This window comes from Rhinichthys klamathensis, unplaced genomic scaffold (genome assembly GCF_029890125.1).
Source record: "Rhinichthys klamathensis goyatoka isolate OS25496 unplaced genomic scaffold, OSU_Roscu_1.1 h1tg000350l_1, whole genome shotgun sequence".
Classification (NCBI taxonomy): domain Eukaryota; kingdom Metazoa; phylum Chordata; class Actinopteri; order Cypriniformes; family Leuciscidae; genus Rhinichthys; species Rhinichthys klamathensis.
The window spans coordinates 1,260,640-1,321,587 of record NW_026606862.1 but is presented as its reverse complement, the minus strand read 5'-3'; the positions used below and the strand labels follow the sequence as shown (position 1 = coordinate 1,321,587).

Genomic DNA, 60,948 nt, shown 5'->3' with positions numbered 1-60,948 from the left:
CTGCTGACCACGGGGGTTTGATTGACAGGCGACATGGCCAATCATAACGCCGAATACGCAATTTTGTCCGACAACAAAACTGTCAGTAGATTAACGTCGGTGGACTTGAACTTGAAAACGGTATTGTTTAAATTATTTAAATTACAATATTTGAAAGTTGAGACTTTGTTTCATATCAACAGTAACTCTGAACTCTCTCTCGTAGTCAATTGTGTAACGTTAGTCTTTGCCCCGCGATGTATTTTTCACTGCGTGAGTGAGAACATGATGTGCGTGACTCGTGAGAGCCGCCTGGCTTGTCACACAGTAACTAAAAAAGGCGGGTCTTTGCGAACGGTCACTATAATATTAATGATAATGATTCCATGATAATGCATGGAATATTCGGCAAAGCGCTACTAAATAACAGGGCTAATTTGTGGGGGGCGTTGCGTGGTAAGGCTTTGGCAATCAGATGGCTAGTAGTATCTGCTCCACAGCCAATCAAGGGCCCCCTCCTTGTTCGGGCCCCGGGGCTTTAGCCCCGCCTAGCCCTATTGTTAATGCGGCCGTGTGTATGCTGCTATTTTTAAATAACACCTGCTAGGGTTATATATCTTGTGTTCAAGTCACAAAACAACCATGAGATTAGTGTTTATGATTTTATTTATGATAAGTGAAAGTATGGTAACTTATACTCTGAATTTGTCTTCTGCATTTAACCTATCTAAGTTAGTGCGCACACACATTGGGAGTAGTGAGTAGTGAACACACACACACACACACACACACACACACACACACACACACTGCAAACTGTAGAAAACACACACACCCGGAGCAGTCGGCAGCCATTTTAGTGCCCGGGGAGTTGTAGTAGTAATTTGTGTTTTACTCAAGGGCACCTCAGTCATTTCCTGCTGGTATTGAGAATTGATCCCGCAACCCTCGGGTTACCAGTCTGACTCTCTAAACATTAGGCCATGACTTTCCTTGTATAAGATAGATATACTGCTTTTTATAGGAAATGGAGAGGGGACTGTCGGAGAGCCATCACAAAACCATCAACCTTCCTCGGGCAAGGTAAAAATGAAAATGTCTCTACATTTTAAAGAAAAAAATCCCAGCAGAACAATAACCAATAAACTCTCAAGATCTCAGCAGAGGCAGGTTGACTAATATTTGTCCTTTTTGTATTTTGTAGATTTTCAACGACTCAATTTATGGTCAAATAGAGCTGGACCCTCTTCTGATGAAGGTCATTGACACTCCTCAGTTTCAGAGACTCCGACACCTCAAACAGCTGGGAGGAACCTATCTGGTGTATCCAGGCGCCACTCACACGCGCTTCGAACACTCACTTGGGTAAGGTCAAAGTAAAGTAAAAAAAAAAGGTTTAATGTAAAAACAGTTTATTGAAATTAATTCAAGCTTAAACCCTTTTACAGTGCCTTGCAAAATTAATTAGACCCCTTAAAAATTGGCTTGATAGATTATCAATAATACATACAAACATGTTCCCAAACTGTCACGGTCTGACTGTGTTTACTTTCATTTTCATGGACTTTTAGTTTGTTTCTCTTAGTTACCTGTTTCCTGTGTTGCTTTGTTCCCGCCAGTCATTAGCTGCCATAGATATTCATATAACGATCACACCTGTTAGTCTTTGAGTTCATTATCATTGTGTATTTAAGTTCTTCATTTCCTTCAGTTCTTAGCCCAGTATTGTCCGTGTGTTGCAAGTTGTTTAGTTGTTTTTTCTCTTGTGGAATTACATGGGTTTGTTTTGTTTAAGAAATACTATTGCTATTTGACTCTTTTGGCATCTTCTTTATCTTCCTTGGACTTCAACTTTACACAATACCGACCCATGGAAGAAATAGAGATCCCCTCCATTAATTTTGCCCCGATGGGGAATGGTCACAGATGTTTATTTTTCAAAAAGGAAAACGAAACCTAGATGATTATGTGGAGGAGTTTGTCAGCGTCAGCCTTCTCACCACCTGCAACAACCTGACACTCATGGAGGGGTTCAGGAGCGGACTGGATGATAAGATGCCTCGGTGGATTACATCAGTTTCTCCCTTACAGTCCTCTCTTACAGTGGGCGACGTGGAAGAGGATTCCCTTACCAGCGTCCAGCTCCACATAACATTCGTCAGCAGTCCAGAGCCAGACCCAGAGTCTAAGCCCATCCAAGAGCCCACCCCAGACAGAGAGACCCAGCTTATGCCCAGCACAGACTTCATGCCTGAGCCAATGTCTGCAATGGAGCCAGAGCCAGAGCCTTGTCCGTCCCTGTGGAAGAGTATGAGGTCCCGGTTGAACAGGTGTGGGAGCCGGCCATTACATCCGCACCAGTGGGAATAATTGTGGAGCTGAAAGAAGAAGAGTGGCTGATAGACTGGGAAACGGAGGTAGCGCTTTCCTCCCTGATCCCCACCTATGAACCTCTTCTTCCTCTAGAAGTCCCGTCCTGCCAAATGTTTGTTCATCACCGCTGGTCCCATCCAGCAGTTTTCTTCGTCGCCACTGATCCAGTTCAACACCAAACCTGTTTCCTCACCCAACACTTGTTATATGTTATGTATTTTTACACCCAGCCACCCTTTTCTGCCTGCTCCACCGAAGCCAGCCATTCCTTCGGCCCGTCTCCGGTGCCTCCCTTCAGCCTTTTGGCTTCTCTGTTGACACTGCCATGCAACTCAGACCTGACTTTCAGTCCCCAGCTCTACCTTGACGTGGGGATTCCCTGGCTCCACCTCATCCCTCCGAGTCCTCATCTCCACCTAGGCCCATAAACCAATCTTTTTTCGCCCTGCTCTTCGCTCCCTCAGCTCCACCTGGGACCATCGCCACAGACTTCCGGGGTCTTTGGCTGTGCCTCATCCCTCCAGCCCTATGGCTCCGTCAGGCTCCTCCTTCCTCCTCCTCCTCCTGGTCCATTAATGTCGCATGGTCTTTCAGTCCATCGGACTCCACATCTCCTGGCGTCAACGCTATCAGTTCGGCTCAAGCTTCCATCTTGGCTCCTCCCTCCATCAGCTCCATCATGGGTTACCTTTCTCCTGGCTGTCTTCAGGGTTGCTATAGACTCTCATTGGCTATCCGCTCCTCCATGGGTAATTTCCCTGTCAGCTCCTCTCTGGGTCAACCCCACCCTGGTTTCTTCTGCCGGCATCCCTGCCTGGTGTCTGCTCTGTGCCGGCCCCTTATCCACCTCCCTCCGTCAGACCCTCAGTCTTGGTGTGAGGACGCGCCTGCCCGGGGGAGGAGCTTGTTCTGTCAAATGTCAATGGTTGTTCAAATGTCAAATGCTGTTTCATTTGTTTCTCTCTTGTGGAATTACCTAGGTTTGTTTTGTTTAATAAATACTATTGCTATTGTACCCCTTTGGCATCTTCTTTAGCTTCATTGGACTTTAACGTTACACAAAGAAGATTTTTATTGCAATCTTGTTTTTTTTAAGCCAAAATTGGATATTTCTGAGTATGAAAAAAAAATTCTGCTTGCCAAATATTCATGTACCTCATATTAAAATTATTCAAGCTTTAGACTAAAATTATTTAAAACTATCCATTAGTGTTTGGGGTCTTTAGGGGTCAGTACAATTTGAACAGTGGCAGTACTATTCAACGACTTCACAACTAACTGGTAATTTTGCATCTAGAATTTGATGTACTAATAAATGAAAATCTGTTTTCTTTGTATTACTGTGTTCTATGTATTATTTGCATCATTTTGCTATTGATTATAATGTGCTTTTGCAGTTGTGCTATGTTTTAAAACTCCTTTTCTGTGACTCTGGTTTCTAAATATTAGTGGAGTTATCTGTAAAGGCGCTCGCAGTACGGATGGATGGCGTTTATGAATTAATGACCAGCCCATTTCTACCTCTCCATAGATCTAGAAACTGTCTGTTAAAACTCATTGCTAACAAATATTATCAATGTATTGATTACGTATGAAGAGATAAGATGCATATCTAAATGCAATTCATATTCATGAGCAATGTTTCTGAATGGCTGAAAAAGCAGCAGTCACAGGATTCACAAGGGTTCATGAAATATTATAAGCTCTTATGCTCTACTACATCACATCAGAAACATTCAGTCAAAATTGATTTAAATGAATTATATATTCTAAGAATCTTAACATCTTGTTATGAATAAACATGTTTCACTGTGTTCATCAAGAGCAACACAAATATATGCAAATGTCTTGAGCTACAAATTATAATCCTGCGCAAGGATGCAAAGACAGATGGCATGGTTGATTTACCCTGCATTTCTGAAAGGCAGTTTGTTTAAAATTATCTCTAATCTGTGCGTTGAAGGATGGCATATTTAGCAGGACGTATGATCGATGTTCTGAAAGAAAAACAGGATGATCTCGGCATTGATGAAAAAGACATCCTTTGTGTCAAAATTGCTGCTCTGTGCTACAATTTAGGTGAGTGCTGTCAACATACATGTGCACATCTGAGCAGAAAAGATATACTCTGTCTATATCTGTTTTAAAAATCGTCCAAATAATTTAATAAAAAATATTTACCATGCATTTCTTGACATGTTTTTATTTGCACAATTGCTGTTTATGATCCTATAGAGTATAAGAGAAAGTTTGAAAGTTAGACAAAATCACACCATATATGCTATATATCTATATTGTATTTTATTTCTGTAACAGTAAGATGGTTCACAAACAAACTCCTTTAAAAGTTTGATGTCACACACATTTTTACATGACACAAGATGTGATTAATATATTTAATCAAATGAAGATGGTATGAAATATGCTCTTAGGTAAAATATAACATGCATTGTTCAGTATAATTTGTTTTGTATCTTTAAGGCCATGGTCCATTCTCTCATCTGTATGAGCACTTCTACCGCGAAGCCCTAAAGCAGGGTAAGTGCCTGAGCTTCTCCTTCACTTATGCCAGTGCTTGTGGTCAGTTACACATAAATTATTAATAATGCTTGTTTTGGAGCTTTTGTACTATTATTTATTTATTTATTTACTCACTTACTATCAGTTATTGGACAAAGAGACAGATTGTAATGAAAGCAATGTCTAATGTCTGGTTTTCTTAGGCACAGTATATTGTTTTAATGTTTAAGTTTGTTTGATGTTTTTCAGAGGGTTACACAGGTGACACTGGTGGCTATGGAAAGCGCAAACAAAAGGATCAGTCAAAGACAGGAAAAGGTCAATAAAGAGAGAGTGTGTGTGTTCGAGAAAACAGCATTTTTTCAATTCATGAATGAGTTGGTTTTTGTGGGATCATGCATAAAATATACATCATATACAATAACTCCTGTTTGTTCTCTTTGTCAGGGTTATATTGGAAGGTAAGCTCCAAAATTCTCTTGTACAAATATACATGTTTTATACAATATATTACACAATACAATTATACAAATATACATGGATCTCAGCCAATACAGAGACTCACGGCCAATACAGAGACTCACTACTGCATCAAATATCAAGATTGAACTTCTCAATGCACAATCCATCACAAACAAATCTTGCCTCATACATGACCATATATTGGTTTAGTGTTTGGATATGATGTGCCTTACAGAAACCTGGCATCAACCAGATGTTTATTCTTTTTTAAATGAGACCTGTCCTCCTGGCTACTGCTACTTACAGAAAGCCCGCAGCACAGGCCGTGGTGGTGGTCTGGCTGTCATCCACCGAAGTTATCTGATCTTGTCTCCTATAACCAGTGGTTAAATTGGCTTTTATAGGGAGGGGGAGCCCTTATTTACGGTGAATGGTCATCATTCAAAATCGCGCCGTAAAATGACTTAATGTGTTTTTACACCAAAGAGGCTCTTTTTCCAGTATTGATGTGTAAGGTAGGGTTGAGTACATATTTAAACAAAGAGAAATACTTTACAATTCACTTTTTGTTTTACCTTTAATGTTAACAGACAGCAACGGATTTCACCCTCGGGAAATGTATGAAATTGAACATGTTTGAAAATATTGGTTGGCAAATATCTTTTAAAACAAGAAAAAATGTTGATTGAAAAGAATCAGGGCCAATTTGTTTGGCAGTTTGTTGTTTGATTTAATCACACCGACACGCAGGGCCGTACGTGTATTTTTATAAATAAAAGTTCCAAAAAATTATCCTGCTAGGGGGGTTTGGGGGCACGCCCCCCCCCCCCCCCCCCCACCCCCACCCCCACCCCCACCCCCACCCCCACCCCCCACCCCCCCAAAATAAAATTTTGGTTTTCGTGATCTCAACATGTCCATTTTAAGGTGTTTTGAAGGCCAAAAAAATGGACAACAGTAGCTTTAAAAGCACGTCAGTGGTCAGCATTAAGTAGGCCTATTTTATCAGATAACAGATTCTTTAACATGAGAATCAGTTTAAATGTTGCAATGAGTGATCCACACTATAAAATGGAAATGCAGAATGTTTATGCATATTGTTGACAATACACAATCACATATTCGAAACGGGAATGTCCTTAAATAAGAAATGATTCAAGGATTATTTTGTAGATGTTACATTTCAAACAAACGCCAATGCAATCATTCTGTGCCCAGAGGCATATGAGCAATTAGTATGAGCATCAAAGATCAGTTTCAGCTACTTTTTCTTTCCTAAATTAATCAATATTTTTGGACTAGCTAATCTAGTGTTCATTTAATCAATGGTTCAATTGTTCACTCATAAAGACAGTCACTTGTCGCCGCCTTCTGGCTTAATGATGCAAACACAAACAAGCGGAGTGATACAAACAGTGAAAAGTCGAACACATTCGAGGTAACGTTATACAAATATATTACAATAATAATGGCAATATATTTAATAGGGTGCTTGTGTTGTTAAAGGGGAAATGAAGCAGTCAGTCAAGTTTACATAATTTACAAGATGGATTACCACTATAATCAAAAATTATATAAGAAACATGACAAATGTTAACATATAAAAGAAAAAAAGAAACACCAAGCTTATAGTATCCACTGTCTTTGATCAAACTGAGTATTTCTGTCGATCATTTAAACTTATATCGACAAACAGCTGTTTAGATTAGCTACTTGCATCTTATCTCGCACGGTATGCCCGTTAACTGAAGTGTGAAGCGTCGCGTTGGGATTCGCGCTCGGCTTGCGCTTCTGTGAACATAAATCCCACTTGCTTTGATTGGACTCAAACATTTTGACATTGACGAGCGGGTGAGTGCTCAGCTCAGACGAGAAGGTCAGTTATCGTTGCGATGGGCGAATCATTGCAGCACCAAATTCGAGTTAATATTAGCCAATTATTTCATAACTTTCATTATATACACTCAACAAATTTTATATATTTGGTGCTGAAGGAGACGGAGCTGAGCTCCGGCAGGGTGTGTTGTGGACCCGAGGAGGCGGAGCTGCGCTCCGGTGCGCTCCACCCCAATTTAACCTATGCCTATAACCCTGCCTGAGCTGTCTTCGTTTCAATACCTTGCATTTAAATGTAAGCACCCTCTCTCCACGACGATACTTATTATCTACCGGCCACCCAAACCAAACTCATCTTTCATCCCAGAGATAGCCAATATTCTTTCAACCTTCTGTACAATGTCTGCCAATATCATTGTACTTGGAGATATGAATATCCATGTTAACTCCTCCACCTGCCGTTTCGCAGCAGAATTCCTCCAATTACTTGACTGTTTTAATCTGACACAACTTGTCGATGCCCCCACTCATACCAGGGGCCATACTCTCGACCTAGTCATTACAAACTCCGTTTATCTCAGCAATCCTTTGGTGTATGATCTGGGAGTTTCCGACCATAAGGTCATCTCCATAAAAATGTCTTCACCGTATAAGCCCAAACGCCAAATCTGCTTCAGAAACCTGAAAAACATCAACCTGGAGACTATGGCATCCGACCTTCAGCATCTCCTCTGTGTAAACTGTTCACCACCCATGGACTTAGTGGACTATTACAATAACACCCTCAGAAGCATTATGGATCTCCATGCCCCGGTCAAAACCAGAACGGTCACTTTCTCCCGATCAGCCCCCTGGTACACTGATGAGTTACGGAAAATGAAGGCAGCTGGCCGAGCCATTGAGAGGAGATACAAAGTCACATGTCTCTCTGTGCACAAGCTCGCTTTTCGGGAACACCAAAAGGTCTACTCAAAGTCACTTACAAAGGCACGGTCACATTTCTACTCAAACGTCATCAAGAATAGTCCCGGAAATTCCAAACAGCTTTTCTCAACCATAAATCCTCTGCTCAAACCACAAACCCCCTCACTTATAGAAACTACAGAAGAGCACTGTAATCATTTTCTGGACTTTTTCAAAACAAAAATAGACTCAATTCATTCTACCTTTCCTGGATCCTCACCACTATCCACCCAGACTTTTCCCTCACAGCTTGCAATCTCCGAGCCCCTACACTGCTTCCCAGAAATCACACAGTAAGAGGTTGAGAAGATAATCAAAAGGATGAAACCTACCACCTGTGCCCTCGACTCTTTTCCTACATCTCTAGTGAAAGTAAACATATCTGTCCTAAGCCCTCGGATCACCACTGTGATAAACGACTCCCTCCAGTCCGGCAAAGTTCCATCTGCCCTAAAAACTGCCACGATCAGACCACTTCTCAAAAAACCAGTTGTATTTGCAAACTACAGGCCCATTTCCAATCTCCCATTCCTCTCCAAAGTACTGGAAAAGGCTGTTGCCGCCCATCTACAGGAACATCTCAAACACAACAATCTTTTCGAAAAATTCCAGTCTGGTTTCCGCCATGCCTACAGCACGGAAACAGCCCTGGTTAGAGTCACAAACGACCTACGAATGACAGCTGATGCTGGTTCACCATCCCTCCTCATATTACTCGATCTGCCTGCTGCTTTCGACACAGTGGATCATGGCATACTCCTAAATCGTCTACACCAAACCACTGGAATCACTGACACTGCTCTTAACTGGTTTAAATCATACCTCACTAACAGAACAGAGTACATTTTTACTTGGAAGTGCAAGGTCCCGGCAACACACAGCCACCTGTGGGGTCCCCCAGGGGTCAGTTCTTGGCCCCATCCTCTTCATCACTTACATCATCCCTCTCGGCCATGTCATTAGCCTCTATGGAGTCTCATTTCACTGCTATGCTGATGACACACAACTGTACTTGAAAACGGAAACAAACACCACTGCAATTTCACCAACATCACTTCCGTCTGCAACACTCACCGCCTGTTTGGAGGAGATAAAGGTGTGGATGAAACACAACTTCCTCCAGTTAAACAGCTCCAAAACAGGGGCAATTCTTGTTGGCACCCCACATCAAACCCAGTCTTCCCCCATAACTGGCATAACTATCACTGGTCATGACATTCCCCTCTCCACAACTGTCACCAATCTTGGTGTAAGATTGGACCCACAACTCACATTCGAAGCCCATATCAAAAACGTCTGCAAGATTTCCTTCTACCATCGAAATATTGCAAAACTATGTTCTACACTCACCTTGGCAGATGCTGAAAAACTTGTCCACGCCTTTGTCTCCTCCAGACTGGATTACTGTAATGCACTTCTCGTCGGGATCCCTAACAAAAGCCTGCAGAGACTGCAGTATGTTTAGAATAGTGCTGCAAGGATCCTGTTGAGAGTGCGAAAACACGACCACACCACAAATACGATTGAATATAAGGTCTCCCTTCTTACCCACCAGTGGATCTATGGAAACGTAGAGCGGTGGATCTATGGAAACGCCCCCACTTTTGAAAGTCCAGTTCAAATCCCCGGATGTGTTCTTGATCCGCCCCGTCTACCGAGGATTCATCGAGAAGTGACTTGTGCGGACTTAAGACAGCCAGGTATCCCAGAATGCATCTCACACCAACCAGCAAGCGTCAATAGCAGAGGAGAAAAACTCTGTCATTTAAAATTACTGCTGATATTGTGTCACGAAATGTAGTTTTAAGAGTTTTTCAGGCAAGAATGTAGTTGTTTAAAGCTCAACTCTGTGGTTTATTTATAAAGATAGCGCCTATTTGAAAATGTGATCTGCCGTTTCCGGAGTTGTGAGATCCAGGCGATCACCGCTCATTAACCCCGCCGAGAACAGCCTTACCTCGGCTAGTGCTTCTGATGTTTGCCGCTGACTCCAATGTTTTATAGCTTTATATATTTAGGTTATTTCACGAGTTCACACTTACATCAATTAAACAGAGTAAAGATTATGCGTATTTGGCGTGCTGTCCGGGGGGAGGGCTCCGAGCTCGGAATTTTGCCCGAACCCAGAGTACTCCCCCCGTTGTTGTAAGAGTATTAGGACTATAAGTGAGGAGATGGGGTGGTGGAGGGATGCTGTTAAACTGTCAATGAACGGAGGTTAGTTTGCTGTATATATACACAGCGCTTAACTCGTTTATTAAGCACCACTCTTGTCTAATTAGGTTTGATTATCCGAATGTGCTCCACGTGTGTTTAATTAGGTTTAATTATCTGAACGTGCTCCTCCCGAACTTTGTTAATAAAACATCATTTCACGAGTTCACACTTACATCAATTAAACAGAGTAAAGATTATGCGTATTTGGCGTGCTGTCCGGGGGGAGGGCTCCGAGCTCGGAATTTTGCCCGAACCCAGAGTACTCCCCCAAAAGGCAAAAAGAGCAAAGGACAGCCGCCAGACTAAAGACCCCCCAAAACGCAGAGAATTTGGCGGGCTGGCGTTTTGAGAATAAGCCTGGTTGCTTGACCAGGAGGGCCTGCTGGCTCACGAACGGGGAGCAGTCGTAATTTGGAACAACAGTTGGGAGGGCTCGCACCGTTTCTCGACGGGAGCAGCTCACAGCGTCAGACAGGTGAGCTCTACCGGCCGATGAACAGCGTGATTTATGCCGCCTGACCAGGAGGGCCCATGTTGCTTCTGGCAGAAGCAGCTCACTGCGCTAGGCGGACGGGCCCTATTGGCTGACGAATGAGGAGCAGCAAGATTTGGGAATGACGGGTGATCTCTGCCGACCGATGGCCGGGGAGCAGCGAGATCTAAGATGGCCGACCGATAGGGCCCATGTAGCTTCCGACGGGAGCAGCTCACAGCGTCGGACTGGTGGGCTCTACCGGCCGACGGCGGAGTGACAAATTTTGGAAGCCCGGCCGGGAGATTTCTTGCTGTGTCTGCTGGGAAATCAATACCTGCTGGATGGGAAAGAGGAAACATAGATGAATGCGACGTCTGCTGGGAGACCAATGCTCGCTGGACAGAGAAAGAGGAAACATAGATGTATGCAACGTCCGCTGGGAGACCAATGCTCGCTGGACAGAGAAAGAGGAAACATAGATGCATGCGACGTCCGCTGGGAGACCAATGCTCGCTGGACAGAGAAAGAGGAAACATAGATGCATGCGACGTCCGCTGGGAGACCAATGCTCGCTGGACAGAGAAAGAGGAAACATAGATGCATGCAACGTCTGCTGGGAGACCAATGCTCGCTGGACGGAGAAAGAGGAAACATAGAAGCATGCAACGTCCTCTGGGAGACCAATGCTCGCTGGACAGAGAAAGAGGCATCACGTAGGGGTTTTAACAGGAATATTAATTCTGAATAGTGAGGTACTGGAGAGGAGACATCACTGCTGCGGCAGTGGAAAAAATAGCGAGAGAAACAGAGCTCCTGCGGGAGCAGAGGAGACATCACTGCTGCGGCAGTGGAGAAAATAGCCAGAGAAACAGAGCTCCTGCGGGAGCAGAGGAGACATCACTGCTGCGGCAGTGGAGAAAATAGCCAGGGAAACGGAGCTCCTGCGGGAGCAGATGAGACGTCACTACTGTGGCAGTGGAGAAACTTACCTGGAGAAAAAAAGAGCTCCTGCGGGAGCAGAGGAGACGTCACTACTGTGGCAGTGGAGAAACTTACCTGGAGAAAAAAAGAGCTCCTGCGGGAGCAGAGGAGACATCACTGCTGCGGCAGTGGAGAAAATAGCCAGAGAAACAGATCAGATTATTTTATTTAATGCCATGTCGGCATTCAGAGCTATTTTCATGGCAAAAATTAAATCACAAAAATACAAATATCATATAAATACAATAAAAACAAAGCAAATATAAACAACAAGTCATATTATATAATATATATATTTAAATTAACATGATAAAAAATCCAAAACCTTTTCAGGCATAATCTCATTAAATATGTCCTTCAATGAAGAAACTTCATAAAAGAGCATTCTGCTTGCGTTAAGGCCAGAACAATCTAATAAAACATGTTTGACAGATAAGGGAATTTTACAAAACATACACAAAGTTGGGTCTTCAACTTTAAGCAAAAAAGCATGGGTCAAACTTGTGTCCAGAGAAACAGAGCTCCTGCGGGAGCAGAAAACTTACCTGGAGAAATGAGCTCCTGCGGGAGCGGAGAAGACATCACTGCTGCGGCAGTGGAGAAATTTACCTGGACAAATTGAGTTCCTCTGGTGTGAGGCTGAGCAAAGGGAGGAGTAGGTTGGGGCCTGGTGGGCCGATGCTCGTCTTCTTGCGCGTTAATCAAAAACGCGAAGAGGAGGTGAGAGATTAAATCCTTGCAGGATTATGCGCATCTGAAGTTTAAGTGGCCGAGCAAAGATAGCAGTTCGCGTTTTAGAACAGTGGGAAGGTGGACGAGATCAAAAATATCCTATCGATTTTTTCTTGTGCAGTGAGGCCTGGAAAACAACTGTATCCAAGTTAATGCCCAGAATTCAAATGGACGAGGCTGAACCCATGGTTTTAACCTGTGCAATTGGAATCCCGAGCTCAGCAGAAACTGTGCGGGGCTGTGAGATCGATTATTAAACGTACGAAAATGTTCTTATTTTCTCAGTTTATTTCGTTTATTTTGATCATTTCTATGGGTCATATTCCCTGCCGATTTGTTCGTTCTGAATCAGAAAAACCAATAGTGAAACTGTGGCTTTAAACTAGCCTACCTACTTCAAAAAAATAAAAATACATTTATGCTATAACTTTAAGTTTCTAAGCGATTTTTGTAAATAAATTCCAGGACAGTGTTAACGAAAGGTTCTTAATGATTCTGAGTGCAATCTGCACGTAATGTGCGACCTATTGTTTACGTGTGAGTTTACCAAAAGGAATAAGCATCGCGTTAATGAACAGCAAATCATTTGTACGGAAACTATTTAAAACGCTTGTTCCCCCGATCAAAATTAGTATCCAGATAGCATAACTTGCTCGTGATTCAACAACTGAAGTGATACGAAGTTCAATTAGGGACAGAAAACGAAAAGGTTTTGAGCTGAGCACTCACAGAGTTGACCCGGCAGATGTTGAGTGTGGACTGACCGGGACTGAATCTGCAGCGCGGCTTACTTAGGGTCTGCTGCGGCGGCCTGGCGCTGGAGGAAGACCCGTTCCTTCGAATTAAGAGGGCGGCATTGCCTTATGACCATTTCTCTATGGCAGGAATTATTGAATGGTCCAGTTTAAAGAAATACGCGGAAGTAGATTGCTGATGTTTCGCCCGCGGTGGCGAGGACCCGTTTGTTTGGCCTGACGCCCACGAGATAATACCAGAGGATTGTGGCAAAGATTCCTAATCCTGAAGGACGAAAGATTCTTCATCAAACGGGAAGAGCTCGATTCGGACATGTTAGGAAGGTACTGCGGGGCCAAATGCTGTTAAACTGTCAATGAACGGAGGTTAGTTTGCTGTATATATACACAGCGCTTAACTCGTTTATTAAGCACCACTCTTGTCTAATTAGGTTTGATTATCCAAATGTGCTCCACATGTGTTTAATTAGGTTTAATTATCTGAACGTGCTCCTCCCGAACTTTGTTAATAAAACATCATTTAGCTTTAATGTTGTAACCTACTAGAGAGCTGACTTATGTTTGACTGAATTGTTTGCTTTATTTCTTATTGTATAGCTTCTTATTCCTTTTAGGCTACTTTTATATTGGCTATTATTGATCATTACAATGGACATTTAACAAAAAGAGACGGGTGTGTCATTTTTTTAATATATTTTAAATATGTATATTTAAAAATATACAAAATATTATATTTATTTTATTATACATGTACATTCTCTTCACTGTATGTACATGTATAATAAAATAAAATGACACAACCCTGTCTCTTTTTGTTAAAGCTGCAGTCCGTCTCTTTTTTGGGTTAAAAATTATCCAAAATAAATTTTTGAGCAAGTACATAACCAGCCAGTGTTCAAAACTCTCTGCTTGCCGTACCTTGATTCAAAACGGTAAGCCTAAAATATACTTACAGAGATAACCGGAGTAGCCAGAGCGAGCCGAGTGTCGATATCAAGAACTCTGCTGTTCCATGTGCAGAATTACTGGCCTTGAGTCCTCCAGTCCTCTGCAGTTCGCTCTCCTGAGTCGAACTTGGCAATTCCGAACTACCAAGGACGCATGTCTGAAGTTTGCGTACTTTGTATTTAGAAACTCCCAGGCAGGTGTTTTGGAGCTGGTTGGAGCTAAACCTTGCAGGACAGTGGCCCTCCAGGAGTGGAGCTTGACACGTGTGGATCAAATTAACTTACTAAACACAAACAATCCTATTAGGCCTTGGATTCACATATGATAATCAGATAATCTGATTATTTTCACCAACAATACTATCTTGCCATAGATCAGACATTATGAATTTAGATTTTTAAATACATTGTGTGTCTAAAAAAATGTTTTTTTTCCTGCACAGACATGAAGATTTAGATTGCATATATCTCAACAAAGGTGACATGCTTAATGTCACAATGCATGCTGGGAGCCATGAGTTTTACACTATAGTGGGTCCCAGCATGCATTGCGGCATGAAGCATGTCACCTTTGTTGAGATTCATATGCTGATTCTTGATGTCTGTGTGTGTCTAAAGAATGTATTTTAAAATTAATTCTCAAAAAGAATACTTTGAGTACTTCGTGTCTAGTACTTTGATGCCACACGTCACAGGGCGTCGGCGCTGTATCAAGTCGGACACAATTTCTAACCAGCATGCACTGCTTCAAGTCAGCCTCCAATCGGTCTGAGCAGCGCTGCATGAAGTCCAACAAGCCTCTTGTGTTTCTCTTTTCTTCAGTGATTCTGCTTGTTAACAGCAGGTGTTCATCACCAATGTTCAGTCATAACTTAATGAATCTCTTAATTATCTCATTAACTTCAACACTGCTTCAGTGTTACTTTAACACTCTGTAGAGTGGGACCATACGTCCTCTGAGCAGTGTTGATTTAACACTGGGAATTTTGGAGTGTCTACCACCTAGTAAGAATAAAAGACTCCAGAAATTAGGTAGGTCTTCTGCTGTGACATGCTGTTGATTACCACAGATGATAATTCATTTATTAATTGTAGTGCAAGTGCACAAGAGTTTAAAAGTAGAAATGTGAAGCTTGTTTTTATGATAAAGCACTTAAATTCTGTTGTTGTGCTAGAGCTGATATCTTGAGGGCAGCTTTCTGACACCTATCACGTTTCACTTCAGAGTACCAGATTTTGAGTCCTGACTCGTAATCTTTTCCTGATCCCATTCCCCTCTCTCTCCCACTACATATAAATAGTCCATTTGACATAGACTATATTACAAGTCTTCTGAAGACATATGAGAACTTTGTCAAAGGAACAGTAGGATAATATTCATGGAAGTTCTTGCCTTGAAAATCTAGCTTGAACGCCCTAGTCATCATTAACTTATTATATCGGCAACAGCTTTGTCATTCTGTTATACATTTTGTCCTAATCTGTTTCAATTCATTATTAGGCTACTTTCTGTGGTAATCATCAATAACAGAAAACAGGTCACCGATCAATTTTAGGTCTGATTTTAGATGCTCAGCCTCTTCTTGTGAATCTTATACAATTATACATTTGTGAATGTATGTACAGTTTGCTCCAACCCTGGTCCCGAAGTATCCCCAACCGTACACATTTTGGACGTCTCTCTCCCCTGACAGCCATTTCAGGTCTACAAGTCTCTATACTAATAAACTGATGAGTTTAATCAGGTGTGTTTGATTAGGTAGACATGCAAAATGTACAAGGTTGGGGTATTTCAGTAGTAAAACCACAGGGCATTATTTCTAAGATTTACAATATGTTTTTTTAAATTAAATTAGGAGGCATCATTCTTGATGCTTAAGGACATATTAAAGAATGAGGAACTGAAGGAAAAACTACTACTGAACAATGAAGATCTCACCTTTATTAAGGAGTTGATCGATGGGGTTTTTACTTCAAATGAAAAGGTACAAAAACCTGTCAATTGCCATTTCAGTTAATGCCCGTCATGTTATACCGTTTTTCTTTGAGGATTGAAGTTATTTTCTTTATTTCAGTGGCCAGCGAAGGGCAGGACTCAGGACAAGGCTTTCCTGTATGAGATTGTGATCAATAATTGGAATGGCATTGATGTGCACAGATGGGACTATTTTGCAAGGTAAAAATATAACATTTTAAAATGATTCTATTTTACATTTAGATAAAATTTACTAAAAGGTTTAGGTAAAAAAAAAAATGCTTAAATGGTCAGTTTTAAATTGTGATGTATTTTAGATTTATATACGTTTTCACATATACTAATTTCAATGACTTATTGATGAACATTATCAAAAGATTTACTTTTAATGTAGTTAAAAATATAGGTAAATACACTCACCTAAAGGATTATTAGGAACACCATACTAATACTGTGTTTGACCTCCTTTCGCCTTCAGAACTGCCTTAATTCCACGTGGCATTGATTCAACATGGTGCTGAAAGCATTCTTTATAAATGTTGGCCCATATTGATAGGATAGCATCTTGCAGTTGATGGAGATTTGTGGGATGCACATCCAGGGCACGGAGCTTCCGTTCCACCACATCCCAAAGATGCTCTATTGGGTTGAGATCTGGTGACTGTGGGGGCCATTTTAGTACAGTGAACTCATTGTCATGTTCAAGAAACCAATTTGAAATGATTCGAGCTTTGTGACATGGTGCATTATCCTGCTGGAAGTAGCCATCAGAGGATGGGTACATGGTGGCCATAAAGGGATGGACATGGTCAGAAACAATGCTCAGGTAGGCCGTGGCATTTAAACGATGCCCAATTGGCACTAAGGGGCCTAAAGTGTGCCAAGAAAACATCCCCCACACCATTACACCACCACCACCAGCCTGCACAGTGGTAACAAGGCATGATGGATCCATGTTCTCAATCTGTTTACGCCAAATTCTGACTCTAACATCTGAATGTCTCAACAGTAATCGAGACTCATCAGACCAGGCAACATTTTTCTAGTCTTCAACTGTCCAATTTTGGTGAGCTCTTGCAAATTGTAGCCTCTTTTTCCTATTTGTAGTGGAGATGAGTGGTACCCGGTGGGGTCTTCTGCTGTTGTAGCCCATCCGCCTCAAGGTTGTGCGTGTTGTGGCTTCACAAATGCTTTGCTGCATACCTCGGTTGTAACGAGTGGTTATTTCAGTCAAAGTTGCTCTTCTATCAGCTTGAATCAGTCGGCCCATTCTCCTCTGACCTCTAGCATCAACAAGGTATTTTCGCCCACAGGACTGCCGCATACTGGATGTTTTTCCCTTTTCACACCATTCTTTGTAAACCCTAGAAATGGTTGTGCGTGAAAATCCCAGTAACTGAGCAGATTGTGAAATACTCAGACCGGCCCGTCTGGCACCAACAACCATGCCACGCTCAAAATTGCTTAAATCACCTTTCTTTCCCATTCTGACATTCAGTTTGGAGTTCAGGAGATTGTCTTGACCAGGACCACACCCCTAAATGCATTGAAGCAACTGCCATGTGATTGGTTGATTAGATAATTGCATTAATGAGAAATTGAACAGGTGTTCCTAATAATCCTTTAGGTGAGTGTATATGGAAGGAAAATATACAATTTGGCTGTAAATATGATATTTTTTTCAGTTTTTCCACTGTTGAAAAAGTTTGGGCCAGATAGGTTTCTGATCATGTTCAGCTGAATGCTAGTCTATTTCAGTTACCCCTCATTTTCAGACACTTTCATTTGTGCATCATGGCTGAATGGAGCATTTCTACAATGGCATTTCACGAGTTGACACGTACATGAAATCGGATGTAGTAATTTATGCGTATTTGGAGTGCTGTCCCGGAGAGGGCTCCGAGCTCGAAATTTGGCCCGAACCCAGAGTACTCCCTATCCTTTACTGGGATAGAAACCAGCCGAGAGTGAGGTGATGGGGTGGTGGAGGGATGCTGTGAAACTGTCATGGGACAGAGGTGAGGGAAGGCTATTTGTATACTGGCTTCCTCTTGTGCTGATTGGTTGATTACCTGAACGTGCTAAGTAACCAAAGATGCTGCTACATCCACAGTTATGTGTTACTCTAGGTGCCATTTTAGTCTGCACAAACCAATACAGTACTGAGAATACCTTTAAATCCTCTCCTACTCACAGAGACTGTCATCACCTCGGCATCCCAAACAGCTTTGACCATCAGCGTCTGCTGAAATCTGCTCGAGTGTGTGAGCTGAACGGGAGAAAGCACATCTGCTTCAGGGACAAGGTATCATTTACTACTCGTACGATTACTTTCAGTCTGTTTTGATAAAACAACATAATGTTGACTTTAGTTGTGAAAATCCATTTATATAACACATTAGAGATATGTGAGTGATCAATCTTTGTTTATTTTTTAATTGTAGTTGAAATAATTTCTCTTTAGCCAAATAAATCAAATGGAAACTGGCAAGATAAATATTCATCCTCGTATTGTGAAGTAATGAAAAAGACATCTCAAGATTCCGATAATTTCTTTAGTAATGTCAATGACAGAACACAATAGAAAGATCATTCAGTATTGAGTGAATTGTATTTAACAGTGTTAATGCGTCAGTCTGTTCTTGTGTCCATTGTTCCTCTCACAGGTGGCAGATAGTGTTTATGACATGTTTAAAACCCAGTACGCTCTGTACAGCCAGGCATACCAGCACAAGATCGCCAAAATCATTGAAGAAAAGTGGGGTTTACTGTTTTAACTCATTTCTCGTCATGTTCTTTTGTTGTTTATAGTTTTTTTATTGGTTCATAAATGTGTATTTGTTCATTAGAATCACAGAAGCCCTCACTGCAGCTCAAGACAAGCTCACCAAGATCTCACCGTTTACGGACTGCCCTTCACCAGACGATGGCCAGAAGAAGAGGGCAAGTGGCTCACAGAAGCGGAAGATAGCATCTGACGACGAGAGGCTGGCTAAATTGTCCAAACTCACAGGTACAGTAGGTTTAGAACATAAGCAGGGTTCAGATGAGGCAAAGTAAGGTTGTTCTTGATCATTTGGTATACTTACTCTTGTGATTTCCACTTGGTTGTTGTCAACTTTTAAAGCATTCTTCATTAATAGACAGATTAAAAGTTCAATCTAAGATGTTCTCCATCAGATCACATCTTTGAGGAGATCTTGTACTCCACTGATGTCGAGCTGGAAGGGGCCAGAAAGAAACTTGAGGACGTTGTGAGACGCCGCCTGCCAAAGTGTGTGGGAGAGACCAGAATAACAGAAGCTGAATTCAACAACAAACAGCTCTTACAGGTAAAAGAGAGCTCAGGAAAATGATGCATCAATTAATGACATTGCACGATTAATTAACAAATTTTAGACCACGAATCAGTTGCATTAATGGAAGGTAATATGGACATGTAAATGCAACATTTATTTCCCTGACAAATTCTCTCTTAGCAAAACCATTTCAAATAATAAATTGTGTTTGATTGCGTTGAACACTGCTCACTTTTAAGCAGGGTTTTTTTGTTTTGTTTTTTTACAGTGGCCTTTAGCCATTGTCTGATTTGATCAGATGTCTCTTGAATGATTTGATCAGAAAACTGCAACTGGTAAACTGGACCAGCTATTTAAATAATTTTTACAGCATAATTAAGCTAAATTAAGTTCTAATGGTATATTGACTTATTTACAATAATCCTATTTACAATAAATAGATAATGTTAAATTAGTGGAATCTAAAACGGTGCATATTGTAGAGTAAGAACAAGACAGTGATTCGTTTCTTCAAGCCAAAACTCGAAAATTCTTGACACATTTGTTTTGCCTATGAAAATAATAATCATCTATTTTAGAAAGTTTAAATACTTTTACCAGAAAATGAAGAGATACTTATTTTGCAGTGTAAGAATTGTCTGACATCAGTGCTTCCCACAATTACTCTGTAAAAGAGTGTGTAGAGTGTGTGTACGGTGCGCACATGCGATCCAACAGTTGTTCTAACTAACTTTTTAGTTAACTTTACTTAATGTGTTAACTTAATTGTAAAAATCTAGTAATCTGTAATGTTCACATACTATTCCTTTTTACTCATAAAACCCAAGTTAAGATGAATTGAGTGCCATTTTGTCAAGCCTGTTTGTCTGGATGTTTTGAGGCGGGGCAATAGACGTATCACTCATTTCCTCCACTTCTGCAGTTCTCTTTCTCTAGTTGCATTCACCCATTTCTCTAAGTCATCTTGAATGTTGAGTTGTCAATATAACTGAAAATTTGGAGAGAACATCACATAAGCTGATTTCATAAATTGATGTTGATTTTCCAAAAAATTTTTTGTTTGAATTCACTATTATGGTGATCAGTGTTCCCTTTGGTTGGCCACTTGAAACTTCATTTATATTATTGTAATTCTCTTCATATTGATCCTGCCAAAAATCAGTTATTTGGTTTCAATTGAAGGAAAGTAATAAATAGTAGTGATTGTGAAGTGAAGCTTTCAACACAATTGTATTAGAAAAAGGTTAATTTATTTGAAGCTTTTCAAATCAGCTCAATGAGGACATTAATCTTAGAAGCAAAAATGAATGAATGGATAGATTAATAAATTAATGAAACAATAAATACATGACAACAATCTGAACCATTGCATACTCCCAGAAACAAGAAACTCTCCTAAACTCTCGCAATACTAATGCTAGTTCAATGCTAGGCAATACACCTTACAAACCCACGAGGGCGCGCACATGTTTGCATCTTTGAATCAGAAGGGGCTTTCGCACCGGAGGAACCTTTTCATAGTTCCCGGAAGCAGTCAGGTGGGTGTGTGTGAAACGAAGCGCACGTGATTTTGATAAAACGAATCAAGCATCGATACAAGGCTTCACTGAAAATAACTACTTTTTGTGACACACGCCTCTGAGCGTTGGTGTCACGGCTAACATATAACTAATAAATAGGTTGCTTTTAAAAGGTGACTAACTAAATTACTAACTAGTCGAATAATGATCTTTTACATTTTTATTGCTATACTATTATGTCATATGTATTCAACATTCAACATGCAAACCAGTGGTAACAGCAATGGTAGCTATACTAAGTTGAGAGTAAATCTAAAGTAAATGATCAAGTGCTCTCAGTTATTTTTTAGTTACTAGAACTCTTGTGTAAGTGAACTATACTAACTAAGCATTTGTCAGTTCAACAAACTATTCCTATTTCACTTAACTTCGTTTCCTTAAGGCAATCCATTTGCATGCTTTTCTTGAAGTAAGTCTAACTGATTAGATTGTACAGTGTGGTTCTGGTCTCGACTGCAGCAGTTTCACATCACTTCATCACCTCCACTAACAACCAATGCCTTGCATCTGATCTGCCTTTTTATAATGTCAAACTTTACAATCAATTGAAATGTGCACTTTCATTTAAAAAAGTAATAAGAAGCATTTACATTTTAAACGTTTACTACATAAGTAAATAAACATTTAAAACAAGGCAATTGTTAAGGGTTGTCATTTACTGTTTAGGGGCATGTGCATCTCTTCTGGGAAAATGCTTCTACTTTGTTTGACTTTAATACCTAATACAGGATGAGTGGAATGAAGCGGTGGACGAATGGAACAAACTTCACCCAACTGTGTTCTTGGAAAAGAAGGATTTCATCGTTTGTGTACGTTATGTTCAAAACTTACTTTCCCATTGGACTTTTATGCTTTATTTCACCAGATTTAAGGCACTGTACTATTGTAAATCTCCCCTCACAGGTGCTGCAGCTGGACTGTAGTTACAGCACGGGTAAAAATCCATTCGACAGTGTCTATTTCTACAGGAAGAGGAACCCTACCGAAGTATTCAAGATTAAGAAATATGAGGTATTCGCACCAATTTGCTGCTTAAGTAATTTAGCATTTCCAAATTAGAATTCCACATACATTTATCATTAGATTATTTAAAATTACAAGTCACACTGTGTTATCAATTAGTCTATGGGTCAAGAAAATATTTGTAATAATACAGAATACAGGTGAAACTCGAAAAATTAGAATATCGTGCAAAAGTTCATTTATTTCAGTAATTCAACTTAAAAGGTGAAACTAATGAGATATTTCAAGCCTTTATTTCTAATAATTTAGATGATTATGGCTTACAGCTTTTCACAATATTCTAATTTTGAATTTGGGGGTTTCATAAGCCTTAATCATCAAAATTATAACAAATAAAGGCTTGAAATATCTCACTTTGCATGTAATGAGTCTATATAATATATTAGTTTCAGCTTTTAAGTTGAATTACTGAAATAAATGAACTTTTGCACCATATTCTAATTTTTCGAGTTTCGCCTGTATTACATTATAAATGTACCAGTTTTAGACAGGTTACTTGACATCACACATTCACATTTACAAATTAGTGACAACAGATGATAAGGCAATTGCCCAAGCACCACATTATCATCAAATTGCACTTTTTTTTTCATTGATTAGTTGTTTGTGAGCTAACAATTATCCTTCAATGTCAATAATTAAAAATGTACACAAATTGTACCTTTAGTGGTACGTTATCTTGTTACTGGGACTTACATAACTCTACACTGGGTAAAAAATGATGTGTTGAATTTACTTAAAATATACATGCACCATTTTTGCAAGACACTTTTTAAGTAAATCCAACTTGGGTCAATTTTGTTTCAAATGAACAAGAAGACGTTTGTTATATGTACCTAAATATGAGTTTACTCAGCCTGTTCTCACGTAAATGCGTCTCTATAGCACGCATTGTGTATTATCGTGCAATCTATACGCGAAAATGAGTTTTTACGTGCATATGATACACAGTTTTCGCGTGCATTTGATACGCAGTTCATTTGCGTGTAATACACACACACCCCACACCACTAATTCTACCCAAACGTATAATACAAATTTTAATTGATGCCATGGGTCAAAAGACAAACTCTAACACGCCTATTTTATTTCGTAAATACAAAGTATAATAGGTATAATAATAAGAGGTAAGAGGTTGTGCTTCAGTTTAGGAATACACCCCACTAATGAAATAAACAAGTGTTAATGAATGTTAAAAAGTAAAATCTTAATATTTAATATATAATATTTATATATACTGTCAGGATTTACTAATGACGCAGTGAGAATCCCCCAAGATGTTCTAAACCTGTATTTCTTTCTTCTGCTGAACACAAAAGAAGATAGAGTGAAGAATATGGGTAACCAAAGAGTCGATGGACCCCACTGACTTCCATAATAAAGAAAGAAAATGCTGTGGAAGTCAATGGGGTCCATCAACTGTTAAGTTAGTGATCCTCAATGTCTAAAGGACGTTCAAAGAATGTTTTCTGCCAACATTTTGAGAACATTCATCAAATAACAACAAACAATGTATAATGTTTTGTGCCAACCTTTTGAGAACATTATTAAAGACCAGATAACGTTGAACAAACATTCTATTAGGCCTCGTTTACACTGTCAGTGAAATGTGACCCAATTCCGATCATTTACTCGTATGTGACACAGATCGGATGTGTTCTATGACAGTGTAAACAGGAAAAAACGCATGCATTCGGATATTTCGAGATCGGTTTCAGGCCTCGTTCATGTGTGGAAATAAATCAGATGTAAATCGGATATGTGCCAATGCGACTGTCATGTAAACAGGCCGATCGGATTTTCCGAGGCATTGGGCCACGTCTCCGGTTTAATGACGAGAGAAACCCCGACGCATCTGCGGATGGACGGATGGCCCGACTCGTCGTAGGAGAGGAATGTGGACACACGTTGACACAACATATCAAAGGTTGGCTTGCTCATCCTACAATTCCAGACCCACTGCTCCTCGTTAAAGCCCACCACAATCTCATCAAAGTGTGTATATTGCACAATTTTATTTTTCACGTGCCATTTACGCCAAAAATAGTGTTTTCTTGCATGATACGCACTTTATGGCGTTCATTGCGCACGTTTACAGTGCGTATCATATGCAAGCAAAAACTATTTTTGTCGTAGCTATAAATTCGTACTATAAAATATACTATACTATAAAATTCGTGCTATATTCACTTTCCTGAGTGAATACTTTTGTGTTGTATGTTCCCACCAGTCCTGAGATCTCGCTGCGCGTTCGTCCATCTGAGCAAGAAGACCCCTTTAAACATGCGCGATGTTTCAGTCAAGTGTAAACACATGACTCGGATATGGGTCACAATTTAAAGAACGTGTAAACGGACGGTAAAAAAAACCTGATATAGGCAACAAATCAGAATTGGGCATCAAGACCTGCAGTGTAAACGAGGCCTTAATGTTACTAGAAGAACGTTTGTTCATAACTTTGAGAGAACCTTGCCAGAACATTGGCCAAAGTTATGAGAACAATCCCCTGTAAACTGGGTATTTATTTAGTCAATCTGGGCAAGTCAAAGCAAGTTTCCTGGGTCTATAGATCTATAATTACTGATCAACATGTGTTTGCTTTCACTTGTATCGGCAGGTGTCCAGTCTGATGCCTGAGGCGTTCACTGAATATGTTGGTAGGGTTTACTACACAGAAAGCTCTGATGAGGAGGAGAAGGACGCTAAGGAGTGCTTCAAATGGTGGCGCCTCGGCAAGGTGTGTGTTTTATTCGTCAGTCCTGCAGAATTTCACCCACCCACACACACACACACACACACACACACACACACACACACACACACACACAGAAAGAACTGTACAACGACATTGTTCGTAATCCAAGTGTTTTGATGGCTCTATTTGCTGTCTCATACAAAGAAACATGCTGTCTTCTCTCTTCTTCTACAAGTGTGTGCTTGTGGTCTGGGATCAGGATGGGTGTAGAGGCAGCGAGCGCGTGCCCGTCTCTGGAGCGCTGCGGCATTAGACAGGTCCTCTCCTGTGAGGTGCGCAGAGGCGTCTGGCAGCTCTACGAGGGTCCCGGATACAGCGAGCCCTGTCACCCGCTGGAGCAGAAGAGGTACCGCAGTCCTGCAGAGTGGGGCTCCACCGAGTCCAGCGCTCCTGTGCTGTCTCTCAGACATGCAGAAGAGGCAACTACCGTCCGTTTATCATCAATGAACTGACTGTTCTTTACTGCTATTGGGAAGCGTCCTTGGGCTTGGGAAAGGTGCTATATAAATTAAACTTATATATGACTTGCCCAGATTGACTAAATAAATACCCAGTTTACAGGGAATTGTTCTCATAACTTTGGCCAACGTTCTGGCAAGGTTCTCTCAAAGTTATGAACAAACGTTCTTCTAGTAACATTAATAGTTTGTTCAACGTTATCTGGTCTTTAATAATGTTCTCAAAAGCTTAGCACAAAACATTATACATTGTTTGTTGTTATTTGATGAATGTTCTCAAAATGTTGGCAGAAAACATTCTTTGAACGTCCTTTAGACATTGAGGATCACTAACTTACAAATCCAACCAATGTTTCCCCAATATTGCTTTTGTTCACCTTTAAGTAGGGCCGTCAATTACACAGGCCGGACAAAGTATTCATGTTTAATTATGATTTCAAAACAACAATAGTCTTATCAGTGATTTACTCTGCTGTCACAATCATGTAATGTCATTTAGCAGCTGCTTTAATCAAAAGCAACTAGCTAATGAGGAACATCACAAATCACAATTAAATAACTTATGATCCACAGCTCAAATCTCTATTAATGCTGTACTCTCTTATTATTGCTTCTGAAGTCACACATGTGTCCATATGCCCTTACGGAACAAAAATATGTTTCCACATATTTATCATCAATATATAATATGGTGTAATAAATATACTGAAAAATATATGAAATACTATATTGTGCTATATATTACAATATATTGAATAATACATAAGGAATTGTTGCTTTTCGTAAATTTACAATATATTTACACTGTAAAATGTCATTAGATGAGTGTGAAAACATGTGGAAAAAGGAGGTTTTACTCAAAGTTGTAAGTCACTAATACGAAGACATAAAAGTGTTGGACACTGATAGACTGTGCACTTATTTGTATTTATTAAACCCCAAATACTTAATGAGCATGTCTGAAACTGAACTGAGTTTTAAATAAAGCAACATGCAGAATATCATCAGTGTTTCTTGGTCTTCTCCTGGACCGAAGCACATGCTCTACTCTTAAGAAACCCTTTAAATCCCAACAGATCATTAAACACTAACAGATCTCTCAAGATCTCAGCAGAGGAGGACTAAACAACAAAAACAGCATTACCAGCTTCACTCATTACTAACCAGATTGACTTTATTTCTGTCATTCGTCTACAGAATCTCAATACGTCTTATTGAGAATTAACAGAGGTTTAGATGTTGATGATTTATTGAAAAGAATATAATCCAAGTGTTTTCAATAAATCATCCCCCCCCCCACACTGCACGGTTTCTTTGTCTCCCTAATCAAACACACCTGATTCAACTCATCAGCTCATTAACCCATGTGATTATGAGCTAATGAGTTGAATCAGGTGTGTTTGATTAGGGAGACAAAGAAAACGTAAAGGGTTGGGAACCACTGTTTTAAGACACTGTCGTTATGGCTAAAAGAGGGTGTGATGGGTATGATCTGATGGGTATTAATGGATGATGTCATAATCATCATTGACTATCCTGGATCACATATCTCATCCCAAGGTGTATTACAAAAGTGTGTTAGATCATCAAATGCACATACATATTGCATTATAAACACTGTCAAACTATAACAAGAGATCAAATGTTGTGGTAATCAGATGCTTTTATTAAACACATTGTGCATATTTTGAATTACTTCCATATTTAGACCCACACAGACATCAAGAATCAGCATATGAATCTCGACAATGGTGACATGCTTTGTCGCAATGCATGCTGGGAACCGTGGATGAGTTTTATACTATGGTAGCTCCCAGAATGCTTTGCAGCATGAAGCTTGAGAGTCTTTGGGGTTTACACATTTGTAGGGATTAAATTGTATATGGAGTCTTTTTTCAGGACGTAGGAGTAAAGCTACAGTGCTACTACTCTTCACTGTCGTCGTTCCTCCTTTTTTGCTTCCGCTCCTCTGTGAGAGATACGAGACCGGTGCGTCGCGCAGGTGTCAATCATTATCAATCACGCCACCGGCCTCACGCTGTTCTCCCACGGCCCTCGGCCTCGTCCTGCTCGCTACAAGCATTTTACACACTTGTATAGCTTGAATGCACTTCAGATTTACATGTATTTGTGTACAAAGAAGGTATACAAAAATTATTCATTGACATAAGTGCTGTATTATGAGTTTAAAAGACTGTTCAGATGAGTACAGGTTAGTATAGAGCAGCAGTTTTCAATAGGTGAGGCGCGCCTCCCCTGGGGGCGCCAAAGAGCGACAGCGAAGAAAAAATAACTGTATGCAGCTCTATGATGCAGCTCTATTAATATCGGCTGTGAAGAAAAACAAGAAAAAAATGTTTGGGAACTTGCATGCGGTTTAATATTTTCGAGTCAATTGATTTCACCTACCAATCATATGAGAGGAACGCAGCTCTAACACGTTACAAGCCTATCAGAAGCAGAGCAGGGCGGGTCCTGGCAACAGTGTGATTGAGATCATATGTCACGTTAGCGTCGCCGCTGAAAGCATGGAGCGCAAGTTCATGAAGCCTAGGGATGATGTCCTACCCACGGGCGTAATTTCCTATGCGGACAGGGGGGACATGTCCTCCTACACTTTTCAAAATCCCGTTTGTGTCCCCCCCACTTTCAAATTCGTTTGTTATTATTTTTAACCGCATGCCGTCATTGCCACGGAGGAGCAGGACGGAGCCTGTGGAAAATAGCGTTAGCTCACTGAAGTGAACTAATGAGCAGGTAACGTTATAGCGGTTGCGGCACAGACAGCGATGAAACGCCAGACACAACGACAGGTGACAATATCATCATGGATGAAAAGAAAGAAAGGAGATGTGAGTTGGTTGATTCAGTAAATTAGCTCAGGTCAGGATAATCATACTTTATGTCTACAGTGAATGTCCTCCTGACACACAGAAAGACACGCGCCAGTATCGAGTTATCTTTCGTGCTTGAACAAACAATAACACACACATTTATGCCAAAATGTCCGTTTTGTCGAGTATCCTCACAAGAACAGTCTTAAATGAGTTAAATAAAATCTTAAATGAAAGTAAAGAGTATTGAGAGAATGAGATGTGAGATCATGTCAGCTGGTCTTAAAGTGACAGCAGCCACTCATTCTCTCTGTCAGTAAAGTTAACCAAAGAACAAAGGGATCAGTGAAAATTACTCACTGCTCTTGACTAAAGATATATTTTATATTTTAACATACGAACAATTTATGCGAATCCATAGTTTTCCTGTGCATTTTAAAGAATTTAATTCTGCCATTAAAGCTATTTCCCCTACTCTGATTCATCCTATCAAAAGTCATATTCAATTTATTTATTACTATTTAATGTTTATTTGACAGGGACAAATGCATAAAACATTGCTTTATAAAGAATACAAAGTAGATGCCATGCATACAGGTTTCTAACCATGACTAATTTGCAACCCCTGTCCCTGGTTAGGCTTATACAATTAAAACAGAAATGACAGAGTATTGAGTTGAAAATGTATAGCTATTAAAATACATACAATAAATACATCCCATACATGAGATAAGATATGGGCTTAAGTAGATAGAAATCACTATAAAACAGAGTCTAGACACATTTCACAATACAAGAACACAAAAGTGTGCATATGTCTGTGCGTGCTAACATATGCAACATAATGTTGTATGCATTGTGTTGTATCCTGTACAGTCAGTGTTCACAGAGTTGAACTTTTAAATGGCATTGAATTGATTGATAAAAAATCCAATAATAAACACATTTGTACAATATTTCAAATACAAAATAAAATAGCACCTAGAGGAGTTTTTTTTTTGGAACTCGAATATTGATAATGATAATTGGAAGACTGCTTGGTTAATCCCCTTTAATTATTTCATTAATAATAATTCCAAAGAAATACATTTTACAATTTTGCATACCATTTGAAAGATACTCTGTGTCACAGTGTCTGGTTGTGTTTCCCTGGGTTATCACAGAGGTCCTCGTTCTCACGGTGTCATTCACATTAGACTACAATTCCCAGCATTCTGTTCTGTCACTCATCTGATTATTGCACTCAGCTGTTTCCCGTCACCTTGTTAGTTCTGTGTATATATGCCCATAGCTGCGTCCCAATGTGCATACTATCCATCCTAAATAGTATGTGACATTAGTAATTGTCAATACTATTTAGGGCAGTGGTCTCAAACTCGCGGCCCGCGGGGTGATATTTTGTGGCCCCCTACCCCAGCCAGCAATGACATGTGGGGCCCATATGAGGGCTTGATGGACAGCAAATGTGGGCCCCATTATGGGCTTGCACCCGGAATCCACATTGGGGCAAGCTGTGGAAGCCCAGACGTACTAAAAGTGGGACCTGTAAGGGTACTGCATGGGTCTTAATTGGGCAATTCATGTCAGACCCATTTGGGCCCCACCTGCCCAAATGGGTCTTAAGTGGGCTTGCACCCGGGATCCAACCATGGTTACCCAGATGGGCTTTAAATGGGCTCTGTAAGAGTCTTATGTGGGTCCTAAGTGGGAAATTCATGCCAGACCCATTGGGGCCCCACCTGCCCAAAAGGGGTTTAAAGTGGGTTTGCACCCAGGATCCAGCCGTGGATGCCCAGATGGGCTTTAAATGGGATCTATAAGGGTGTTATGTGGGATCTTAACCGGGCAATTCATGACAGACCCATTTGGGCCCCACCTGCTTAAAGGGCATTTAAAATAGGCTTGTACCCAGGATCCACACAGGGGGCCAGCCGTGGATGCCCAGATGGGTTTTAAGTGGGACCTGTAAGGGTCTTATGTGGTTCTTAACTGGGTAATTAATGTCAGACCCATTTGGGCCCCACCTACCTAAAGGGGTTTAAAGTGGGCTTGCACCAGGATTCAACCGTGAATGCCCCTATGGGCTTAAAGTGGGCTCTGTAAGGATCTTATGTGGGTCCTAACTGGGCATTTCATGCAAGGCCTATCTAAGCCCAACCATGCCAAATATTTTAAGGAAACAATCTAAGAAAAACTAAAATCGAAGAATGAATATAAGTCCAAGATAAATACAAGACACTTGACGCTTTGAACTGCAAGAAATATATTGTTTAATTGAACAACAAAAACAATTTAAATGTCACAACAGTAGATCTCTGAAAAAAAAATCTCTGAAAAAAATAAAAATAAAAATCTCTCCAAAAAATACATTAAAGGAGTAGTTCACTTTTAAAAAAACTTTTGCTGATCATTTACACACCCCCATGTCATCCAAGATGTCCATGTCATTCTTTCTTCAGTCGAAAAGAAATTAAGGTTTTTGATGAAAACATTCCAGGATTTTTCTCCATATAATGCACTTTTACTGCGTACCAAACGGTTCAAGGTCCAAAAGACAGTTTCAGTGCAAACTGTTCAAAGGGCTCGTTCATCAAAATGCAAAATGAACAAATCTTTTTTCAAGTAATTTGGTTCATTCAACGAACGAAATGACTCGGAAAAAGATTCGTTCCTTTTTGATAAACGAGTTTGAACAGGAGAGTCACGAACGCGCATCACAGAACAGAGCAAGGCGAGCATTTGAGCTTATAAAACTTAAACTTTGTTATTTATTTTTTTAAATGAGCGATCGTTTCGCTTGATAAGACCCTTATTCATCGTCTGGAATCGTTTAAAGCCCTTTGAACAGTTTGCAGTTTGCACTGAAACTGTCTTTTGGACCTTGGACCGTTTGGTACCCAGTAAAAGTGCATTATATGGAGAAAAATCCTGGAATGTTTTCATCAAAAACCTTAATTTCTTTTCGACTGAAGAAAGAAAGACATGGACATCTTGGATGACATGGGGGTGTGTAAATGATCAGCAAAAGTTTTTTTTAAAAATGAACTACTCCTTTAATACGAAATACACTCATGGCGTGGTGGATGCTCCCTTTTGTCTTTGGGCTCTTGCAGCCCTCTCCCCTCCACGGTCACGTGCGCCGGTGAACCACTTCCCCAGCGCCATTTCCACTTGCTTGCGGTTCACACTTTGAGTAATTGCATTACTCTTCAGTGCACCTAAAAACAAAGGAGCATAAGTCAATTTAGCAAGGTTCTTTTTTGCTCCAACTTGCATTTAAAAGAGAAGCAGAGTAACATTAGGTCTCGAAATCACAATTGTTCTGTCTTTGGCGCAACAAGTCACTGAAAGTGTTAACTGCCCATTTAGTTGTCTTTTTCGTATTGACCTCCTCTTTGTCGTCTTCGATCTTATCTAGCTCTGTCTTTTCCCTCAAAAAAAAAAAGCCTAAAACGTATCTAAGTAATAGGCTATTTCGTTGTCACCCTGCCTCTCCAAATGCAAAACTGACATTATAAAATGCAATAATGCAGTAACAGCTGAAAAAGTACTTGGGTGTGTGTTTTATTTTATATTTACCGGTCAATAATGCAATCGCTGCTGTCTGTCCATAGAAGAACATGACAGCCAGAGTATGTTTTGGAACTATTGGGGCTTACATGAACCACGTGACAGCCATCGCGGCGACATCAAAGAGCGTCGCAACTCTTTCTCTCTATGGCTCTGAGCCTATAACGTTTTCATATGTGTCTCTCTCTCTCACTCTTTTACAAGTGTAACTCTGTTACTATGGTTACCAATGTTTATAGTAGCGGATTAATTTCGAACTGTAATCAAACTGACTGGAACTACCTGTGCATTAAACGGTTTTACTGCACACCTTCCAGCCAATCAGAATCGAGTATTTAAACAGCCCGTGGTATAAATATATATATATATATATATATTAGTGCTGTAGCGGCGCGTCGATGATGTTGACGCTTCGACGGCAAAATTACGTCAACGTCATATTTTTTGCGTCGACACTTCTTTATTTATTTATTTTTTGCACATTCCCGGCGGTACAGCTTGCCACACACACACGGGAGACCGAAACATTGCAGAATAAAGCACAACTAGAAGTGAATGTGCTTTCCATTAAATTAATCACACACATTAAGCAAACCTAAGCAAACCTTTGCCACATAAAGCAAATGGTTTTGGAATACCACAGCAAGTGATTGGGAGCACTTCGACTCGGCGCATATATATCTATGGACTCGGCGAAGTAATATCATCACTCTGGAGAGGGAGAGGACTTTTCACGAGTGATATACTACGCCGAGTCGAAGTGCTCCCAAGCACTTGCTGTGGTATTCCGCCATACATTATAGTTATCCACTTTACACGCTTAGAAAAGCGCAACGTTTTATTTTGTGTCACCATTCTTGGTCGAGTTACTCTACTGGTGTAACTGTATTTAAATAGGGAAAACGTGGAGGTGTTTGCTCGCTTCTCTGCTTGGCCTCTATTGAATGAACTGGGCTAGTTAAGTGCGATCAAAGTGTCTCGCGCGCCAGAGCGATTGAGTGCATGCACTGAGACGAGAGAGGTATGTATCAACTCGTCTTAGTAAAGGGAATAACATAGTTTAATATGAAAAAACGGTGGAGTATCCCTTTAAAGTAAAAATAAATTAAATCCTGACCATATGCTACTATATCTACATTCTCATTGAAGGAGGGACATTTTCATTTCTCCTTTTTGTAGGTCTCGTTTCACTTAATCATTTCAAACACTTAATCACTAACCCTGTTTTTTGTCCGGTCTTCACCTGCACTCCACACTTTCTTAGACACAAACGCCTCGGGAGGGGTAGGTGGCAAGACATCTCCCTCGATGTCCGTTTCCTCCTCACTGGAAGCCAGCAGGGGTTTTGGTGCTCTATATTCAGTTAAAAACATACATTTAAACTTTTACAACAGAATACACTGGGAAAAAAAGCAGTTTTTGTTAGAGACATACTGATCTAGTTTTGGACTCTAAAATATTGGCATCAATATTGCTTTTTATGATTTATTCCCACCAAAATGAGTTTTTTTTATTGTATGTGGCTCAAGGAATTTTTCTAACAACTGCCATATTTGAGGTAAATGAAAAATGTAAATTAAAGGAAAAGGAAAAGTTTTTTTTGAACCTGGACCTTATTTCTAGGGTTTTTGTTACTAAGCCTGCCCTGGGTACACTCATTTTCTAGTTAAGCTTATGTACTTTTATATTCCAATGAAGGTTATTGATAACATGCTTACAATACATATAGGCCCCTGTGGCACGGCCTAAGCTTTTGTCCTTTATGCAACCCCATCTAGATTTAGTCGACTAAAATCTTATTGTATGTCGTCGACTAAAGCTAGAATAAAACTAAAACAGTTCAGATGACTAAAATATAATGGGTTTAGTTCAATAATGCATTAATTTAGAATTTCTCAAAAATGTACAAACCCATAATTATACTGTAATAGAGAAAACATCTATTAACCAGTTAATATGAATGATTTTAAAGTTTGAACATGCAATATACAGATTTAAGTACTGTGACTTAAAAAACATCTTAAAATTAAATAAAACCACTTTTCCTAAAGTAGAATAGTCTTCTTTTCAATGAATGATACATGCATTCTTTATAACTACTTGCATACATCATTCTTTATTCTTTCAAGCAGCAGACATATTTATTTGTATGAATTAATTATAATGAATCCTTATTAAAGCTATTAACGAGCAGTGAATTTTAATCTCTTTTTCTTTTTTTGCTTGATGACACAGACCGCATTGTGGTTTATTACACAACGTTCACTTTAAGACATCGGATCATGTACAATGACATGCGGATCCACTTGCACTGATGCACATCCAATACACTCAAAACTGTTTAAGACATAAAGTTCTGGATGCGTATGCAACCCGAGGACGTAGTCACTAACGCTGGACCACCAAAAAAAAAAAAAAAAAATTTATTACTACAACAGAGAGAGCAGGTCAGGGAGGAGACTTCAGTTAGCTGTGCTCAGCATTACGGCATTTCACAGACTGGCGTTCATGGCGCAGCCGACTCAAGCCGGAGTGCAACCTGTTCTCAATATACATGTCTATGCTGAGCACAGCCAACTGCTGCTGGGCTCCTGTCTGTGGTGTATGTCATCACTCACGTAGCCATGGCCGTGCACGACCGGGTTATTGCTAATATTCCGGGTTTGAACGGGTTATTAGCTGCATGTAAACGTAGTCAATGTGTTGCAGCTCTTTCTGCTCGGCTGAATGAACGCCAGTCTGTGAAACGCTGTAATCATCTATCGAAATATCGGAAATGTGTTTAAAGCTCATATCACCGTTATTAAAAGTATATCGTGATTCGTGATATATGAATTATTGTCCAACCTCTCCCGCTGTTTTTCCCTTTGGTTAGATTCTACATCAGATTAAACAGCACAAACCAAAAATTACAGACCACTGTACAATCTGCAGTGTTATTTTTCTGGCAACATAATATTTAAACTTACCTCAATTCGTGAATGTCTGATATGAAGTTCTTCTCCTCGAAGTGACAGCTAGCAGCGGTGCTTTCCGAATGGACCGTTAACGTTTTGAGCGCGAAACAAGGCCTTTGCATACAGGCCCCTTATAGATGTCCTAAGAACTGCCTGACTGAATAACAATTAAATACAGTAAAATTCGTAAATATGTGAGAGAATTAACAAACGTTAACTGCTTCGCTGGCTTCATATGAATCAGCCTAATTGGTGTTGTGTGCATAACAGGCAGTGGTGGGAAGAGTACTGAAAATCTGTACTCAAGTGCAAGTACTGCTGTATTGCTATTATTCTATTACAAGTAAAAGTACTGGTGTTAGAGAAATACTCAAGTAGAAGTACAATTTGTAAAAAAAAAAAAAAAAAAAAAAAAAAAAAAAAAAAACTAATCAGCTAGAGTTACTTTTAACCACTGATGTCACCGCCACTTCTCGGGCTGGATGTGTGTTTTCCTTTACCAAAATTTAAAACCACAACAATCTATTAATCATTAATAATTAATAAGATACAAAAGTGTTTTTCCCTAATTTTTTCTCAAACAGATCTACTGTACCTTTTACAGCCAATCAGTCATTGTTGGTGTATGCTACACCTTGATAGAAACACATGCTACTCCTTGGTCCAAGGACAAAACCGAAGTGTAAGACAGATAATGAGGCCTCCTGCAAGTCCTTTTCTAACAAATATTGAATTACAATTTCCTAAGAGGTAATAAATGCATCATATTCATGTCCATAAAGGGACTAGCTGTCTGTGAGCTATTTGGCCTCGATCATCTTAAAAAATGAAATACCGTAAAACTTCAAATTGGATCCCGGAGTTTTATTTGACCAAATTGGGACAGGTAAATGGGATGTGGATAACCGTTTGGGGTTATTTGTAGGGGTGCTTGACATTGATTTTGTACCGATATCCGATATACCAATATTGTCCAATGCTTAATTTCCGGTACCGATATTAGCTGATACACCGAAACATATGATCCTTTATAGGCTTACTGCCCACTGTTCCATGACTCACTTGATACTGGGGATTTGAATGTTTTGAAGGACTAGCCAGCAACCGGTTGGCTAACTGGGGTGCGGTGCTTACTACCCCTTCGAGAGAAGATGCCAACTGAACATTTCTTTGACTGAGGTAAACTACAGCAACACTCAAATTTTGTCTGCATTCACTTTGAGAGGAAACATGCTTTCCAAAAAGATATAAAATGACATACTTTAGTCATTTTAAACCATTTCAAAAACCTATACCGGTTACCGATATTGAATTTTAAAGCCAATATCGGCCGATTATATTGAGCATCCCTAGTTATGTCTAAATATGTGTTTCTGCCCCAAGGGACAGGCGTCTGGGACTGGGCTATTATTTGAAGTCTTACGGTAGGCCTGCAACCTTTCTGAGAGTCCACTAATCAGCATAATTCAACACAGCGTAAACTTTGACCTATTTTGATGTTTTTTACATTTTTGGGAAGTTCCATTTTACATTTTCTGCACGACTAACAAAAATGACTGATGGATTGTTTTGGCAAAAGATCTACATATGCAATGTTTGTTCTTTGGTGACTAGCATGACTTGAAATGTATTGAATTACAATTACTCAACATGCTTGATTAGCCTACATGTAGAGTTACTAAAAATTGTACAGTAAGTTATCAATAGGCCTAAATAGTTACTTTGCGCCTCTGCCATGCAGGACCCATGTGTTCCCAGTTCAAACCCAACTTAGCACATAAACATGCCATGCAGGACCCATATATGCGTTCCCAGATCAAACACATGCCCACTTGGCCCATAAATGCATCATGCAGGACCCATATATGTGTTCCCAGTTCAAACCCATGGCCACTTGGCCCATAAATATGCCACGCAGGACCCATTTATGTGTTCACAGATCAAACCCATGCCCACTTGGCCCATTAACATGCCAAGCAGGACCCATATATGTGTTCCCAGATCAAAACCATGCCCACTTGGCCCATAAAAAGTATATGCAGGACCCATATGTGTTCCCAGATCAAAACCATGCCCACTTGGCCCATAAATGTACCATGCAGGACCCATATATGTGTTCCCAGTTCAAACCCATGCTCATTTGGCCCATAAAAATTATATGCAGAACCCATATATGTGTTCCCAGATCAAACCCATGGGCACTTGGCCCATAAATAAACCATGCAGGACCCATATATGTGTTCCTAGTTCAAACCCATGGCCACTTAGCCCATAAAAATTATATGCTGGACCCATATATATGTTCCCAGTTCAAACCCATGCCCACTTGGCCCATAAAAATTATATGCTGGACCCATATATGTGTTCCCAGTTCAAACCCATGGCCACTTGGCCCATAAAAATTATATGCAGGACCCATATATGTGTTCCCAGTTCAAACCCATGGCGACTTAGCCCATACAAATTATATGCTGGACCCATATATGTGTTCCCAGTTCAAACCCATGGCCACTTGGCCCATAAATATGCTATGCAGGACCCATATATGTGTTCCCAGTTCAAACCCCATGCCCACTTGGCCCATAAATAAACCATGCAGGACCCATATATGTGTTCCCAGTTCAAACCCATGGCCACTTAGCCCATAAAAATTATATGCTGGACCCATATATGTGTTCCCAGATCAAACCCATGCCCACTTGGCCCATAAATATGCTATGCAGGACCCATATATGTGTTCCCAGTTCAAACCCATGCCCACTTGGCCCATAAATATGCTATGCAGGACCCATATATGTGTTCTCAGTTCAAACCCATGCCCAATTGACCCATGCCTGTCCCTTATGGGGCCCATGTAATCAGCTCATATGGGCTTCCTATGTGGGACTCATACTACAAAACCTACATGGGACCCGCTGATTTCACCCAGCCAAAGCCCATGCCCACACAGTAACCATGGAACCCCTACTTAACCCATCTGGGCCCCATATGTCATTGCTGGCTGGGACTTGACTTTAAAGTTTAATGTTAGTGCGGCCCATCGTTGCGTGTGCCGCGTAAAAAAAAAAAAAATGTTATCCCTTATGGTCTACCATAGATAGTCTCATGACAGCTTACGGTGGGTTTGTTGTCAATAGTTGTCATAGACAACCGCGAAGTACAAACATACTGCGCCTGGAAAAAATGAGCGCGTCGCTTCAATTATGAGCGGGCTTGTCACGGGCCTACATTTGAAATAACGAACTTGAGCGCGCAAAATATGTGAGCGCAATATGTGAACGGCCCCTTGTCGAGCTACCACCAATCAGGCCACGAGCTACTGGTAGCTCACGAGCGACGTGTTGGAGAGAGACCCTGCCCTAAAACAATGTGAGAATAATCATTTTGAGCTCGTAATATGTGTCCAACAGGTTGATAAGAAGGTTTGCTTTGATTTGTGCAGTCAGTAATTTGAAACACTATACATGTGTAGAAAGAATTCAATAAGACGGGCAGACATGACTGCAAATATTTGTATTTCAAAAGCAATAATTGTTTTTCTAAGTATAATAAAAGCAAATGTGCCTTCCAAAAAAAAAAAAAACATTCAATATCATTAATGTGTTGTATAAAGAAAATAAAAAGGACATAAGCAAATATAAATATCACACATATGTGTTGTAGACAAAGAAAGTTTGTAAAAATGAACTTCAACTGTCAGAAGGACAGCTCATGAAGAACCAATCATGTACAGAACGGAATGTTCAAATTCAGAGGAACAGTTCAGAAGAAACGTTAATAATAAAGATTGAGAAGATTGGATCAGTTGTGCGCCTTTTGTGGAGTACTTGATGCGGCCCAGCCTGACCCAGACTCTACCTCCAGCGGCCCCCAGTTAAGTTGAGTTTGAGACCCCTGATTTAGGGCATAGTATGCACATTGGGACGCAGCACTTGTCTGTGTTTGTGTTTGTTACGGAGTCCTTGTTTTATCTCCCCACACTTCTGTTCATGTGTCTGCCTGTTTCTTGTTTGTTTCTGGATTGCCTTATTGGATTTTTATGAAAAACAGCTTATGAAAACCCCAAATTCAAATTTAGAATATTGTGAAAAGGTTTTCGTAGATGTAAGCCATAATCATCACAATTATAACAAATAAAGGCTTGAAATATCTCACTTTGCATGTAATGAGTCTATATAATATATTAGTTTCACCTTTTTAAGTTGGGGATGAATTTAAATATTTTTGCTTATGGATATAAAATTTTGCCAACAGTATAAATAAATTAACAATGTATTCAATACCTTTGTTAACATTGTTTTCATAATATACAACAATATCCTTTAAAGTAAAATAGTATTTAATTTTTACTAAATTAAAGATAAATTCTGCCAATTCCTTCCAGAAATTCTGGATAATTCAACACCTCTTTCCCACTTTTACAAAAGGAACATAAATCGTCAATATCAGAGTATCTTGCAATTAATGATTTAACAGGATAAATGGTATGCAAAATTTTTAAATGTATTTCTTTGGTTTTATTATTCATGCAATATTTAAAGGGGATTAACCAAGCAGTCTTCCAATTAATATTCGAGTTCCAAAAAAAATTCCTCTAGGTGCTATTTTATTTTGTATTTGAAATATTGTACAAATATGTTTATTATTGCATTTTTTATCAATCAATGCCATTTAAAATTAATTTTGGATTTATCATTAATGTGGAGTTAAATTGAATATGACTTTTGATAATAAAAAGTAGCTTTAATGACAGAATTAAATTCTTTAAAATGCACAGCAAAACTATGGATTCGCATAAATTGTTCGTATGTTAAAATCTTTCCATAATTATCAAACATATTCATAAGATGATTAATATCCCTGTTAAACCAATTCCTTAAAAATAAGGATTTATTGGTCGCGTTGTAACCAACAGTTTAATAACACTTTGGTCTTTTTTAATCTAGAGGAGAAGTTTAAACTTTGACATCCATGCTCTTGTTTTCCTCATTGTAATGACAGTGACGCAAATTGTACGCAAACCGGAACGTTTCGCGTGCGCACGCGATAGTCTTTTTTTTGTTTTTTTGCAAAGGTCCCTTTAGGGGCTCCGTAGTTCCCCTTCAGGGACTACCGCTGCGTGTAATCGCAGTGGGAACGCCCTCAGCGTGACGCGTCTGAAGCATGAATGAAATCAGTCAATGGAGAGAATGAGCGTACGGCGAGTGACTTCATCGACCAGGAGGCTATAAATATCCCCTGGGCACACAATACGCCAGCTTTAGTTACTTCAGCAGCTCTGTGTGTGTCTGAAATCTATCGATTGTGTTTGTCTGTTTTAGACAGGAGTTTATCACTATATATATATATATATATATATATATATATATATATATATATATATATATATATATATATATTATATATTAAAAAACCAATATGAGCGAGCAGTATAAGAAGTGTGTTCCCCCCTGTACTCGATACATCACGGGTGGGGATTCACACGAGCTATGTGTGGCTTGTTTGGGAGTTCAGCATGCCCAGTCGGCTCTTGAGGGAGTGGATTGTCAGCATTGCAAGACTCTCGCAGCGATCGCTCTTCGAGGAGAGTGGTTTGCTGCGAGCTCCCCGAGGCTCGGGTCCCGCTTCTGTTGAGGCAGAGCGGCGGCGCTTGTCTTGGGGCTCGCAGATGGATCTCGCTGGCGACGTTGAGACGGGCCCCGCTAGGGGTGTGCGATATCACGGTTTTTGATCGTGGACGATTAAAATGTCTCCACGATCTGCTTTTGAAGAAATATCGTAGTATCGTGCATTCCATCAGTTGCAGTTCTGGCGCCGAGCTCCGTCTCAACACAACAAATGTTAACGCAGAGGAACGGGACACTGCAGTTCACAGAAGTTCATTATTTGCATGTGCTTTAAAGCCTTGCTGGTTAAACATGTAATTCACGTGCTGACGCGCTGTTCTGACGTGTGCTTTTTGAGCGCATACACCCGAAGCACACGGGCACTAAAAGCCTGTCTAACAGCGTCTGTTTACTGGACGACGTTATAAGTTATCTTTCGAGTCTTATTGCGCTAATATTGTCAAATACACACAAGGTTTACATAAACAAAGTTGGTTATGTCTAAAGTGAAAGCAAACAGGAAAAAAATTAGAGGAAATCTGCTTGTCAAATGCGTGTATATTAGACGCGTCGCGTGCAGCTCTTAAAGCGACAGTAGCCAGTTAGTAAACAAGCTGCCTCTTGTCCTTAAAGAGATAGTTCACCCAAAAATAAAAATTCTGTCATTATTTACTCTCTAATGTTGTTCCAAACCTGTATTAATTTCTTTCTTCTGTTAAAAATTAAAGTTATTTGGAAGAATGTGGCTAACCAAACAGTTGCTGGTCCCCATTGACTTCCATAGTAGGAAAACATATACTATGGAAGTCACTGGAGTACAGCAACTGTTTGGTTAGCCACATTCTTCCAAATAACTTTTATTTTCAACAGAAGAAAGAAACTTATTCGGGTTTAAAACAACCTGAGAGAGTAAATGATGACAAATTAAAAATGTTTGGGAGAACTATCCCTTTAATGTTAATAAAACAACAAAACACAAAGAGGAAATCACTCACTGCTCTTGACTGAGAACTTTAGTAGTAGCTTTAATAATAATCAATGTATACAGTGAAGTCTATGTTGTGTTTTATTTTCGTATTTGTTCATTTAGCATTACTTTCTTCAATGCTACTGTTAAATACCCCTACTGTAGCTGAAAAAATAAAGCAGTTTATTTCATTTGTTTATTAAGTTGTGTATGCTTAATGTGTATCTTTGTTCCTAATTCTTAATAACAAAGAAAATAATGATAAAGATTTTTACCTTCACCACTTTGGCCTAAATGTCTGCCATTCTTTTTTCTTTTGTAACCTATAAGGCTTTTTTTTTAAATAGGGACATTAGTTTGGCTATAATGCTCAGTCACTAGCAAAATAGTAAAACCAACATGAAAAAGAATCGTGATAAAATCGTTAATCGTGATTTTCCTGAAAAAAATCGTGATATGATATTTTTGCCATATCGCCCACCCCTAGGCCCCGCCCTATCTCAGCTATCTCCGCCGAGATCTAGTGCCTCTCACCCGGCTCTGGAAGCACGCGCTGCGGCGGTTACTTCTGCCCGGGTGGAGGCACATGATGATGTTGAATTGAGATTATCCAGTTCTGAGGAGCTGGATGTCGAAAGTTTTGCATCAGAGGAAACTAGTTTGTCACATTATACTGCAAATGAAGAAGGTTTGATGGATGTGTTATCTCGCGCTGTTGAAAAGCTCAGTATCGAGTGGCCAGCTGATAGACCGGAGTCTAGTAATAAAAGTAAACTATATGATAGATTTCTGTCTGCACGACCTCAACCTTATCGCCGGTGCTTACCGTTCTTCCCAGATTTTCATGCTGAGGTTTCATAGACCTGGGTTAGACCAGTTTCAAGCAGAATTTACACAAATCAGTCCAATGCTTTTGGTAACATTGTTGGTGCTAAATCTGCTGGTTATGTGACGATGCCGGAGGCGGAGGAGACGCTCGCGAGCTATCTCTCTCCAGCTTCATCATCTTCACTTAAAGCACTGGCTCTGCCCTCTAAACCACTAAAGAATACTTCTGTGTTAGTGGGGTAGGCTTACTCGGCGGTGGGTCAGGCGGCTGCATGTCTACACACTATGGCCATTATGCAGGCTTATCAGGCTGACCTGCTTAAAGATGCGTGTGAAGGGGGGGACATTTCTGTTGAAAGGATTAATGAGCTCAGGCAGACTGCTGATCTCACTCTCCGGGCCACCAGGGAGACAGCTAAATCTATCGGCCGGTCTATGGCAGCCATGGTGGCCACAGAGAGACACTTGTGGTTGAGTCAGACCTCTATGAAGGAAAAAGATAAGACTCCCCTTTTAAATGCTCCAGTTTCGCCTATGGGCCTCTTTGGTGACGCTCTTCTTTCTGTCACGGAGAGGTTCCAGGAAGAGAAGAAACAGGCGGCTGCTTTTCAGAAATGTATGCCCCTTAAAGTGCGTGTCGCTGGGGCTGCTGAGCGAGGGCAGTCCCAGTCGCCGAGTACCTCAAAAAGAGCGCAGCAGAAACGAAGTGTCACGTCTCGTGCCCCCCCGTAGAGAAACTGGAGGGACGAGGCGGGGCGCTCTCCGGCGTGACCTTCCCGCGGTAGGGCTGATCTGAGGACAGTCATTATCGCCAAGAAGGCCGCGTCGAAAAAATCCTGACGTACTGAACGTCAGGACTCTGAGGGTGATCCCTATCGTGAAAGACTTGAGTTCACTGCACAAAAACACGGTGCCCTGTCTTTCCCAATGCCCTCAGGGGTCTGCTCTACTTACCCTGCCTTTACAGGGCGTAGAGAGACTCGGCGACCGATTTCCTGAGGGACGCTCGCCCCCTCCGAGGAGGGTTGTGGAGTGCCCAGACCAGCTGTTCCCTGCCTGTGTGTTACAGGGCGCTGTGTCTGTCACTCGGGATGTTCATCCAGAGGCCAGCCTCGAGAGGCTGATTCCCTTAGTAGAGTTCCTGGCGGAATGGAAAATTCTCCCCAACGTTTCTCAGTGGGTCCTGAATACTATAGAGAACGGGTACGCTATTCAGTTCAGAACACGTCCACCTCGGTTCAGAGGGGTTCTGCTCACAGTGGTGGGCCCCGAGCAGGCTCTGGTATTAGAACAGGAGGTAAAAACTCTGCTGGAAAAAGGGGCTATAGAACGGGTTCCCCCACCCAGCAGGGAGTTAGGATACTACAGCCGGTACTTCATAAAAAAAAAAAAAAAATCCTGACGTGCTGAACGTCAGGACTCTGAGGGTGGTCCCCATCGTGAAAGACTTGAATTCACTGCACAAAAACAATATCGGGTTCTTCCGTTCGGCCTAGCACTGTCACCCCGAACATTCACGAAGTATATGGATGCTGCTATAGCCCCACTGAGGTTACAGGGCATCCGCATTCTGAATTATATAGACGATTGCTTGATTTTAGCTCAATCGGAACAACAGGCGGTTCGGCACCGAGATGTCGTTCTTGCTCATATCAAGAGACTGGGGCTGAGGCTCAACGCCAAAAAGAGTGTTCTTTCTCCATTACAGAGAACCACTTTTCTAGGTGTAGTGTGGGATTCAACGACGATGCAGGCACGATTGTCACCTGCTTGTATTGCTTTGATTCTCGCCGCAGTAGATCAGGTCAAGCTAGGCCAGTCATCCACTGTAAAACAGTTCCAGAGACTGTTAGGTCTCATGGCAGCTGCGTCCAACGTGATACCTTTTGGCCTCTTGCACATGAGACCGTTACAGTGTTGGCTCAGAACCAAGGGATTCTCCCCGAGGGGAAATCCGCTTCGCATGATCATGAGTTCGCGACGGTGTCATCGCGCCCTGATCATGTGGAAAGATCCTTGGTTTCTGTCCCAAGGCCCTGTGTTAGGAGCTCCTTGTCGTCGCGTTATGCTAACGACAGATGCCTCTCTCACGGGTTGGGGGGCGATCATGATTGGTCGCTCGGCTCAGGGTCTGTGGGAGGACCATCATCGTCTGTGGCACATAAACTGCCTAGAGATGTTGGCGGTGTTTCAGGCTCTGAAACACTTCCTCCCAGACCTAAGGGGCCACCATGTTCTTGTCCGGACAGACAACACATCGGTGGTTTCTTATATCAACCATCAGGGGGGTCTGCGTTCTCGCCCGCTTTACAAACTGGCACGTCAGATCCTTCTATGGTCCCAGGGGAAAATTCTTTCTCTGAGAGCTTTTTATCTCCCGGGGTATTTAAATCAGGGGGCAGACATCCTGTCAAGACAGGGGCCGAGGCCCGGGGAATGGAGTCTTCACCCCGAGGTGGTGGAACTCCTATGGAAACATTTCGGTCGTGTCGAGGTAGACCTATTTGCTTCTCGAGAAACATCACACTGCCCGCTGTGGTTCTCTCTCAGCCATCCAGCCCCGCTGGGGTTGGACGCGATGGTACATCCGTGGCCGAGGTCACGTCTGTACGCTTTTCCCCCGATCGCTCTGCTCCCGGGAGTTCTGGAGAGGGTTCGCCGGGACAGGCTCAGTCTCCTGGTAATAGCCCCGTTCTGTTTTCTGGTTTTCCCACTCCACACTGAAGGTGTATGTGGCGGCCTTAGCTGCTTACCACACCCCTTCAAGTGGAGGTTCCCTCGGGAAACACCCACTTATGTCTCGCTTCCTTCGTGGCACCTTGAGGCTGAGGCCTGCAGTTTGCACGAGGGTACCAGCTTGGGATCTGGCCATCATCTTAGAAGGTCTCTCCCTTGCTCCTTTCGAGCCCATCGAGGAAGTTTCGGAAAAGTTTCTTACTCTTAAGACTATCCTTCTTCTCGCTATCTCCTCTCTAAAAAGAATTGGAGATATTCAAGCACTTTCGGTGGCTCCCTCGTGCCTGGAATTTGCTCCTGGTATGGTTAAGGCCTTTCTCTTTCCGAGACCAGGTTATGTTCCTAAGGTTCCAACTGTTTCTGTTAGACCTATAGTTCTGCAGGTTTTCTGTCCTCCGCCTTTTCTGACGTCAGACCAGGAGAAACTTAATTTGCTGTGCCCAGTTGGGGCTTTAGATGCTTACGTCCACAGAGCTGCCCTGTGGAGGAGATCGGAACAACTGTTCGTCTTTTTGGGTCACCTAAGAAAGGGTGTCCTGCATCTAAGCAAAGGATGAGCAAGTGGGTGGTCGAGGCCATCTCACTTGCTTATGGTTCGGCCCATCAGCCTTCACCTTTGGCTGTAAGGGCTCATTCCACCTGGAGTATGGCTGCTTCTACAGCTCTTCTTTCAGGAGCTTCTCTTCAGGACGTTTGTGATGCGGCAGGCTGGTCCTCACCGCACACTTTCGTCAGTTTTTATTCCCTTGATCTTAGCTCCACTCCCGGGGCTCAGGTTCTCTCGTCGGTTTGTGTCTCCGAATGACACACGATGGGGATTTGGTCGTATGGGGCCGTGGGTATTGCGTTCCCACTGCGATTACATGCAGCGGTAGTCCCTGAAGGGGAACGTCCCGGGTTACGTATGTAACCCTAGTTCCCCGAAGGGACGGACGCTGCGTGTCCTGCCATACTCTCGGCATCCCCTTGGGTCGCTTGCTTCAGTAACTTTTAAGCTGGCGTATTGTGTGCTCAGGGGATATTTATAGCTTCCTGGTCGATGACGTCACTCGCCGTACGCTCATTCTCTCCATTGACTGATTTCATTCATGCTTCAGACGCGTCACGCTGGAGGGCGTTCCCACTGCGATTACACGCAGCGTCCGTCCCTTCGGGGAACTAGGGTTACATACGTAACCCGGGACGTTTTATAACCTTATTCAATTTCTGTATATATCATACCTGTTAGACAGGAAAGGGCACAGGTAAATATGACATTTATTATGGGTTTAAGTGAGGATTGTTAAAAGTTAAAATTGTTAAAAGTTGTTATATTTTTTTAAGCCTATGTTTAAAATTTTGGGGGAAAAAAATCATTTTCATGGAGACATCAGTAGCTATATTAATATCAGTGATACTGGCCTTCATTCATAAAAAGATGCCATTAACATACAGCTGTAATACTTGAAAATATAAGTCTGTCTGTGATAAGTCTGTCTGTGCAGTTTCTCTCCAATCAGCTTTGGCGCCGATTACACATGTTAAGCATGTTTTGTGGACTTGTGGTTAGGCCTACTGACAGGGGCGGACTGGCCATCTGGAGCACCGGGACTTTTCCCGGTGGGCCGTTGGCCAATGTGGGCCGGCCCGGTACACATATAAAATATATATATATAAAAAAAATGACGGGAATCATAATATTACATTTCTTTTTCTCCGCAAATGGATGAGGGAATCAATCGCGCGGGCGCGGCCGACAAGGAGTGTGTTTTGTGTGCATGCACGTGAGTGTATTGCCCTCCCTCCCTGTTAATTAGTTTGGTCTACTCCATTGCGTATCTTGAAACACGCCCTCTTTTAACGTCCTGGAATTAGATGAAAGCCGACTGTGTTGTCGCCTCGCATCGCCGTGTCGCGGGAAAAAAGCTGCACTTGAACACACCGAGAGAACTACAGCCGACTGTTAGCTAGAATGCGCGTTCTGCGCCTGCGTGTAAATGAGATAACTGTCTATTTCTGGAGATATATTCGTCTATATTCGTCATTCAAAAAGAGAAACCGACGCTGCCGGCTGCAGATACACACCGTAAACAAAGCAGTGCGTGCTTACCGTTCCAATCCTGCTAAACACTTTCTTTATTCCACTCCTCTCGTGTTAATATTTAAATATTCGCCAAGGAACACTCAGGTAATATGACGTAACATTAGAACAGCCTTCTATCTGTGCTGTTTTGACTTCTTTGCTCGCTGTTTTGCTATTATTCTCGTGCAGTGCACTGACTCGTTCACTAAGCTGAACAGCCAATCAGAGTTCCCTCTTTCACCGACATGTCGAATCGGCCGAAAAAAAGCCGGCGAGGACCAATTTCAGCCGACGGTTAAAAAAAGCATTAGAGGTAGATGCTGTGAAATGCTTCAAAATTAACAGATTATACATTTGGCGCGAAGAGTAGCAGTTCAACAGGCTCTGAGGGCTCTAGCTCCCCCTGACTAGCTGATATGCTGTCTTGATAGTTTTATATGTTGTGTGTCTTAATGTTCTTCTGTTTGTTTCCCTTTGGTTTTACAAATATGACCTAATATAGGTTGTGTTACTTAAAATAAATGTTTAAATAGCATTTATTTTTGTATTGTGTTATATTTTTATGCTATAAGTGGTGTTAAAAAATATTCTGCACATTAATGGGCCAATGTGTTATGATTTGGGATCATGTTATGACAATGTGTTGGGCTGCTGTGGGCTAGAAAGTCCAGGGCCACTTTTTGGTCCCAGTCCGCCCCTGCCTACTGATGTTCAGTGATTTTAAAAGTAGCCTCAATTAGGCCTGCATGAAGTTGGAAATGATTTGCTGTTGCAAAGAATCGTTTATGAATGCACTTTTTAAAAAGTTGTGTAAATAAAATGTCTTCAAATACAAGCAGTCACTCGGCGAGAACGTCAAGTGCGCGTAAGTTGTTTTTTTCTTAATATCCAGTTCTCCTGTTGCTCTGTTTACCATTTGTCAAGTAAGTAGGGCTATTTTCGATTCTTTGCTTCTTTGTAATTTTTATCTTCACTAAATATCTTTATTTTAAGTAGACGCGTTCCTATTTTGAATATCTGCCGTCTTAAGGGTTGTAGTCTTGTTATTGTAGCACTTAAGTATTGCTGTTCATAACAGCTAGTTTCGATTTGGGCCATTGTCGGGATATTTGCTTTCGCTGTGCTAATTGCAAGGACTACCACAGCTGTCCTCACTCAGACGATTGATAGCATTATTTCTATGTAGTGTGCGCGCTGTCGCAGAAGCGTCAGCGGAAGCATTCAGCTCTCGTGTTCAGCCTCCTCGTGTGAAGACCGACTCGGGTAAAGACCTGCGACTCTACCTGCGCGACTCCACCGAGCAAGGACACCTGCAAGGCACTTAAAGTATCTTCTTCACCCTTTCCTACCTTTATCTTATTTCCCATTATCATTATGTGCTTTCAACACATTCCTGTTGTCTCTCGACAACGCTCTCTCACCACGCACAGAAGGCAGCGCAATACTGCTTATCTGCGCCCTTTTCTCTCATCCTCACACTCACCTCTCACTCTTTCTATGGGTCTATGGAATTGTCAATCAGCAGTCAATAAAGCTGACTTCATTCCAGCCTTTGCATCTCATTCTACTCTTAATATCTTGGGCTTGACTGAGACCTGGATCCGTCCAGAAGACTCAGCAACCCCAGCTGCTCTCTCTAACAACTTCTCTTTCTCTCACACCCCTCGCCAGTCAGGGAGGGGTGGGGGCACTGGTCTTCTCGTTTCTAACAATTGGAAATATTCACCTCTCTCTTCTCTATGCAATACCAACTCATTTGAATATCATGCTATTACACTTACAACTCCCATGAAGATCCATATTGTAGTTATTTATCGCCCCCCAGGTCAACTGGGAAGCTTTGTAGAAGAGCTGGATGTGTTGCTGTCCTCTTTCCCTCAGGATGGCATCCCACTTGTAGTCTTTGGCGATTTCAACATTCACCTAGCGAAGCCGTATGCAACAGACTTCATCTCTCTCCTAGCCTCTTTCGATCTCAAACGGCTCATCACCATCGGTACTCACAAGTCAGGCAACCAACTGGACCTGGTTTACACACGCAACTGTATCACAGCAGGGGCGATTCTAGGATTTTTTCAACTGGGGGGCACAAGAGGGGCCACAATTATTACAGAGGGGCCATTCTTATGTTGTGTATTTATGTAGAACTGTAGATATCCAAATCATTTCAAGTTAAGTAAGCTTTAAAATCAGCAATAAACAGTGATACCCTATTATCTTTTAATAGCAGTTATTCACTGCTCAAAATCAAAACAATAAAATGCAATTTATATTTACTTTTCACTTTACAAAAGTGAAACAAAAACTGTAATAAATAAAATAATCCAATGTATTAGTGTACAACTCACAAATAATAATAGAACAGCCTTATTTATATAAATGCATAATTATATTAATCATTCATATAATAAATACACAATTAATGAATTCATATAACTGTAATAAAATTGTAATAAATCTTTTTTAAATCCTTGATTATGCGGCGATGGAATATGCAGGATATTTATGCAATTTTATGTGATGAAATTGCGGGAACTTGCAAAAACTGCGGTTTGATGAAAAAGAGAGAAAAAGTGATTCCCTAACACCCTGTTCTCACTAGGCTACTATCTTAATGTAAAGAGCTATTTCTTATTACTTCCTATGATAAGCAAGCATAACTACATCACAGAAAGTGCTGGAATATTTAATTTTGTTTTATTTCAGACCTTAATAAACACATGGCTCAAACTTACAAAACATTGATGAGTCAAACAAGTTCTGTAGCTTTACAAAAGGAATATGCTACAACTTCTGTAAAAATGAATAAATAAAATATGAAAAAATTTTTCCTGTTTTACAGCTTTTCAATGATGTTCATGTCGCGTAATTACGTCACTTCATAACGTTCCCATGGCAACAGGGGGAAACGGCTGCTCTCGTGTGGAGCAAACGCAACATTTTTCAACTTTCTGCTAAGATATATGTGACTTTCTTTTTTGCAACAAAAATGCGGGGATTATGAAATCATACAAGCCCCGCATATTTTGCGTGGAAATCGGCAATTTATACGGCAAAAGTGCGGCGTATTTGAAAAAATGCCCCCGCATAAATGACTTTGGCTGATTATGCATTGAATCATGCGATCGCATAATCGCGTTGTTCTGGAGGGACTGAAAGGTGATGTTCATAATAATAAATTCTAGATGGAGTAGCAATTGGCATTTTACAGCACCCTATGCCAATTTTGGGAACATGCCATGATAGCTTACAGCAACCTATTTTTGTGAAATCATACTCGAAATAAAAAAATATTGCAGGACTTGGGACTTTCAGACAACTGTGAACATCTATACTTTATTTTTATGAAATAAAGATATTTTATGATATTTACAATATTTCAGTTAAACTGCACTTGAACAATAACTTTTATCTTACTTCTTAACAGTTGGACAAAACAAAGTGTTCAATGTATACAGATTACATCTAGCCTACAGTAATTTTATACAACAGACATTTTATAAAAAAAATATATCAATAAAACCTAAATCAATGTATTCGGTATTGGACATCAATTTAACATTGACATTAGATGTTGAATTTACATTGAATTTTGGTCACCCGACGTCGCAACTAAAATTTAACCAAATATCAACGTCTTATGACGTTGTGTGCCTGCTGGGAATAATCTGTTATGTCTCATTTAACAGACGCTTTTATCCAAAGCAACAAGTAGGAGAGCATTTAACACACACTCGGCACAATCCTGCGCGACGAGGTCCATACGGGTTCTGTTGTCTTACACGTCTTACTGCGTTACAGCAGGTTAAATCATAACAAGGAAACTTTACGTGTGATTCATGTCATCGCGACATACTGTAACACATTATACTTACAGTGTGTGTCAAAAAAATGATGTAATCGTCCTCTGCTTTTTTTCTGGGGTGCATGCATGGAATACATTAGACGGCCAAACTGAATAGATTAGACGGCCAAACAAACTGCAACTAAACGAACACGAAAATTCGCAAGAGCAACAAGAGGTTTGAAGCTCATGGCAGACGCGCCCAATAGATGCTTCGCGCTGTGATTGGCTGAATGTTAGTTCACTCAAGTCTAAGTAACAAATCAGAGAACACGGGCGGAAATATTGGCGCTGGGTCAAAAAAAATGAAAAAGAAATAGAAAAAGCTCTAGCTCGCTATTCTTGGTCCTCGTTGAGAAGCATCGCGACGCGGAATCATGAATTATTCTACTACAAACTGAAAGATTATGATTTGAATTTTTGAATGACAGACAAGTAGAAGGGTGGGGGCACACTGGGGGGCCAATCAGCTTTCAGGAGGGGCCAGTGGCCCCATGGCCCCTCCCCTGTCTACGCCACTGTATCACAGACAACATTTTGGTGAAACCTCTCCAAGTTTCAGATCATTTCCTCATTACTTTCAATCTACAACTCACTACCCATGCTCCACCAACCTCCCCACCATTTACTTTCAGACGAAACCTGCGCTCACTTTCTCCATCCCATCTTTCCTCTGCTGTGTCATCTTCACTTCCCTCACCCTCACATTTCTCATCTCTGGATGTGAATACTGCAACGGATACTTTATGCTCCATCCTAACCTCTTCTTTAGACAATATCTGCCCTCTCTCCTCTAGGCCAGCACGCACCACTCCCTCCAACCCCTGGTTATCTGAGGTTCTTCGTGAACACCGGACCGAACTCAGGGCAGCGGAGAGGAAATGGCGCAAATCAAAAGACACATCTGACCTCAGTAGGTATCAATCTCTGCTCTCTGCCTTCTCTGTTGATGTTCACGCCGCAAAATCTTAATATTTCCACAACAAGATCAACAGCGCCTCTAACACACGTTCACTGTTCAAGACATTCAATTCTCTCCTCTGTCCACCTCCACCACCACCCACCTCCTCTTTAACTGCTGATGATTTTGCTAACTTCTTCACTAACAAAACTACCACTATCAGCAGTCAGTTCTCAGCACAGGAACCCAGACTAAGCTCTCCCACAGCCAATAACCTTCTCTCCTCCTTCACTCCACTAACCGAGGAAGAAGTATCTAAACTTCTCCTCTCCAGTCATCCTACCACCTGCCCTCTAGACCCCATCCCCTCACACCTTCTACAAGCCATCTCTCCCACACTTCTACCAGCTCTCACACACATTATCAACTCATCCCTCCACACTGGCATTTTCCCTACAGCATTTAAGCAGGCTCGGGTAACTCCTCTGCTTAAAAAAATCAACATTAAACACATCACTTCTAGAGAACTACAGACCTGTCTCTCTCCTACCATTCATTGCGAAAACACTTGAACGAGTTGCTTTTAACCAAGTATCATCCTTCCTGTCTCTGAACAACCAGCTGGATGTCAACCAATCTGGCTTCAAGAAAGGACATTCAACTGAGACTGCATTGCTGTCAGTCACGGAAGCCCTGCGGATCGCAAAAGCTGCTTCCAAATCATCAGTTCTCATTCTACTGGACCTGTCTGCTGCCTTCGACACTGTGAATCATCAGATCCTCTTGTTCGCCCTCTCATCACTGGGCATCACTGGGCATCACTGGAACCTCCCTCAACTGGTTTGAGTCCTATCTCACAGGTAGGTCCTTCAAGGTCACATGGAGAGGTGAGGTATCCAAAGCACATCAACTGACCACAGGCGTTCCTCAGGGTTCAGTTCTCGGACCGCTCCTCTTCTCCATTTACACCACATCACTGGGACCTATCATACAGGCACATGGTTTCTCTTACCATTGCTATGCTGATGACACCCAGCTCTACCTCTCATTTCAACCAGATGATCCCACAGTAGCTGTACGGATCTCAAGCTGTCTGGCGGACATCTCGGCATGGATGAAGGAACATCACCTGCAGCTCAACCTGGCAAAGACTGAGCTTCTCGTCCTCCCTGCCAATCCGTCTCTACAGCACGACCTCACTATCCAGCTAGATTCTTCCTCAATCACCCCATCAAGGTCGGTCAGAAATCTTGGAGTAATCTTTGATGATCAGCTGACCTTCACAGACCACATTACAAAGACAGCTCGATCATGCAGGTTTACTATGCACAACATCAGGAAGATCAGGCCTTTCCTAACTGAGCATGCAACACAACTTCTCGTCCAGGCCCTGGTCATTTCTAGGCTTGATTACTGCAATGCTCTTCTGGCTGGACTTCCATCATGTGCAACTAAACCTCTACAAATGATCCAGAATGCTGCAGCTCGTCTTGTCTTCAACGAGCCCAAAAGGGCCCACGTCACTCCTCTGTTCATCTCTCTGCACTGGCTACCACTCGATGCTCGCATCAAGTTCAAGGCTTTGACGCTTGCTTACAGATTGACCACAGGCTCAGCTCCCTCCTACTTCCACTCACTACTACAAGTCTACATCCCTACCAGAAGCCTACGATCGGTCAATGAGCGACGGCTCGTGGTACCATCACAGCGGGGCACAAAATCACTCTCCAGAACATTCTCATTCGCGGTTCCATGCTGGTGGAATGATCTGCCCACCCTCATCCGGAATGCAGAATCCCTGACAACATTCAAAAGACAACTGAAAACTCATCTCTTCCAGGAGCACTTAACATAAAAAATAAATAAAATAAAAAATCCTTTCCTCTAAATCCTCGCTTGCCTGGCTTATGCTACTCCGAGCTATGTCTGAACTTTGTATTTTGAGCACTTCTTGCGTTGCTTTTGCCTCTTCACGATGACTCGCTTGGTTTAGTCCTCAGTTGTAAGTCGCTTTGGATAAAAGCGTCTGCTAAATGACTAAATGTAAATGTAAATGTAAATACAATATTAAAAAATATTTACATTTCATCAGATTTAAATGCTTTTTTGACATTAAAACCCTACATGTTGCATCTATCATCGATGGAAATATCAAATTATTTGGAAGCATTGCTAGAGTGTGACTATTGTTTTGTGGTAATAGAAATGGTTTATTAACAGGGTTAAATTAGGATACACTTGAAATAGAAAATAGTTTTTAACAAACTGAAGTAAATATTTAAAAGAAATATTACTGAATTTAATAAATTACCATCCAGAAAAATTACAAATGCTGCTGTTTCTTTCATTTCATCATGTCAGTCAGAAAAGCAATCAATGAGTTTGGTTTGAATTGTTTATTATTATTCTTAAAGCTGCCCTAAAAGGATGATTATTCATATGATGACTAGAGATAAACAGCTCTGAAAAACAAAAACTCTAAAATAACATTGTTTTAGTTTCATTTCAACAATGCTGTAAATAATTAGAATGAGAGTCAACACCTAAATTAAATCATTTACAGCTTTTGGGGTTATAATGTACAATTAATGAAGTTTTCAGTACCATTCACTTTACTAATATACATTATGCTTTGTGATATTGTTAGATAAATAGAGACTCAGGGGTTTTTACAGGATAAAATAATGAACTGAACTAAATTAAAAACTCTTAAGTTGGAAAACCAACATGAGATTGACCCCTCACACACTAACAGAAAATTAAGTTTCTTTCAGTCAGTTGTGTGTGCCTGTTGTTCAATCTGACACAGAGACACTGAAGAACCATTATAAACCCCAAATCCAGCATAGAGGGGTTCAGTGAATGTGGTGTTGAATGTGTGTAAGAGTGTGAGTGTGTGTGTTTCAGAGATGATGTAGAAGGACAGAGTGCCGGCCGACACGTCCAGATACACTCCTACTCTTTTAGAGTATAAAGGTGCAGATATATCAGTGCTCTTATTGTTGTGACAGACAGTATATCTATTATTAATGCAGTACAGAGTCCAGGATTTATCATTGTATCCAAACCAACAGTTGCTACCACCTTTTCTGCAGATTCCTTTATGAGTCACTGCTATATCAACCCAGCCGCTCCATTCAGCCTCCCAGTAACAGCGTCCAGTCAGACTCTCTCCACACAGAACTTGTTCAAAGCCATCAAATCTCTCTGGATGATCAAGATATGACTGTTTTTCTTTCATATATGTAACTTTTTTGTTCTTCTCAGACAGAATGAGATGAGTATCTATGGTGTTTGGATCCAGTGTGAGATCACAGGCATCTGAACATAGAAAGAGACAAAATTTATAACAAAGCTTCAAGCAGCAATACTAGATTTTAAGGGGCACAAGTGTATGTAAAATCTTTGAAGGAACAACTTTCATGTCATTTAGACAAATATTCAAAAGTAAAATTGTATTTAATTTTTCGTTTGTTCAAAAGTAGATATTTTTGCATGGTTTTTTTTTTTTACATTTGGTATGGACTTATAAATGATTGCTCAGGTATACTCAGGCCAACGTTGTGATGACAGACTAAGTTTTGTTTTATTACATCAGAGTATTGAGTTTTGAAGATGTAGCATCACAATCTACTCGTAATGTTGTGTGCATTTGTGTGAGTTTGCAGATCAGTTTTTTGAGAATGGCGTGGTTAGTCAAAAAGCTTTGAACAACTTTGTCTCAGGTAATACATGCCCAAATTGTATTACAGTTTTTCTCGATTGCTTAAACACATTTCTTGAAACTACGCCTCGTATTCTCAAAACAGTAAACACAAATCCATAACGTCTCACCCAATTCCCCAAACATCCTATTTTCATGTCAAAATGAAGCTCTACACTCGAAACCATTCACTCTTGCTGAAAAACCAAACTTTGCCCTCAGACAGGACACACAAGCCCTCAAAAACACACACACTACAACATAGTCTTACACACTGGTGCTATAAATTCAAAACAACATTTCCAAAACTGGTAAGTCATGTTGCTTGTGGTCCATCCATCTTTTTTTTTTACTCGCTCCCACTCTTACGTAAGATGTGTGTGAGCATCATATGACAGTAAAAGAGCACACACAAACCTTATTCAAATATGGAATTGTATTGGAATGGTAAAGAGTGTGGGTACATGCCTCCACTCAAGGATACAATATGATGAACAAGTCTAAGAATGTTCCACATATGGTTGAAATACCATCATTGGCCTAGAAAGATAACATTCTGGGAGTCAAGACTATAAAGGAGAAAGGATGCCCTCCCTTCACTGTCACACTCTGCAGCCGCTCTGTGTGACTGTACGAATGCTGGCCTTTTCTTGCAAGAACATAAACCTCATCAAAGACAATTGGAAAGTTTGTCTCTTATTCAGTGATAGAAATCTGTTTGCCACCACACCTCCCTGAAGGCTCTGATGATGGAGGCGACGGTGAAGCGACTCAAATTTGTCTGTACTCGTTGCCCAGCCTCCCTCATAGTCATACCATGGACAAGGACATGGCCAACTAAAGTGGCTTGAATTTCATCTGAGACTGCTTGTCTTCTTGCCCTTGCCCTTCCTCCTCCTCCTCCTCTTCCTCCGCCTCTTCCTCATCCTCCTCCTATTCCTCATCCTCCTCCTATTCCTCTTCCTCCTCTTCCTCCTCCTCCTCTTCCTCCTCCTCCTCTCCCTCTCCCTCCTCGACATCTTGCTTAATTTCTCTGTGGATCCATTGTTCCAAAACTCAGTAAACTGATTTTTATCTTTTATAAAAGATTGTATAACCTTTTATCTATCTATTGAAGGATCTGACTGATGTGTGTTCAATTTTGACTCTTAGTGTTTTCACCTGGGTAATTGTGTGCTAACTGTGCTGAAGCTGTGCTGACTTGAGTGAACAATTTTGAATGCTAGTGCTTTCTAAATGACCACGTGGTGTAGGCAATGAGAAATGAAGGGATTTGTGTGTAGAGTTTTGCTGTGACAGTTCAACAAATCTGACTAATGTGTCAAAACAGGGGAATAGTGTTCATAGTTCAGTGAAATGGGTGTGCTTTTTGATAAATGGCATTATGGTTTTGAAATTTTAGTTCAAAAGCCTGGTTATAGTGTTTAAGCAATTGAGAAAAACTGTAATCAAACTGTCTAGGGGAAAAGGAGCATAAGAAATCAGACGTAACAATTTGTTTCAGTGATCTATCTTTGACAAAATGGATATGTGAGTGTATGTAGACCTACATTTGTGTAGACCTGCTGTAACTCTGGACTTCCCCCCATGATCCATGCTACAAACACATGAACACACACATTAATGTATATATGCACCATACACATTTAATCTCCATATATTTCAAATAAACACAGAACTGTATGACAGATTTAGAACCCACATACTTGAGTATCTGCAGTGAGCAGTTTGGATCCTTCAGTTTGCCAGAGAGCAGCTGTACACCTGAAACTCCTGGGTGATTGTAGCTCATATCCAGCTCTCTCAGGTGAGAGGGGTTTGAACTCAGAGATGAAGACACATAACCACAGCCTTCCTCTGTCACCATACAGCCTGACAACCTACAGATGGATAAAAAAAATAAGGACAGCTAAAAATACATTTTCATTATATTAGACTCGCTGAGTGATCTCTTAAAGTCTTACCTCAGTATCTCTAGCAGACAATTTGGACTCTTCAGTCCATCCGAGAGCAGCTTCACTCCTGAATCCTGCAGGTCATTGTTACTCAGATCCAGTTCTCTCAGGACAGAGTTTGAGGATTGAAGAGCTGATGATATCATTTCACAAGGCTGAGCAGTGATATTACAGACAGCAAGACTGAAAGAGAGAAAGAATAATTTTTTTAAATCTGTTTATTGAAAAGATATACCAAACCAACAATAGTCAATAATGGTTACTGGATTCTCATACAGTTTTCCTAAAGTTACGGTTAAGGGCAATTCTAATGGTATTTATATTTGAATTGGTAGCAAACTAAGCTCTTTACAAACCCTGTTTCTATGAAATTGCAGCACCATACACAAACCACAAAGATAATTCAGAAATATATGCATTCTGTACTCACAGAGCTTTCCTGCAGTTGCTCACAGCTGGTATCAGTCTTCTTCTACCCTCATCTGATGTGTTGTATTTCTTGAGGTCCAGCTCATCCAGCACCTCCTCTGACATCTGAAGCATGTAGGAGATTGTTGAGCAGTGAGCAGGAGAGAGTTTCTTCTCTGAGTGTTTGTCTGACTTTACAAATTCCTGAATCTCTCTGGAAAAAGTCTGATCTTTCACTTCCAGCAGACAGAGAAACAGATTGATGGATCTTTCAGTGGAGAGTCCATGTCCATCATTGATCTTTTCTTTAATGTACTGTGTGGTTCTCCTGATGCTCCCTGAGCTGTTCTCTGTGTGTGTCAGTAGATCCTGTAAGAGTCTCTGATTGGACTCCAGTGAGACACCCAGCAGGAACCGCAGGAACAGATCCAGATGTCCCTTCTCACTCTCAAGAGCTTTATCTATTGCATCCCTATGCAGATTATGTATCACATCACAAAACGTGTCAACATGTTTTATTGCATGATGGTAAAATACATAAAAAGCAGCGAGAAACTCCTGAACGCTCAGGTGAATAAAGCTGTAGACTGTCCTCTGATGAATCACAGATTCCTCCTTAAAGATCTCAGTGCAAATCCCAGAATACACTGAGGCGTCAGTGACGTCTATGCCGCTCTCTCTCAGGTCCTCCTCATAGAACATCACATTGCCCTTCATCAGCTGATGGAAAGCCACTTCAGCAAGTTTCACAATCACTTCTCTGTTGGACTGCAGGAGTTTCTCTGGATCTCTCTCTTCATACTTCTGATTCTTTGTGTTGATCTGAATCAGCAGGAAGTGGATGTACATTTCAGTCAGAGTTTGAGGGATTTCTGCACTCAGATCTTCTTCCAGGAGCTTCTGAAGCACAGTGGAGGAGATCCAGCAGAAGACGGGTATGTGGCACATGATGTGGAGGCTTCTTGCTCTTCTAATGTGTGAGATGATTCTGCTGGCTTGATGCTCGTCACTGATTCTCTTCCTGAAATATTCCTCCTTCTGAGGATCACTGAATCCCTGAATCTCTGTCAGACGGTGGATGTATTTGGAGGGGATCTGATTGGCTGCTGCTGGTCTGGAGGTGATCCAGATGAGAGAAGAGGGAAGCAGATCTCCTTTCATGAGCTTTGACATCAACACACCCACTGATGAAGTCTCAGTCACATCAGAAACTACCTGAGCGTCTGAAAACATCAGTGTGATTCTGCTTTCATCCAGACCATCAAAGATCAACACAACTTTACACTCCTCATAAATCTTTGAGTCCAGATCTTGAAGTTCAGGATGAAAGTCCAGCAGAAGTCTATGAAGACTGTACTGATGATCTCGGATCAAGTTCAGCTCTCGAAATGGAAGAACAAACATGAAATCTACATCCTGATTGGCTTTTCCCTCGGCCCAGTCCAGAATGAACTTCTGCACAGAGACGGTTTTCCCGATTCCAGCGATGCCTTTAGTAAGAACAGTCTTGATTTGCTCTTCCTCCTCACATCCTGGTTCAGGTGAGGCTTTAAAGATGTCATTGCAGTAGATTGGAGTGTCTTGTGAGTGTTGTGTTCTGGCTGTTTTCTCCATCTGTAAAACCTCATGTTCTTCATTCACTCCTTCTCTCTCTCCCTCTATGATGTAGAGCTGTGTGTAGATCCTGTTCAGGAGGGTTTGCTTCCCTTGTAGTTTGATTCCCTCAAATAATCTCTCATATTTGATCTTCATGCTAGTTTTGTGTTGATCCTTGACTCTCTGTAGTTCATCATCCAGTATTTGGTCTCCAGTCTCCACCAGCAGGGCTGCTTGTGTGTCATCCATCATGAGGTCAGTGGTCTCTGTTACATATCTGAAGTCTAAAGGACAATCCATGGACCTGAGAGTCTTCACAGACACACTGCTGGGTTCTGGAGACTCAGATTCCTGTCTGCTGCTGATGCTGACAAAAACAAAAAACAGCATTGTAAAAAGGTTTGTTGTTGTTGTGGGAAGAAGGAGACGGAAACCAGCGAACGTTCAAAAACTTTTGATAATTAAATAAACAAATACAAAATGAAAGTAAAGACGGCAGCACCTCACGGACGACTGCTGGTACACATAATAAAACAAAACACAACATAAGTCCAGGCCTGGTCCACTCTCTCTCTTCACTGTCGTCGTTCCTCCTTTTTTGCTTCTGCTCCTCTGTGAGAGATACGAGACCGGTGCGTTGCGCAGGTGTCAATCACAACTCATGGTGGTGGCCCCTGCACCACTGCTCAAGAAAGTTGGTGATCTGGCCCTGGTTGTGGATGGCTGCCTCACAGATTCAGTAACTGAGACACTCATTCATGCCTTTATCACCTCCCGTCTGGATTACTGCAATGGTGTCCTGTCTGGACTGCCCACTAAGGCCCTTAACAGACTGCAGTATGTACAGAACTCTGCTGCCAGGGTTCTAACCCACACAAAGCCCTGGCAGCATATCACTCCTATCATCCAACAGCTACACTGGTTGCCAGTCAAGTCACGCATCACCTACAAGATCCTCCTGCTCACTTACAAATCTCTACATGGACTCTTACCAAAATACCTCAGTGACCTCCTCCATCCCTATACTCAGTCACGTTCCCTGCGGTCCTCTGACAAGGACCTGCTGGTCACCCCCCGCACCAGGTTGCGGACTTTTGGGGACAGGGCTTTCTCTGCAATTGCTCCCATACTTTGGAACAATCTACCATTCCACGTCCGCTCTGCCCCATCCCTGCCCATGTTCAAAATGCACCTTAAAACATTTCTTTTCACAAAGTCTTTTGACCCCTAACTCCTCTCCCAGCCCCCCCCCCCCCTCCCCCCTCCACACACACACACACACACACATTTGTTAAGCGACCTTGGGTACCATGAAAGGCGCTATATAAGTACAAGTTATTATTATTATTATTATTATTATCAATCACGCCACTCGTCCTGCTCGCTACAATTATCATCATTATTCATGGATTGATTACTCTTCAGAGAGACACCGCTTGATCCAGGATATGGAGAACTCATTTTAGAGGCAGTGCCCTCTTCGTCTCTCTTGACATGGAGACTCATTTTAAAGTCACTGTCCTTCAACTCTTACTTACTCTTACAAATGAGTGTTGAGAAACTGATTACAGACCTTTAATTTGAAAATACAGAGTTTAACATGTTGTAACCAACAGTATTTTTGGAAACTGCAGAAACTCCTTTGATATCT

At 41.1% G+C, this 60,948-nt stretch overlaps 3 protein-coding genes across 3 annotated transcripts; 1 reads left to right on the top strand and 2 right to left on the bottom strand.

The window, feature by feature from the left end:
- The first annotated feature begins 1,006 nt into the window (after positions 1–1,006).
- LOC130068974 (deoxynucleoside triphosphate triphosphohydrolase SAMHD1-like) lies at positions 1,007–25,324 on the top strand. The gene is made up of 16 exons (XM_056232632.1): positions 1,007–1,057; positions 1,184–1,344; positions 4,316–4,431; positions 4,834–4,890; positions 5,122–5,190; positions 5,320–5,333; positions 16,097–16,225; positions 16,316–16,416; positions 18,412–18,520; positions 18,882–18,973; positions 19,065–19,228; positions 19,396–19,547; positions 21,823–21,903; positions 21,998–22,105; positions 24,735–24,838; positions 25,072–25,324. Exons 1-16 carry the CDS (start codon positions 1,007–1,009, stop codon positions 25,322–25,324), a joined length of 1,761 nt encoding a protein of 586 aa, XP_056088607.1.
- A 28,928-nt stretch (positions 25,325–54,252) lies between these two features.
- Positions 54,253–57,205, bottom strand: LOC130068973 (stonustoxin subunit beta-like). The gene is made up of 3 exons (XM_056232631.1): positions 57,045–57,205; positions 56,889–56,935; positions 54,253–54,956 (listed from the first exon to the last, which is right to left on the bottom strand). Exons 1-3 carry the CDS (start codon positions 57,203–57,205, stop codon positions 54,406–54,408), a joined length of 759 nt encoding a protein of 252 aa, XP_056088606.1. The 3' UTR covers positions 54,253–54,405.
- A 93-nt stretch (positions 57,206–57,298) lies between these two features.
- LOC130068946 (NACHT, LRR and PYD domains-containing protein 12-like) lies at positions 57,299–59,640 on the bottom strand. The gene is made up of 2 exons (XM_056232603.1): positions 57,724–59,640; positions 57,299–57,476 (listed from the first exon to the last, which is right to left on the bottom strand). The coding sequence occupies exons 1-2, from the start codon at positions 59,595–59,597 to the stop codon at positions 57,299–57,301; spliced, it is 2,052 nt and encodes a 683-aa protein (XP_056088578.1). The 5' UTR covers positions 59,598–59,640.
- Positions 59,641–60,948: the final 1,308 nt, after the last annotated feature.

Coding starts and splice junctions, on each gene's coding strand:
- LOC130068973 (XM_056232631.1), bottom strand. CDS start 57,205: ATGGTGACAGAGGAAGGCTGTGGTTATGTGTCTTCATCTCTGAGTTCA. Junction 56,936..57,044: donor TGCTCACTGCAGATACTCAA/GTATGTGGGTTC, acceptor ATGTGTTTGTAG/CATGGATCATGGGGGGAAGT. Junction 54,957..56,888: donor TACAGCAGGTCTACACAAAT/GTAGGTCTACAT, acceptor TTCTATGTTCAG/ATGCCTGTGATCTCACACTG.
- LOC130068974 (XM_056232632.1), top strand. CDS start 1,007: ATGGAGAGGGGACTGTCGGAGAGCCATCACAAAACCATCAACCTTCCT. Junction 4,891..5,121: donor CCGCGAAGCCCTAAAGCAGG/GTAAGTGCCTGA, acceptor GATGTTTTTCAG/AGGGTTACACAGGTGACACT. Junction 22,106..24,734: donor TCAAGATTAAGAAATATGAG/GTATTCGCACCA, acceptor TTGTATCGGCAG/GTGTCCAGTCTGATGCCTGA.
- LOC130068946 (XM_056232603.1), bottom strand. CDS start 59,597: ATGGATTGTCCTTTAGACTTCAGATATGTAACAGAGACCACTGACCTC. Junction 57,477..57,723: donor AGCAACTGCAGGAAAGCTCT/GTGAGTACAGAA, acceptor TCTCTCTTTCAG/TCTTGCTGTCTGTAATATCA.